Below are 72,089 nucleotides of genomic sequence, written 5' to 3' on the forward strand. Positions count from 1 at the left end.
CGAAATATTTTTGCTCTATTTAAAAAAAGTCATGCTGAATTAAATATTTTCGCTAACGCCTTTTGAAAATTATTATCCAAAAAGATGTAACCACTCATATAGTCCTAAATAACTTTACAAAATTGAAATAATAAAATTATTATAAAGTATCATAAGTATGGTGCACAATAACCTAGTAAATTTTTGTTTCTTTTAGTTTATAATTTCCTGGTATTTTAAATATATACCTCCAAGATTATGTTTCATGCCTTGATTTATTTTTAATGTGTACTAATCTGGTAGGTCCTTTCGTGCATGCATAACAAAAGGCTTAGTCTATTTTGATAAAATAATTTAAAAAAAAGAACACTTTGTCATCGTGCTTTTCGGTGTTCTATTGTCTCTATTATTGTTGTTACTATTGTTGATATTGTTGTTTAAAAATTTTGGCACCTGCAAAATTAAGGTCGGGTTGTTTCGGAGAATTTGAACAATTCATCAAATTTCAACGTTCATTTTCGGGCTGTGTGAACGTCCTATTCAAGTTCTGTTATTATATCATTATAGTCTAGTTGCTTGATAGAACTGAAATAAAAACAGAACTTGAAAATATCTTTCTCAGAACTTGAAAATTAACTTTGAAATTTGATGAATTGTTCGAATTCTCCGAAACAACCCGTCCTAAGTAATTTTCTTCTCCTCACTATCATATAACAAATTGATTGGTGTGCCACCTGATTAATTAATCTGCTGCCCATATTTCGTGGGCTAGACGAAGCTTTACCATTGCAGGAAATAATCTGTATCAGGTTAGTGCAAATTTTTATGATACTTTTAGGCAATTCTTGACCAGAATCTTTGAGATGAGAACGCTGCGTGATAATTTATCAGTAGTAATATTTTGTAGGGTATAAATCCCGCCATTTGTTGGGGCTATTTACACGCTCAACAACAATATTATTTTAATAATTATCATAGTAGAAATTATTTGAACTTTTGTACATAGTGTGTGTTTTTATGAAATTAAAATAAAAATCAATCCCATGTAAGTGGTGACAACTTTTTGGACAACACCGTAATATTTTTTTATTCCGGAATGTGGAGAGGTTGGTGCCATGCCACACGTACCCATATACAATGAAAATACATGATATTTAATAATATTTGGGGGGCGGGCTTGGGTACCGCCGCCCCACGAACCATTTATTGGATAACTAACACCTCTGCCATAGGCCACCCTAAGTGACTCGCAACGTTTGGTTACTTAGCAGAGGTGTCCGGGTTCATCGGCTTCATCGGGTAGGGTATAAGGTTACGCCTGCCCACTAGCTGCGTGGTGTACCAGATCAGGAGATGCCGGTTTGGGGAGACCATTTGACCTCTTCAATTGGTCTCTCTTGACCCATCGCCTTACGCCCCAGCGGGAGAATCATTTTTCATCCTTGACCTAATAAGATTTTGTATTAGTCCTGTGAGCTAACGACAGAGTATAAATATTGTTACAATGCATTCTTAAAGTACTCAAATGGCAACTCATGTAAAAAATTACCCTTGTAATATTTTACTTATTATTGTATTGCTTCACTCAAATTTGTTAATAGTTTATCTCGATACAGGCTATTAGTCCCAGTGAGATTGAGTAGGTATTATGCGAAAAATTAGGCTCTGTGTTCTGTAAGAAGCAATAAAAAAATATTTTATGTAAGCATAAACAAAATTTAAATTGATGTATATTATAAACCTAGGTACCCGTAAATACGAAATATCAATGGAATTTATAATAATAACAACAAAAATATAATGGCAACACGTTTTAAGGATAAGAGGAAAATCATAAACTCACTTGATCCCAAACTGAATAGAAATATCAAGGGGATAAAGAAATTCATCGAAAGTTGTAAGTAATAAATTTCTAACCCATAAATAAATATTTTTTGACATCGAGAAAATTGAGGAGTGTTTTCACAAAGAGAAATATCTACAAAACATTTTTTTAGTCAAGATCAATATTTAATGTTAATTTTTAACCCTCCATATAGGTCTCATAAAGCTCATTAACCAAAATCATCTTTTGAGATGCTGTGTGGCGAGTCTTTTTTAACCCTTAAATGCATAATATATTTATTTTTCTGGAAAAAAATATATTTTGTAGATATTTACATGCATATGCAAGGAAATATAAAGAATTTTATATTTTTGTAATTGATTGTTAACTGTTTGTGTAAAAAAAAATTGTTTCAGGTTTACAACACCATGTATTTAATAAAAATTAATATGAACAATTTACGTATGAAAAAAAAAATAAAAAACCTAAAAAAAATTCTCAAAACTAGTAAGTTTTGAGAATTACCGTACTAAGTGTACCGGAAAAATTCGAGTTATTACATAAAAGTATTGTATTATTGTATCTACTTACCTAAGAAAATCAAAATAATAACAGCAAAACAAAACTGTAATTCTAACCTCCAACCAATTTTCGAGAATCTTCACTTTGTAAAAGAAAAAGTGACATTAAATTTGGCATTCGCGAAAGAAAAAAAAGGTGATGCCACTCGATACAATAGATTACCGTGAACTTGATAATTCTAAAACGGCATGCATTAAGTATACACCAAAGAGTTAAAGATGGTTTGAACGGTATGTTGCAGTTTTGCAACAGTATGCATTTAAGGGTTAAGGAAATGAAGGAGGGGATGTTCTGGGAAGGAAAAAGGTATGATGGGTGGGTAGGAATCTAGGGATCAGTATAAGTGTTAGGTTCAGGGAGTTGAGGGCCCCCAGTGAGGCGAGGGTGTAACTAGCCGGCGACTAGCTCTGTGGGTCAGCAAGATAGACTACTCAAGTTCAGGGGTGGATCGTCAATCGGAATTATGTTTCTGGAACTACTTTTTGCTAGAAAGGATTAAGAGCGCATTTAGTTACCAAATGAAAGAAGTATTGTGATACATCGGGTTTAATACATCGAGCAGTACATGGCGTCACAATATGGGACATATATTAGTAGTATTAATCATAAATATGTTATCATAAATATATGGTGATAAACGTTTGAACACACCTCAAACAATGAACCCGGGCACCCCTGCTTAGTCACCAAATGTGGCGAACCACTTAGGGTGACCTATGGCAGAGGTGTTGGTTATCCAATAAATGGATGCCGAGGCAGCTGTACCCAAACCCACCTCCCATATTGTTGTGTCACCTTTAATGTCATCGTGAGAAATATGATCTAAACTGCGTTTAAAAGAGAATACCACGCTTTATTTTCAAATTTAAAAGTTAATCACAAAATAATTAAAATGTACTCCAATATGAAACCAAATTTTCCCACGGCAATTTGAAAAAAAAATACGGAGCATTGTGACACGCATATATTTTTTAAATTTCATTATAACTTTTACATGAAACGACAAAAAGTTAGGTGAGAGTACGTTTTAAATTCGATAGTCTAAGAAAATGCGGATGCTTGTATTTATTATTTTTTATTCGTAATTTTATTTATAAAAACTTAATGTGAGACATTAAAATTTTTTTCGTGTTTGTTTTCTAAATTTAAATATTTCCAAAATAATATGTTTATTTCTAATAGTAAAATTTTTTAAACCTTATTTAATCAACTTTCAAAAATTATAAAAAGGGAAATAAATATCTGCGTATATTAATAAAAATCATTAAATACGGGTTGTTTCGGAGAATCTGAACAATTCAACAAATTTCAACGTTTTTTTCAAATTCTGTGAAAGATTTTTTTCAAGTTCTGTCTTTATTTCAGTTTTTTCAAGCAACTAGCCTACAATGATATAAAAACAGAACTTGAATAAGTCTTTCACAGAACCCGAAAATGAACGTTGAAATTCAATGAATTGTTCAAATTCTCCGAAACAACCCGTCCTAAGTGATATTCGCTTAGTCAATTATTTTTAAATACGTAGATATTTATCTTTTGCTAAATTCACGATTTTCAACTTATTTTTAAATAAAGATATCTTTTCACAAATGAATTGGGTTTTCTTATTATTCATTACGATTTACAGACACTTTGAAAGACTAATACATTTTAGTTCTGTAATAAAATAATGTTTTTTAATAAAATAAAAATTTATGTTTGCTTTATTTTTAAATACCTAACAACACCGATTAGTTTTAAAATTAAAAATTTCTTAATAAAAATTAAGCCGTTTGTACATACAAAAAATAAAATACAAAAGTGCATAAATAATGGTAGCAGAAATCGGGCCAAGTCAAGAGTCAGAATAATAGAAGAGTATATATGAGACAATGTATGAATGTGAATGAGGCAAAGAGTGTGTATCAAGACCAAATTGCCCATGCTCTCTGCCTACCCCGGGGAAATGGCGTGATTGTTAGTTTGTTAGTTGTAAATAATACCTAGGCAAAAAAAAAATTATAGGGAATCAGAAATAAAGTTTCTCCTGTATACAACTGGTGGCCTAATCTGATACATTGCAATAAAATAATAATGAGTCTTTTACATAATAAACCGACCTTGTTATTTCACTTTATATAAATTGATATTGTGAAAATAAATAATTATCTATTAAACATGTTGCTGATAAATGAACATATAATAGAAAAGCTACCATTTCTAAAGAAGAATAAGAATAAAACCGTTTTCACTTTTTGTGAAGACGCTCCTCAATTTCGGTCACATTTACCAAAAATTCTCATTTTTTGGCCTTTAAAAAATTGAAATAGGTTCCAGTATCACATATTACATACCCAAATACATTTGATTTTTATGTAACACTTCACAAGAGCTAAACTAAATAGCCACCCGATTGGGCTGCGTTGTAAGGCGGGTTGAGGTAAGGGCAAGGATTCATTGATGCAAGTCTTGAGGAAAAACAGACGCCAGTAGCTCGTTTTATATGCGAGTCGACTGACACAAAAAACTAGTCGAAGAAACGACACCTTCTCATTAAGTCAACATCAACTGTGAACGGGTGTTCAGCTCGTGTCCGTAGAATTTCGCGAAAATGTATTGGTGCTCAGGGGATCAATACTGCTGGCTCCTTCGAGCAGTCGCTATTGAAATGCCTGTAGAACAGACAACAGAATCTGTGTCTTACATTGCGTCAGTGCATTAGAAATGGTTCTATTAACAGCGGATTGACTATAAGACGAACTGAAACCCTTATTTCATTGTTAAATTATTATGTGGGTAGTTAAGACATTAATTATTTAGATTTTTTATTATTTTTAGAACTTACAACATCAATAGTTGTTATATGGCCTAGACACTAGAAATTATAATAGGTACATTTGGCCAGACAGTACAAAAGTATCCAAGATACTCGTGGTTCTTGAAGACTAAGTTCGACAAACTTTTTTGTACTTATTGTTCCTACGCTGTGGGAATATTTACGGTTATAAGCCACCGAAGGAGCATTGTCTATGGAATATCAATGATACTTTGTTACTTCTTTAGAAATTTATTGACATCCTTTATGAGTTGAATCAAGAATTATCTTCGTAAGTATTATTTAGTGAGTATAAATGATAGAGAAGATAACTTATTTTTTTAATAATATATTTTATAAATTGAAAATTTTCGTGATTTTCTCAACTACATACTAGGCTCATTCCAGTATTATGGTATTCTTATATTATTTCAATTATAATGGACGTACTAGAGAATGAAGAAAAATAATTTCTGAAGAAATAAATTCAAATGTGTAATAAAAAAATTAAAAAAAAATTATATATATATGTGAAAAAATAGTAGTATAAAAATCCGAAATAGAAAGGAATATAAAGATTCAGCTGAGATAAAAAGCAAATGTCATAGAAAATAGAAATGAAAATCTAAATATTCAAAAGTTAGATTTATTTGCTTGTCATGGTAGGTACCTATCTATTTTTATGGTCACATGTCACATGTGAATTTTTGCTTTATTATTGCTTTCTGAAATCAAAGACAGGAGAGGAAGGAGATGGAAAGAGGAAGGTTGGAAAATCTCTGGAGATTCAGAATTGCTCAACAAACACGTTTACATCAAGCGATCGATTCTGAATGGTGGTATTTCACTAAGGCGATACTGAAAGTAGCTACCAATCAATCGCTATTGAATTATGAAACTGGATAGTAACACAAAGCGGAATAATTAAACTCTATTTTTCTGAGAGTGACCAGTGTTTGTGTAAATTGACACAAAACAAAAATGTAATACAAATAAAACTATGTTTAGATTTTCAAATCATATCCGTAAATTAGTTTTCCATTTACCTTTCAAATCATAAAACTCTACAAAAGCAACAAACTTCGTTCGTTGTTTGATTTTTATAAAAAAAAATAAGGTCCTGAGAGATGAAAAACAAATTATTTATTAATTAACTCCCTTTTTCGGGGCTTTCAAATATGAATACTAAGAAATATACATTATTTATTGTACGTAACTGAATTGCTTCTTTAACAATATTTTATATTTGTGCGAGGATAAATTGAAGATGACAACTGACTTAGTATAATTGTTTCCCTCCATTACTATTCTAGGCAAAGATGAATACATATGGTAGTTAGTCCCAGAATTTCAGCACTAAAATAAATGCTGACTTCTAGTATTACGTTGTGGAATCCGGAAACTTATCAATTCTAGCAATACCGGACTAACAACTAAATCATTTAGAATTTCATATAGAAATACCAAGTCAGTGAAAATTCTTCTGTCTGACAATTTGAGCATATTAATATAATGTAAAGTTACAAAGCAGTGGTTCTCTTAACTTCGCTTTTAATAAATTAAATGAAAAAGAAAGTGACAACCCTGGCCAACAGTGGCCATAAGAAATTCTTGTCGCTTTCGGAAACCTTTATTCTATATTTTTAGTTTTGTGTGAAATTGAATCAAATTTCTATTAATCAGTAGTTTGATTAAAATTCCAAGTTCTTCTTTTACATATCAAAACTTATTTACAAGACAGTAAAAAGACGTTAAACAGAATATAACAAAAAATATGTGAGACCACCAAAAATTATATAAAAAACTTATTCAATAAACGCAAAATTTATTTTGTAGAATGTCTACTTATCCAGTATAGCGTATTTTGAAATTACATGAATTTTAGATTTTGTGTAATTGCATAGGGAAGCATTTATAAGACTTACTTTTATCCAAATATAATAACACAAACATGATTATTTAACTAATCTTAAAAAAGCTAGAGATTTTCCATCTAGTGAACTTTTTGATAAAGTCAAAGTCACACCGGTTGAAAAAAATTAGAAAAAAGATATATATTTGAAAAGTTTTTAAAGAATCCGAACTGTCCTAAACTTGAAGTATAAAACTACCAAATCTGGGAATAAATATACCTTTTTCAATGTGAATACCGCACAAGAATCCAAATTGCTTCCAACCGTCCTAAACCAGTGAGACTATGGCATCCCCAATTGGGGTATGTTGAGATGCAGTGGGTAAGGTAGTGGGACGAAGACGAAGATAAAAAGAGAAAAGATCATCAGGAGATGCAACACGACAGCTGCACGACACCATTACGAATACCTAGGTCTAAAGCTATTTAACAATTTATCTAAAGCAATAAATCTTAACTAGCAGTTAAAAACCCGCTCCGCGGGTTTTTGCTGCTAGGCCCTGCGGGCGGCACTTGGTTAGGCTGCGCCCAGTTTAAGTGATATTAACAACAGTTACATTTAATAGATAGATATTAGGTCATTCACAGAGAGAGGGTGAGTATATATTGTTAAAACACGGAACAGGAAGGAGTTAATGAATAATAACATGCTCAATTTAGGCATAATAAGAATGACAGTTGTTTGAATAAATGAAATTTTACGTATTTGTGATGGATTATTTCAAATGAAACACTATTATTGACTACATGTCTACAACTGATATTAACTGTTATGGTACCTAATATAATTTGCTCATAGGAGACTTGCAGTGCTTAAATATGTGTTACAACCGTCAATGTCTATAAGTTGAATCAATATCGTATAGTTTGTCACAACAATTAAAGAAAGTTACAACAAAGTTGACTGAAATAATACATTATTACATATTGATTAATTGTACCCGTGTTTATGGATAAAAGGAGGGTAATGGTGCAATGTGATTAGCAGTCGGTTTAATTAAAAGGTGTGAATTTTACTCCAACTGGTGGTAATTCTTTTCCTAAAACTGTTACTGTATCTAATAAAGTTTAAAGTTAGATTATATATACACCTTCATCAGGAGAGTAAAAATCTATATATAAAGGTAGATTATTACAATATAGCGCCCCTGAGGTAATATCTCACAAAAGCGGCGCCATGCAAATTGTCCAATTAATAAATAATTATAATGTTTACATTTTATTATGTACGTATGCATTGATATACAATGGAAATAGATAAAATAATGTTATCCGATTAAACTTTATTTTATTAAAAAACAAATAACTTTTTTAACTTCACTTTATTATATACAACCAATACATGTTTCATGAACGAAGTATACACCGAAGTCAAAAATTAAATATAGATTACAATTGGAAAAAAGAAGTGGAAGGAGGGGGGAGGGGTAAGAGTAGGCTGGGTTTATAAGAATTATGAATTACAATATGTAAGACCAGTTAAGTGGGAAAATATTTAAAAGAGAGTTTATAAAAAAAAATTCTTGTTAATTACATCTACTTTTATAAACATGTTCTCTTATTTCTAAAATTTCGAAATTATTTATTTGTGATGCTTTATATCCTGTGTGAAGTATTTTAAGACCTGAAATTTTTTTTTGCATATAACCATAAAACAATATATTCATAAGACAAATAACATTTAATAACGGTTATTCTAATAAATTGATAGTTGAAATACTAAATAAAATAATTAAACATATTATCTTCAAACGGTATTTTTACCCTAGTTCTTAAGATATAAATAAACAATGGCGTAGAATTCTGTTTGTGGATAACGACACTTCTAAAATGATATATATAAACATTCCTAGTACTATTCAACCGGCGTTTTACACTGATAACAGAATGAATAAATATATTCTTAATAATATAGATTGCGAAAATCAAACAAAAAAATCAGGAGTTTATAAACTCAATTGGGCTGGATTTGTAATTTATTTTACAAAGGTAGAACCAATAGAAACTTTGAAGTCAGAACTAAAAAACATCTCAGGGTTCTAAATGGAAATAGTGAATATGAGTTTGCAAATCATCTTTTGAATCACACTTTCGATAAAAATTCAGGTCTTAAAATACTTCACTCAGGATTAAAGCATCGCAAATAAATAATTTAGAAATTTTAGAAATTAGAAAACATGTCAATATAAAATCAGATGTAATTAATAAGCAAAAAAAAAATTATAAATAATAATGAAAAATGCCATTGCAAAGTAGAACTAAACTTCCAGAAGAAATCTTATTATTAAATGCTTGATGTTCAAGTAATTTTGCATATTTAAATATACGCGCCAGTCATTTGATTCGTTTCTTCACCGCCAGAGGGGCGCTCTGTCGGCCACCTAGCCGCGATGCGTATCGGGAATCGGCCATATTGAATTAACGCCTGCTTTTTTCGTCAAACGTCAAACGTAATCACGTAATTGTGGATAATTTTCACTGTAATGTAATTAATCCAATGGATTATGAACTTTCTAAGACATATTTTCTTCGATATTATCCAAAAATTGTATGAGCAGAAACGATATTTTTTAAGAAATATCGTATTACATGTGGCGATTCTATTTCAGTATGAAATGGTGTCTTAATCTTTAAAGTCTTATTTAAACACAATTTGAATTTGACCAATCACAGGGCCTACACCGTCCAGACGCTGGAGTAATAATATTATCAGAAGCTTTTCGTGCGTCATGTATCAATGTTTCGAAGTCCAAATACGTAGTCAAGTATGTAGGTAAAAGAATATCATTTTAGTAGTTTAAGAATAGTATATTAGACATAAAATGCAAAATTGTATAAATAAATATAATAGACTATAAAAATTATAATTAATTAAAAAGGAAGAAAAGCAATTCCATAAAAAATCAAGGTTGCGTTTATATCCAAAACTGATATTTTATCGATGATTTACACACATATTATTTTGCAATTTCATTTGCTTTTATTGCTATGTTTTATGTATTTTCACAGATTCTTTTATTGCCAAATATTTTTATTATTTATAAGTATGCGTAATTTATTATTTAAAGGTATTTATTTCTTTTCAGTCTTGACAAAACCGTATCATTAACTTTTCTTTTGTAGAATTAAATAAAATTTTATTTCTATTTTAAATTTTATTTTATTTTTAAGTTAGATTTTATTATTATATTAAGTTTACTTATATATATGTATTTTTTAAATGATGTAATTGTAAAGCTGCAGACGACACAGGAATGCCCTAGTGAGATGTGCAGATTGTTTTTTGAGTTACAAACTATTTTTTGAATAAATAAATAAAAAAGTATGCAAATATATACATATTTTCCATGATTTAATACCAAAACAATGTCATTTAAATGCAATTCAATCAAATTCTCCCTTTAAAAAATTCTTTAGTTTTAATCTTTCTTCGCGGTCGTAAAAATTCCATTTTGTGCAAGTTCCGCATTCTGTATTTCCCGAACCATTGGCTTTAGAGCTTACAGAAAGCCCGAGGAATATAACCCGAACCTGCAATGATGCTCCGTCACCTCAAGCAGTTGGCCGCACCTGGTACCAGAACGGTTCGTCATATTTTTCTTGTTTCAGCAAATTTCTAGATTCAGGGGAACTACTAAGCCCCTTCTGAAAGTTTGAGTTTTGCTGGAGTAACCGGACTTTTATGTAACGTGGATTATTGGATATTATAAAATTTATATATTTAAAAAATACATGTATTTTGTCCATAAATTTTTCATTTTGAAATTAGTTTATTGATGATTGTTATATAGTAAATACAGGAAAATTAATTAATATCTAAACTAATTACTATTGAGTTTTGTGTTTTCAATTTCAATGGTGTCAATTTCCACCATAAAATAGTTGAACATTTAACGCATTCTCAAAATAGGTAAACATATACACCTTCAATCCAAGACAAATTATATAAATACATAAATTTACGGAAAAAATATTTTTAACCTGGAAAAATGGAGGAAGCGGTTGATCCGCATGCCTTCATAACAAAGACCAAACAAAACATAAGTGATTTACATACAATTATAGAAGAAAATAAACTTACCAAAGAAACCAAATCAAAAATGATGAAAGAAATAAATAACATCATGGAAATGATATCGCACATGGCAATAGAATTAGCTAAATTACAAGAGAAGTGTGATATTCAAGAAAAAAACCAAGCACCAAAATACCCATTTTCATACTCTTCTGCAGTAAAAAACTTAGTATCACAAACGCAAGAAAAACGATTTCCTATAATAATTAAAAGCTTAAAAGAAGAAGACACTGAAAAAATAAAAGAGAAAATACAAAAGATTAAAATATCGCAGTTGGGAATTCGAGTATGCGAAATTAAAAAAACAAAAAAAAAACCTTATAATAACATGCCCAGAAAAAGAAGACGCAAAAAAATTAAAAGATAAGATAAATGAAGTCGACAAAACCATAATAGTAGAGGTACATCTGAAAACGGATCCATGCGTAATATTCAAAGGTCTTGACAAAGACTATACCGAAAAAGAATTCCTAGAAGACATCATTGAACAAAACAACGACATCAAAATGATATGTGAAAAATACCAAGACAAAGAAATATTACAAGTTAAGGCCATCATTACAAACAAAAAAACTAACAGCAAAAACTTAATACTACAAACAAATCCCGAAATGAGACTACATTTTATTAATAAAAAAAAATTCATCTAGGATTCATGAGAATCTATGTAGAAGACTGCAGTCCTCTTACCCAATGTTTCCACTGTCAAAGATTTGGACACACAGCACAAAAATGCTACAATAGAATGAATAAACCAACATGCAAGCACTGTTCAGAAGATCATCCCATCTCCGAGTGTAAATCCCTGGAACTGCCACCCAAATGCGCTAACTGCAACTCAGCTAACAAGAAGAAAGAAATAAACTCCTTGAACAGTAAAATGAATGAAGTAGACCACAGAACAAACAGCGAAACATGTAAGTTCCGATCTTACATGCTTAAATTAGCCAAAGAAAGAATTAACTACGACATTGAATAAAAATCTTATAAATAATTTTGTAAAATACAACCGAAAATGCATTAAATGGATGATTTCTTAAGTAACGAATTAGAGTTAAATATTAAAATTCAAGAATATGAATGTATATGTACCGATTCGTGTAACAAAATTATTTCTAAAAACATCGATGATATAATTATTATGCACATAAACATCCGTAGCATTCAAAAAAATATAAATGAATTAATTCTAAAAATAAATAATTTAATTAAAAAACCGGACTTTATAGTGTTATCCGAAACATTTACGAACGCTGATTCACCGTCTTATCACTTACCTGAGTACAACTATATTTCTACCAAAGTAGACATCAATAAAAATTCGGGAATAATAATATTTGCAAGCAATAAATTTAGTATTGTTAACATAATAGAACATCCAATACACTTAGTAAACTGCATCGAAGTACATTTCAAACTCGGCAAATCAATATACCATCTAATAGCTATCTATAGAACGCATGGCTCGAGTATTATTACATTTATTAATGACCTCAAATACATATTATTAAAATTAAAAAATAAACTTTTCTTCGTCGTAGGAGATTTTAACGTTAATATTAATGAAAAAATAGAAAATAATAACAAAAATGAATACATCAATTGTATGACTGAACAAAATTTTATATCTTGCATAAATAAAAATACTAGGGAAATAAAAGAACATACTCCATCTTGTTTAGACCACATTTGGACAAATGTAAACATTAAAGATCTTCACAAAATAAAATCAATAGTTTGGAAAACTAACATAACTGACCATCACTCATGCTTACTTCTGTATAATAATAATATTAAACATAAAAAACAGAACATACAAAAAAAACACAAAACATTAAGTACATTGAACATGATAAAAAAATTATAGATGCCAATATACAGCCTACACAATGTGCAAACATATTTAATTCCTTCTTTGCAAATGTTGGGAAAAATCTTGCGAAAAATATCCATAAGCCTTTAAACCAAGAAAACCATAAAAATAAAAATATACAGAAACGTAATATACTTTCAATGTTTGAAACAACAACAGAATGTGAAATCTCGATAATAATAGAAAATATGAAAGGAGGTTCGTCTCTCGGTTTTGATTCTATTACGACACACATGTTAAAAACTATGAAACCTCACTTAATAAAACCTATCACTCATTTAATAAACTTAAGTTTAACAAGTGGAATTTTTCCAATGAACTACAAAACCACAATAATCTCACCTATTTACAAATTTGGAGATCCACATCAAGCAACGAATTATCGCCCAATATGTCTAATTTCTAATATAGGAAAGATCTTTGAAAAAATAGTAAAAAAAACAATTGGTAAATTTTCTAGATAATAATAAAATATTACACAAAAACCAGTTTGGCTTTATAAAATCACTCAGCACACAAGATGCTATTGCTAACGTAACTTCATACATTCACGAATCATTAGATAAAGGTAAAAAATGTGCGGGAATATTTATTGACCTTAGAAAGGCATTCGATAGCATATCTCATGAGATGCTATTAAAAAAATTGAATAATATCGGCATAAAAGGCAACGCGATTAAATGGATCACCGACTACTTAAAAAACCGTCCTCAAGTGGTAAAAATCAATCGTGTTAATAGTGATCAAGAGATTACAAGCTTTGGAATTCCCCAAGGTACAGTGCTTGGACCAATTCTATTTACTATATATGTAAACAATATTTTTTTTCAACCTTTACATGGTCAAATTACGTCATACGCCGATGATACAGTATTAATAAAGACTTGGGAAAAAGTTGAATTAAAGGCCACAGAAGACATCAACACCAGAATTTTTCCGATACTAATTTACTGTCACGATACCACTAAAAATTTTAACATTGTCATAAATAATAATACTGAAATTCACAGCCAAAACTATTGCAAATCAAACTGTACGGTACTAAAAACAACAAATAAAATTAAATATCTAGGAGTAATTATTGAAAAAAATCTGAAATGGAAGGAACAAATATGTCAAGTAGTAAACAAAATCAGAAAATTAATATATATATTTTTAAGAATTAGAAACTTTCTGTCGATAAAAAATCTATATTTAATTTACTATGCCTTAGTTCAATCCACTTTACAATACGCTATTATTAGTTGGGGATCCGCGTATAAATGTAACCTTCTTCCAATTGAAATTATACAAATAACAATTATTAAAATTATACTAAAAAAATCCTTTGACTACCCAACAGAACGCCTGTTTGAAGAATTTCAAGTACCTACATTTAAAGACCTATATATTAAAAACTCATTAATCCAAATTATAAAAGAAAAAGATAAATATCAATTTTTAAATGAAAACAGAACGCGACTTAGACATGTTTTTCTATGCCCAAAACTAAATACGTCTTTTGCACAACATCATTATACTTACCGGGGAAGAACTTTTTTCAATCGTCTACCAGAAGAAATCAGAAGCATTAATGATAAAACCCGAATACTGCTCTCTGTCAAGAAATACTTTAAAAATAATCTAAAAAAAAAAACTACTTTCACTTAATTAATCTCACAAATATCCTTAGTTTTCCATAACTTCCTTTATTTTTTAAAAATTTATTATATTAATATATTATCCTTCACTACTATCAAAAAAAAATACTACAGCAAACATACATTTATGTACAATGAATTATTTAAGTACTAACTAACAACAACATTTATGTACACTCCCCTTCCATACACAAGCAAATGCTTTCAATGGAAGAGTAGTAAAAAGACCCAAGATGTAAAATGAATTATGTACCATGTAAACATATTATTAAAAATAAAAAATAATGAAAAAAAAAATATATATATATTTTAATAATAATGTAATGTAAAGCGCCGTTTCTGTGAAAAATCACCTCAAGGGATCTAGTGAATTTTATTTTTTTAAAGTCACAGAAAACCATTTTCACCCGGCAGGTCACTTCAGATACACATACTTTTATTGAAAAAAATACGATTTTGAATGCAGAGGACATAATTGTAAAAACTTTTACACTTGCTATTTTACCTTCTATTACTATTGATATTTCATTTATCAGGAGATCAGTGGCAAAAGAAGAGTTGATATTTATTTTAAAAGAAATGCAAATTTAATCCAAATCCAAAACATTGCGAAAAAATGTTAAAATGTTATAATTTTTTTTCTATATTTATACAAAAAAAATAAACATTAAACCACATTTTAAAAGAAAATAAATTATTAAAATCGTTAAAAAAATAATTTATGTAAATAATTGACAATTTTGTCTTCATCCACAACATTGTGAACAAAATCAATAGATTCATTTAGTCTCTATTTCATTATAGAGTTACAACCCTCTTTTGTGTTTCATTTTTTTTGCTAAGCAAAAAAAGTTAAATTTCTTACTGAATTTTAATTTAAATTGAGAGTGACACTCATTGCATTAAAAAAAATATTTTCCACTTGCAACGAAAGCTTCCTAAAGTTTGGTGAACGCAATACGAAAGCCATTCTAGATCCAACTTAGAAACGTAGAGTGGGGATACTTTGTATGTTCCCCAAAGGTTTTTTGTTTGCTGCATATATCTCATCCAGTGGTATGCGGCTCCTCTTACAACGAAATATGTTTGTTTCCCAGTTGTAGCTTTCTTTGGGTTGTTTAAGACGAATTGCGTAAGTTTAAAATTTCCACCGCAAAGAAAATGCTACGTTTTATCGAATGACCGAAAGAATGCTTGGAATAAAAATAATAGAGCACTTGCAAAACTAAGAGAAATACCATTTTTAAAGGTAGATTAATTCGTTATTTTTTGAGAGGCTTCATAATACATATTTCTATTGAGTTATATTTTTCTAATAAACGGTGGAAAATTTTTTCACTTATTTTTTTTAAATTTAAAATTTCTTTTTTTCATAGAGTGAAAATTAAATATAGAATAATGAGAAAATTTTAACGCATGACAGAGTAACCCTCTTTATTTTGTTTTTTACATATGCGTAGTTAGTATAAATAGTATGAATGTAAATTCTAAATCTGTTAAGTCAGGTATGCAGATTACATAATTTTCGAAAAATCCAAAATATAATTTTTTTGATTATTTACTAGTAGCTAAGAATTTTTATCCCTCAAAATATTTATTAAGTATTTCTATCCATTCTAATAGAAAACAGTTTAAATTTGACCCACGTTTATTCCAAAATGATAACCCTATTTCTACTGTATGATGTCATAGTTTACATAACCACTTTGGTTGTGCAACTATGATAGTCAAACAGCTTCAGCACATGTTAAATGTTCTTTGTTCCGCTTCTATTGAATACCACTGTAACTGAATACAACAATTATATTAATGTAATTATAACAGTAATCACATGTAAGATATCGAACATATGTACTTCATGAGAGATGCAGAATTTCTCACGTGACAGTTAGGGGATGCAAGATACTTCACCTAAAAACACAAAACGGTGATAGTATCGCGTGTGGTAATCACAAAGGTTTCAACATCTTTATGCAATCATTTTATTCTCAATCTTGAAAATTAGGGAGACTCAGGTTTTTGGTGAATGAAGCGCGGCTTGTTTGGTAATTGGTCAAGAAACGTGCCCCATGGGGAAGTTGTAGGGGGCATGAACAGACTTTCATTAGCAAGCAATAAACCGTCAAGCTGTGCAACGGGGGAGGTCCTAGTTCAGACAGCAAATTTAGCCTTCCCTCTGAGGGATAACAATCGTTTTGTGGTCCACATCCATCGATGTTGCGTCTTTTACCTAGTTGTGAACAAATTCTTTATCTGAAAATGGTTAATTTTTTTTCACAGGTTCTGCGTGAGAGCATTGCCTACCTTTTAAATCATTGTATTCTTTTTTAATTTCTTATGAACACGCAATATTTTGAGAATGGGTCTGGCTATACACATGTTTTAATCTTTAAGAAACCTTAAATTTATATTCAAACTGACTTGAATCCGCCTTTTCTTTCATGAGGTATTAGGGAGAGAGTACAACGAATTTTCCCACGGGAATGAAATGTTTTCTGAGATGAAAAGTAACCATTTCACTTTCCAGTTCTCCTACTATTAGTACTAAGTCACCAAACGTAGCGAACCACTTGAGGTGACGTATGACAGGAGCGTTAGTTATCAATATATTACAATATAAGATTGGATTATGAAACATTGGCACAGGTACGGAAAATAAGGTTTCGCCGGCATAGCAATATAATGGTTGGTTGATGGAAAAATTCGTTTTTTAACATTTTTTTAAACCACATATTGGTAGTTATCATCACAATTCCCAGCGTAACAAATCAACGATACTCAATCATACTAGACTTTCCCCATAGGTTTGAACGAATCATATTTTTTAATACAGTATGTAAATTAGTTTGCAGTATTTCAACGGTTACGCGTTGTTCTATTTTTAATGTAATGTCATCGCCGTTGATTGACACATGCAATAGTGCATTCGCATAAATTCACACGCACGATCGAATAATGCATCATCGTTAATTGCATACAATGCAATTTGGTTGCGAAGTCAACATCCGTGTATTTTGCCACACTGGATTTTTCCGGTGACGGCTCTCCTAACAATGTGCAGGGGAGGCGCCAACCGCACGCTCGTGCACCTGCTCTCGCGTTCACCCCCACAAATGTGCGCCTCATAGAATATAGAAGAACACAAGAAATGCCTTATTCATTTGAATGGAAACCAATGTCGCCACTGACTTTGCGACTTATGTAACAAGCACATTTAGCACGCGTTACATCTTTTTACGCTTGATCGACATTTTATATCGCCATCCCGTTTAAATTTCACGATTAAGATGAACACAATAAAATTTAAGCAAAAAATGGTCCGAGTTTTGGATCATGACAAACGCCCAAATGGCATTTCTTGGCACCAACATATACGTTAAATTATATTCACATCAGAGAGCAATTATTTTCCAGTGCCATACAGTGCAGCGTGTAACTATAAAATTTGAACGTGGTATGTATTATTATTGTTTGGGTATAGCTTTTCAAAAAATTTTAACAACCCATAAAATAATTTTTTTACGCTTCTTTACCTTCACACTTCAATTCATGAATAAACTTAGAGTGCTGATGAACAAAGGTACAGCATGAGTAAAATTCTAAATTAAGAATATAAAAACAGATATATTTATAAGCATTAGACTCGGATAGCTTCTGGATTGTTTTATTATTTAAAGTCCCATTAAAAAATGTTTTAATAGTTTGTCAAATTATTATTATATTGTTAAAAGCTACATGGGCATTGTTTTAAACAACAAAATAAATAAAAATGCGTTCACCATTCATACTTTCGAAATGTGCTTAGTTGATTTTTTATTTATGAGCATCAGACTCTACGGGTTGGTTCTGGAACATTTATTTTTACATCCTTTTAAAAAGTTTGTCGGTCTAAGGTCGGGAATGAAATCCCGGCATGCGCAAGTAAATTTTATTTGATTGATTTGTGTTATTTGACAAAATAATTATTTAAAATGAAATAAGGTATATTTGCGGCACGTTCCAGAGTGGAAGATTCTCTCAAGATTGCCCTGCTGTAAGACCACCATTTGGAATTGAAACGTTGCTTAAAATGGCTTTAGCCGTGTTTGGTGACCAGATCTCAATAGCCAAGTACTTCTTTACCTTTTTCAACCCCATATCCTTCACTTTCCTACTAACTTCAGCTTCACAACATACTCAAATTGGGGATGCCATAATCTCACTGGTTCCGGGCAGTTGGTACTCTTGCGTGGTATTCACATAAAAAATTATTGAAAAAAAGTTTTTTTTCATATTTCAAAATTAATTATTTTGTTTAAGCCCCAATTCCATCCTCATCCAACAAAATAACATTAAAAAAATACCGACATTTTAATTGATTCAAAAATTCAAGGTAACTGTGTAAACTTTTGTTGATAGCGTTAAGTGCCAATTCTAAGTTTTTAGCCATGTGAAAGCAGCTTATAAATGTACCTATCAAAAAAGAAAGAAAAATTGAAAAGAAAATCTTTATTTCTAAGAACACTTTTCTCTTAAAACTTTGTGTTCCTCCCACTTCTTAAATAAGAATGACCTTAAAATCTTATAACATTTTACTTAAAGCTGTATAGCTGTATGTGGCAGACGTGCAACGCAAAACAAACTTAATGAGAATAACCCTAAGTAACAACTTCCCAAAACTGAACTTACTTCGTTTCAGGTCTAAGTTGTCCCATTGTTGAAAGAATCTATTCATCCATGCCTGGCGCCGTTAGATCGAGTAAAGCACCTTTTGTTATGAATGAACCACTTAATTCGTAAAAGTCTCGCATCAACTCCCCCTGCTACGCAAAAATAAACCCTATTTCAATGAGATTAGAAACCACATTAGAAGTTATATGAAGGGATATTTGCATCATTTTTGAGAGGTTGGAGTCTAATGGACCACATAGTAATACCAGTCGTTTGCGAACGAATATCTTGCAAAGTTAAGCATTTCGATGAAAATAAACAGAATATCACGTTTTATCATTTGAACTAAATCTCATCATATTACGCAGTGGCTGGTTACTGGTTATTGACCCATGGTTCACAAGCTTTAACACAATATGTCGATGCCAAAGTGCTGCGAATAAAGTCATATTACTCGGTGGATCACGTTTTCTATTTTTCTTTCTTTTACAAGGATAAAAACGGTGAAAGCATTTTTAATATTATATCTACCCCGGGATTTTTATTTTTATTTTTAATTTCAATTTTTGCCTTTCAAAAATAGAAATTTACCTTTCGGAAGTAAATTTATACTAATTGTACAAAAAATGTGGAAACGCTCATAAGAAGAATAGCCATTCAAATATAATGTGTTTAAGAATGAAATAGCCCGCTTAAGTGTGACCACTGGACCTAGTTCGATGAAACCACGGACGTTGTCTCAGTAACATATATTCACACTATTAATTCATTCAAGCATTTGTCAAACATTTAAGAACTAAAAGATTTCACTTTTTAAATAAAGAATAAATTAATAATACAATAATGTTGGTACCTACTCTATCACTTGTCGGACATGATTTAAACTTATCAATTCCAATTTTTAAAATAAAAGTTCATTGAAATTGAATTAATGCATACGCAAAATTTCGTTTCGAAAAAACATTGACATTGTGTAACTAAATTACTTAGGCGGGCGTTTAATATTATTTATTTGACTATCGGCCTCGTGAAGAATACAACAATTTGGCCGTTGTTCAGTAGGATTCGAGGTGATTTTGAACAAAAACGGCGTTATACAAATCATCAAAGTATTTTTATTATTTCATCATGGTGATACGGTTTCCATTTCATGTAATATATAAGATATTATATCGGACGCTTGTTCATTATAATTTAAGAATGACTTTATATTGTTTTTGTTTACATCTTTCGCTACTATTTACTACGATAAGAAATAAATAAATATTGTTTGCGTATAATGTTAATCCGTGGATGTGACATTAATAAACTATTTTGAAATTGTCCACATTCACGGAACTCTGCATTGTGTACCTAGCTTTAAGATTGTCAAATTCCTGGAAATGTAAAAAATGTAACTTGTAAAAAATAAACAATAAACAATTGGCCGGCGGGTAGCAAATTAGAAAGTGTGGGGTCCAAGGCTGGCTGGTACGCTCCAACGGCTTTAGAAATCCGACCAATGAGAAGCCATAAACGGGCCGCCGAACCGTGGCCGACCTTTTTTTTATGTGCCGTTGTCGAGTCGGAACTTTGACAAAAAGCACCAATTTTAAATTTTAAATTCTCTTTCTCCATTGGATCACCCTCGCCTCGGACCTTCGCATCTACGAGCTACCTGCCGCTGCCCCTTTCTGCCGAGTTCTGAGAATTTTATTGGCCTTTCTCCTTCAACTGAAGAATCCTGCATCCACTAGATTCCGGCGGGAACCACGAGGCTTAAGAAGCTGACATACTTAACTGCCTTTTTAAAGGCAATCTTTCATTTATTTGCATTTGCACAAAGTCGTCTATATACCAGAAACGTCCTTTTCAGGACGAGGTTCAATTGATTTGCATTTTGCACAAAGTCGTGTATATTCCAGAAACGTCCTTTTCAGGACGAAAGTCAATTGATTGGCATTTACAAAGTCGTTTGAGTCGTGTAACTAACCCCTATTTTTTCAGTCTGTATGCACACGACATTTAGTCGGGTACATAATTGGTCCTTCGTAACCGGATTCACACGCCTTCACGCCTTCTGGTAACCGGATTCAACACGCCTTCACGCCTTCTGGTTACCGGATTCAACACGCCTTCACGCCTTCTGGTAACCGGATTCAACACGCCTTCAGGTCCACACGCCTTCAGGTCATCAGGTCCACACGCCCACACGCCTTCAGGTCATCAGGTCCACACGCCTACACGCCTTCAGGCCTTCAGGTCCACACGCCTACACGCCTTCAGGTCATCAGGTCAACACGCCTACACGCCTTCAGGTCATCAGGTCCACACGCCTACACGCCTTCAGGTCCACACGCCTTCAGGTCATCAGGTCCACACGCCTACACGCCTACACGCCTTCAGGCCTTCAGGTCCACACGCCTACACGCCTTCAGGTCATCAGGTCAACACGCCTACACGCCTTCAGGTCGTCAGGTCCACACGCCTACACGCCTTCAGGTCATCAGGTCCACACGCCTACACGCCTTCAGGTCATCACGCCTTCACGCCTTCTTGAAGGATGTCACCTACTCTACGCAGCGGGCGCGGCGTTTCGAGCTCCTCAGAGACATCCCAGCCCGCCCCCGCTGTCCCCGCTGCTCCAGATGGGCCTTCGCCACCTTTAGACTTGGGCCCACTTACCTCGGGCTCTTCTGAGCACGCTGTCTCCAACCGAGGTCTCGATGTTGCCGCGCCCGCGGTCCCGGCCCTTCTTGCCACGGGCCCCGCTGTCCCGGCCCCCCTTGCCACGGGCCCCGCTATCCCGGCCCCCCTGGCCCCGAGCCACGCATCTATCTGCTCCGATGATGTCGCTTCGCCTGGGCTTACGTCAACCGATGACACCGTCCAGAAGTTACGTCGAGAAATGCGTGCCATGCAACAACAGCACGCCCAGCAGATCGCAGACCTGCTGGCGGCCCTGAGGCCTGTGCAACCAACCACCGCGCCGGTGATCGTCCCGGCCACGGTGTCCTACGGAGTAACCACGCCGGTGATCGTCCCGGCTGCGGCGTCTCATGAAATAACTACGCCGGTGAACATCTCGGCCCCTACCCCGGCATTCGTCGGAATGCAGCCGGTAGCTTGTGTCGGCCACACGGTATCGAAGCCTACCGTAGTCGAGCGACTCGTGTCTCACGGGGGTACAATGCCAGCCTACAACTCGGCCCCAATCATTACGCCCGTTTACGGCTATACCGACGGCATGCAGCCGGCACCTGAAGTCGGCCACACGGTATTGCAGCCTGCCATAGTTGAACGACCTGTATCTAACATCGGTCACCCACAGCAAGCGCCTCCACTATATGCGCCGGGCCCTGATCTACAAACACACCTTGCCGCATCGTACAATGAGCCGCGGTCTGTCAACCTGCAGAATGGGCAGCCCGCCAGTCTGTCCCATGCGGATATACCTACTCAGCCAGGGTATAATGTGCACCTCAATCGGCAGCTCCATCCTGGTTACCAGCATCAAACCTCCTCCAGCCAGGAGTTCTCACCAATATTTCCACCACCACCTACTGCCGATGAGACTTCTAGACACACAAGTGAGTGGGCACACCAAGGCGCGGACTCCGTGGCGCAACTTGCTTCTGCAATTACAAATGCAATTCGCGCCTCGCGATCCGAGGATAGCCCCCGTCCCTCCGTAGAGGATGACATAAGAATGGCTGCCCTAATAGCCAGGCAATCTACCGCCAAGGACCTACCTTCCTTCTCGGGGGACCCGCTCGAGTGGCCTACGTGGATGGCCCAATATTCACAATCCACGGCCACCTGCAAGATGACTTCGAGCGAGAATCTCATTCGGTTGCAGCGTGCACTGAAGGGCAAAGCCCGAGAGGCCGTCGGCCCCCTGCTGATGGATCCAACGCAAGTCCCCGAGATAATTGCCGTCCTTGAGCAGCGATACGGCGGCTCGGGTTCAATTGCTGCCTTGATGCTGGAGAAGGTGAAAAAACTGCCGCATCTCACCGCCGAAGCATCACTTGAAGACCTGGCAGATTTTTCTGGAACAATCCAGAACCTCGTGGCGTCGTTGCGAATCTTGCGGACCGACGGGTACCTCACTAATCCTGCCTTGCTGTCTGACGTCACATCTAAAATGCCGTGCACGTTGCGACTAGCCTGGTTGGCGGAAGTGCGCGGACAAACAGTTCCCGCCACCATAACTCAGTTCGCGGCATTTTTGAAAAGTTTTGCAAACGCTATCCCCTTAAGCGGAATGGTTGACCCCGCACGGTCTGCACGTGCCCCGCGCCGCGAACAAGTTCATGCAAATGTGCCCGCTAACTCAAGAGTGAACAATAAAAACAAAAACAATAGTGAAAACATTAATTGTGCGCAGTGTGGCGGGAACCATAAAACTCGTGAGTGCCCGGCATTCTTTGCGAAATCAGTTGATCTCCGCTGGGAAACAGTGCGCGCGAGTTCTTTGTGTCGCAAGTGCCTAGAAAAACACTATACCCGCGAGTGCACCTCTAAAGTGTGGTGTGGAGTAGGAGGCTGCCGCGCCCCCCACCACAGGCTGCTACACAACCCCGCGCCCGCTTCCGCGCCAGTGAATACCGTCGTGAGTGGTGCCGTCAATCTATGACGCCAGAGTACGGATTGCCGTGTACTACTGAAGATCGTGCCAGTAGTACTGAGCACTTCGTATGAAAATGAAGCTTCAGTGTTCGCGCTTCTTGACGAAGGCTCCACGGTAACCCTCATTGATGCTGACACTGCGGCACAAATTGGCGCGAGTGGCCCAGTCCAGGGGCTAAAAATTCATGGAGCAAAGGGAATGTGCACATCTGACTTGCACTCCCGCCGGGTGAAAATAACCATAAGAGGTGCAGGTAGCAGTGATGAGTATCATATTACGGCTCACACAGTGACTGACCTCAGTCTACCGGAGCAGCGTGTCCCAGGAAGACGCGTCACCCCTCGGATACTGATCGGGCAAGACAATGCTCATTTGATAGTATCAAGAGACGTGCGGGAAGATTTCGGCACCACGCGAATAGTGTCGCGGACCGCACTAGGGTGGATTGCCCACGGTGGTACCGATCCTGGCAGCGACGGCCCAGCTACCACCCTGGCCCTGCAGATGGAGACAGCCGCAGACATCCGCCTGAGAGAGTTGGTGAAATCCAACTTTGCCGTCGACTCTCTCGGCGTAACATCTGCGGCCAGAGTCAATGCGAGTGAACTCAAAGCCACAGCCCTGATGGAAAAGACCACCCGTCCTCTACCAAACGGCAGGTGGGAAACCGGGCTTTTATGGCGAAACCCGGAAGTCACGTTGCCCGACAATTACCACTGTGCCCTGAAACGTTTACAGTCCCTCGAGAGAAAGCTGGCAGCAGATGCAAGCCTAGCAGCGGCCTATACTGACAAAATGGGTCAGCTGGTAGCTAAAGATTACGCCAGGAAACTGTCTGATCGCGAGATATCAACACCTGCCCCTCGGAAGTGGTATCTCCCACATTTTGCGGTGCTCAATCCAAACAAACCCGGAAAGATTAGAATAGTCTTTGATGCTGCCAGTCGATGCCGAGGGACTTCGCTAAATGACCAGCTGCTCACCGGTCCTGACCTGCTGTCTTCTCTTCTTGGGAACATCCTTCGCTTTAGAGAAGGGACTATTGCCATAGCAGCCGATATTCAGGAGATGTTCCTGCGCATCAAGATAAGGAGGGATGATCTGCAGTCACAACTGTACCTGTGGAAGTCACCAACATGTCGCGAACCTGACACATACCAGTTGACATCAATGATGTTCGGGGCCACATGCTCGCCGAGTAGCGCCCAGTACGTACGAGACAGGGTTGCCGGGGAATACGAACACGAGTACCCGGCCGCCGCGGCAGCCGTTCGTTCCAAATTTTATATGGACGACTATTTGGATGCGGTAGATACTGCTAGCGAGGCTGCCGCACTAGTACAAAGCGTGAGTGCCCTTCTTGCAAAGGGAGGGTTCCACTTGACGAACTGGGCCTCTAACAGTCCGGAAGCCGTAGTTGACATTCCTTCCGGAGACCGGGCGAGCTCCACAGTTCATATCAGCAGCGGGGACAAAGAGATGGAGCGAGTACTAGGGCTAGTGTGGGACCCATCCACTGACTGCTTCCTTTATTTTTTTCAAAATGCAGTCAGCCCCGAAGAAGCTGTACGGCCCACCAAGAGGCAGCTTCTATCCATCGTAATGAAGATCTTCGACCCGGTAGGATTCGTCGCGTGCCTCACAATACGGTCAAAGATCTTGCTACAAGCTGTGTGGCGGTCGAGTGTTGAATGGGACGACTTGATCACCCTTGAGCACGCCGAGAGATGGAGAGATTGGCTAAGCTTGCTTCACGAGAGCAGCGTTTCAGTACCGAGGCGCTCCCTCCGGCACAAGCAGAGCAGCGTCACGTTACACCTATTCTGCGATGCGTCCGAACAAGCTTGCTGCACCGTCGCATACTACACAGAAGACGTGCAGGGAGTTTTACACGCGACATTCCTAGCCAGCAAGTGTAAAGTGGCTCCACTCAAGCCCCTCTCCATTCCCCGTCTTGAGTTGCAAGCCGCACTCATGGCGGCTAGATTAGCCAAGACCATCTTAAAAGAAAGCCAGGCTTTAATAAACCGGACTATCTTCTGGACAGACTCTTCAACCGTTCTGTGCTGGTTACGTACTGATCCACGCGCCTACTCTGCATTCGTGGCAAACAGATTGGGTGAAATAGATGAGATGACCAGCATACCTAACTGGAGGTGGGTGCCGACGAAGTTGAACCCCGCCGACATCGGAACACGTGACTCTGAAGTGCCTGATCTATCACCAAAAGGAAGATGGTTTTGCGGCCCTGCATTTCTTACTGCACCTGAAAGCGAGTGGCCAAAGGAGCGATCTCCCACCAAGAAACCCGACAACGACGTATTGGAGGTCAGGCCCCATTATGTAGGCCTAATAACCACTACAGGAGAGGCGTTCCCCTTAATCGAACGGTTCTCATCTTGGAACCGGCTAATTCGATCTACAGCATGGATACTCCGTTTTGTCAGGCGGTGCCGATTGGGGTCTCACAAACCCGCCGAGGGCACATTACGAGCAGAGGAACTGAAAGAAGCAGAGATCAGATGGGTCAGGAAATCCCAGGAAGACGCCTTCGCAGCTGATCTGCATACCATACGACATGGAAAGGCGCTACCTGCTGGCAGTCGTCTTAATTCCTTGACCCCCTTCCTCGGCCCAGATGATGTCTTGCGGATGAGTTCCCGATTACGAGCCCTGACAAAGACCACGAGCGTGGCCAAGACCCCCATCATATTGGATGGCAACGACCCGTACGCTCGGCTGCTGGTACGCCACTACCATGAGAAGGGAGACCACCCTAGCACCGAGAAGACAGTGGCGGAGATGCGCTGCAGTTTTTTCATTCTACGGCTCCGCACTATCAGCCGGAAAATAACACACGACTGCCCCACTTGCCGCATACGAAGAAGCAAGCCCTCTCCACCATTAATGGGGGCGCTACCATCTTACCGCCTGTTACATCATGTGCGTCCCTTTACTCACTGTGGGCTGGACTACTTCGGGCCAATGGAGGTCACAGTTGGCAGACACCGGGAGAAGCGCTATGGGGCAATTTTTACCTGCCTTTCCACCCGCGCTATTCACCTGGAACTTGCTGTTACGTTGACTGCCGACTCTGCCATTATGGCCTTGCAAAGAATGACCGCCCGAAGAGGTCAGCCCGAAGTTCTGTACTCGGACAACGGAACGAATTTCCATGGAGCAGACGCTGAGATCAGGGAAGCCTTGGATTCACTAAAACAAGATTCTAGAATTATGGACGCCATGGCTACCAAAGGCATTGAGTGGCGTTTCATACCGCCACTCAGTCCCCACATGGGGGGAGCCTGGGAAAGACTAGTACGGTCGGTGAAACGGGCCTTGAAAGCTACCTTAAAGGAAAGGGCGCCGAGGGAAGAGACCCTGCGGACAGCACTGGCAGAAGCTGAGTTTGTTGTCAACAACCGACCACTGACTCACGTCTCTGTTGACCCACGAGATGAAGAGCCCTTGACACCAAACCACTTCCTTCTGGGGTCAGCCGGAAAGCGCCCCCATTTGTCCCTGTATGACAAAAAAGAAGAAGAGGTATGTCTCCGCCGCCAATGGCGTATCGGGCAACAACTTGCAGATATGTTTTGGAGGCGCTGGCTCCGAGAGTACATCCCCACTATGGGCGCCCGACAGAAGTGGCACCACCCAGCCGAGCCCATCAAAAAGGATGACCTTGTGGTGATCATGGATCCTGCGCTACCCCGGAATAGTTGGCCGCGCGGCCGAGTCATCGATGCAAAACCCGCCGCTGATGGTCAAGTGAGGACCGCCCGCATTCAAACAGCTTCCGGGATATATGTGCGGCCAGCCGTTAAGATCGCCGTACTGCTGCCAGCCCCAAAATCCACCACTCCAGAACAATCTACAACACGGCCCGTCCAACTGCGAACCAGGGGTACCGGGCGTCCAGATCGTCGAAACACTTCACGTCCTCCCAAATAGCTTGGCGCAGAGGGCTGCACCGGGGGGAGTATATCGGACGCTTGTTCATTATAATTTAAGAATGACTTTATATTGTTTTTGTTTACATCTTTCGCTACTATTTACTACGATAAGAAATAAATAAATATTGTTTGCGTATAATGTTAATCCGTGGATGTGACATTAATAAACTATTTTGAAATTGTCCACATTCACGGAACTCTGCATTGTGTACCTAGCTTTAAGATTGTCAAATTCCTGGAAATGTAAAAAATGTAACTTGTAAAAAATAAACAATAAACAATTGGCCGGCGGGTAGCAAATTAGAAAGTGTGGGGTCCAAGGCTGGCTGGTACGCTCCAACGGCTTTAGAAATCCGACCAATGAGAAGCCATAAACGGGCCGCCGAACCGTGGCCGACCTTTTTTTTATGTGCCGTTGTCGAGTCGGAACTTTGACAAAAAGCACCAATTTTAAATTTTAAATTCTCTTTCTCCATTGGATCACCCTCGCCTCGGACCTTCGCATCTACGAGCTACCTGCCGCTGCCCCTTTCTGCCGAGTTCTGAGAATTTTATTGGCCTTTCTCCTTCAACTGAAGAATCCTGCATCCACTAGATTCCGGCGGGAACCACGAGGCTTAAGAAGCTGACATACTTAACTGCCTTTTTAAAGGCAATCTTTCATTTATTTGCATTTGCACAAAGTCGTCTATATACCAGAAACGTCCTTTTCAGGACGAGGTTCAATTGATTTGCATTTTGCACAAAGTCGTGTATATTCCAGAAACGTCCTTTTCAGGACGAAAGTCAATTGATTGGCATTTACAAAGTCGTTTGAGTCGTGTAACTAACCCCTATTTTTTCAGTCTGTATGCACACGACATTTAGTCGGGTACAGATATTCTCCGTAAATTAGTATGTGAATGGCACATGTTGTGCCGTATATGTGAAATAAACAATTAAAATTTGGAGGAAAAAGCATTCATGAAATGTTTTGAAAAAAATTTACATCACTACTTAATCAAAATGTAAGAAATTGTATTTACAGCTATGAAGTAAAATTTCACTAAAAATCGAGTTACAAATACAATAATTACAACATGCCATGCATCGTATATATTTATGTTAAGGATGTAATAATGTAAGTAAATTTTGTAATTAATTTAATTTTTTTAATTTAATTTTTGTATGTTGTAACATTTTGGGAGGCGGATATGGGAACTGCCGCAGCAGAAACCATTTACTGGAAAACCAACAGCTATGCCATAGGTCACCCCAAGTGATTTGCTGCATTTAGTGACTTAGCAGGGGTCGAAGTTTGTCTAGGCGGTGGATTCGTCTCCTACCACTACGTGGCTGGCCGAATCTAGAAAACTGGTTGAGGGAGGTCTTTTGACCTCTCCAGACTTATTGCTTTGTGCCGTAGTGGGAGGGATGGATTCAAGCGCCCGTCACTCCTGTACACACTACCCCAGATTCCCACCCATCCATCACACCCTTTTCCTTCCCAGAACTTCCTCCCATTCAATTCCTTAAAAAAGACCCTCCACAGAGCATCCCCTGAGATGAAATACCTCCCGAGTGGAGCTAATGTAAAAAAATCTAACATCCCTTTGGAGCACATAAATTACTCATCGTTAAAATACTATAAATTTGTAAAAAATAAATGACCCAACATTTTCATTAAAATTATTAAACTAAATTTGATTGTTCTGAACCCCTGTATTTAATCAGGCTACACGTACATAAGGCACGAACGACTAGAAACAATACAATTTTCATATGATTATATATCTCATTTAAGTTGTGGTTTACATTCCCCAATACAAAGTTTACACAGTCTTGTTGTATTTGAAAATAATTATATTTTAGCAAACTTCAAAAGCTTTAGCTATTTCTAAATACGAGTAGTTTAAAAATTATTGTTATATCATAATTTTAGACATTTTTGTATTTCTATTATATTAGTATATATTAACAGAAAACCTATTTTAAAGTTATTTATATTTTTGGTTTCTTTTTTTTAAACCTCGTGCTGTAATTACCTATATTTTCTCAAAAAATCAACACGTTAAAAACAAAGTTTTTTATGATTACATAAAATGTTTACTTTAAAACTTCAAAAATAACTGAGTATTCAGGAACTGGAGTTGACAACCCTACCAACTTCGCCAAATGCCGATCGGATAGGACTGCAATTTATTTCGTATACTGCTGTAATTTCATCCGATTACATACAAATTGATTTTTATTAAAGAAAGTTAAAAAGTAAGTGAACATGTTTTTACATTTTTGAAGATAAAATCATCCTTTTATTATCACTAAAATACACACAAAGAAATATATTAAACATGAAAAAAGTCTTCATTATTTAGAAAATATCCATTGCCAATTTTAGCAAGAATAGAAGCAAATATACCGCACAGAGTTTTGATGGCCGGGCGGAAAAGCCGACTAGTCAAGAGACTGGCCGAATGAAACATCGTTCCGTGCAAGAGCGTCATCCCATATCCGTGCAAAAGAGACGGACTGTTTTACATACCCAAGAGTCGGTTTAACCCCCTAAGCGCACCAAAAGATGTTTCACTTCGAATGAGGTTGTTTATTGACTCTAAAGTTTTCATAGCCAGTTTAACTCAGACTAAAAGAACATTCAAGGTCATTCCAATTACCTTGAATGTCCTGTCCCCAAACTTTTCAACATTTATACGAAAAGATTAAATCAGTCTGTTTGGAGCACAAGACTAAGTCCGATCTAACACGAGCTAATTTAAGTAGTGATACTCTCGTATATCCCAGAGAATATTTAAGCAATCTTAATTAATTTTATTATACTTTGTTTAAATAAAATAATGATTTAACCACTCACCGTTAGGGTAGTGTAAAACGTCTGTGAATTGCGTGAGGGATGGCATGCGATAGGGTCGCGCGGCACGTATAGGAATGATAGTCCCCGGTGGACGAAGGTTTAATACGGCTATAACGGCAATTCGTGCGTACCTACGGCCTATCATATTGGATTAAGTAGCCCTTTAGGCGACAAACCCTCCGAATGTTTCAATTATATACTACCCTTCCGGAATAGTACGTGACGAGCGCGTCGCGATTTCTACAACGAACAACGTAGTTTTAGCGCTATACGATCCACAATAATTGGGTGCTTAACATGTACCTAAATATCTGTAGTAAGATCCGGGTACTATAAGTTCAATAACTCACCGCAGTGCGTTGTGACATATGTGCGTTAAAGCCTGTAATGCGGCCCATATTTTTGTTTATTTTTCTTTGATATAGATGCATATTATTTTGTTAATATTGTATTCTAATAATAATTTTTTATTTTTTTCATTTAGACTGTATTGTGTTTTCATCAACCATTGCGTCCATAATAATATGTTCACACTGTGAAATAATAAGATTAACATCAATATTTCACGGATCAAAGCATAATTATTATTAAGTTATTATATTATGAAGTTTAGCACAATTAATCTACTATAAATGGGTGCCCTCTTTTGGAAATTCGTTTAGGAGTGATAGAGTTTTGGGAAAGAAAACATTCAACGACATTTTTTTATAACTTGGTAACGATATGTTCGTGTAACCGTTGTTTACAATTTTGAATAAAATAAATATTGCAGTTTTTATTTATTGTTATTAAGTTTAATTTGTAGAACTCCATTTTAATTTTAATTTTTTTATATATTCAATAATATTGTTATTGGGTTTATAAAAACAGTTTATTTTTAAACAAGTTCTGCTGTGTAATTATTATTACGCGTGACAGCTGTTTCGCCTTCAGAAGGCATTATCAAACTGTGGGTAGCCCACTTACAGACGATACATTTATATTATTTGTAGATATGTATTTTAATTTCAATTACTGATTTCTTAATTGATTTCTGAGTAAAATGTTAGAAATTATTAATGGTTATTATCCCAATTACTGTAATGTTTAAATTTGACTGAATGTCTTTATGTAAGTTATTCCCAAACGATGATTCATAGGGTTATTTTAATAGTATAATTAAGTACTTCATAGTGCACTCATATTTGCACTAGGTTTGAAGATATCTAGTAGGGGTGAACGAATTATATTTGTTTGTTCATTAATTAGAATAGCTTTCGGATTATTAGAGTTTTTGTTAATTTCTAACTGTTCTAAAAGATTCAATTTACGGCCTTTATTTTGTACGTGTAACGGAGTTGGTTTATTATTATCACTAAGTGAGTGATTTTGAATTTGCCAAACATCTCCTAGATGAAAATCAAAAACTCTAATAATCCGAAAGCTATTCTAATTAATGAACAAACAAATATAATTTTCCTTCAGAAGGCGAAACAGCTGTCACGCGTAATAATAATTACACAGCAGAACTTGTTTAAAAATAAACTGTTTTATAAACCCAATAATAATATTATTGAATATATAAAAAAATTAAAATTAAATATTGTAGAATTGGACGTGAAATAATACTCATTTTAGTTGCAAGTTTTGGCGCATGCAGATTGAAAACTAAAAACATTCTAATATTTGGTTGTGGAAATGACTACCAGTATATTAGTGGGTACAGTACACTAATTAATTGTAATTTAAGCTACATACTTTCGTAAAAAACCACAAGAATTGCAATTTATCCCATATGAAACCATATCACTCAAGAGTATTTATTGTAAAAATGTATTTTTAATGAATACATCTTTTGAAAACTTACCACTTTGAGAAGAAACTAATTCCTAATGCCTGGATCGCGAATTATAATCTGGAAGCAGTCTGAACATGTCAAAAGCATTCATAGATCAAGTAGAAGTTAATTTAATTCGATATACTCAAATCTACTTAGTGGAAAACAGACCATAGCAAACGTGCAAAACACAACTTTAGGTGGCCAAATAACGATTTCGATAGCAAAAACATCAGAATTGTAGTATCTTGATGGAAGATCAAATTTTTTGGTAGGTAAGCTATAAAAAAATACAAAGTGAAACCATACATGAATATTCCGCAAACACGATACTACAGCTATGCCATTGTACATATTTGGGCCGATTTTAGTAAGTTTATGAACTGTTTACCATGAATATTATATTATATTATGACGTGTATGATGTGTATTTAATGAAAATATAAGTTTGAATAGTTCAAGTGATTGAACGGCATTTTTTTCATTATTTTGTTGTAAAGAACATGTAACTAACTATAACATGCTTTTACTTTCAGAACTGTAAAAAAAATTCACCGAGGTTAAGTCAGAATCTTTTTTATTTGTTTTAACACCTTTCATTAATATTTATTTATTTATTTATACATTTTAGGAAAAGTTGACAGCAAATCTTTAGTTATACAATGATACAATAATAATATAGTTAATTATGCCAATTATGAACTTTCCACTGATGAAGAGTTAATGGTAAGGTGTAAAATGTCAAAGAGATGTTCTCTTAAATTAATTTCTTGTTTAGTTAGAAAATATGTAGCGCGGTTTTTGTAAAAATCACCTCAAGGATGCTGTAAATATTATGATACAAGATATATTATATTGTTTTGGGCACAATAAACTTTCCGCCTTAATCTGAAAAAAGTAAACGCTACCTTGCAAATGTGTAATATTTTCGGATTTGTTTCAGCAAATATCGATACAAAACTACCATATTTTACTATGCAAATCAGAGAAATTGCAAAATCAAACCCTTTGAAGAGTGTTGTGAATAATATTTTCAAAGAAATGATATTAAATCGTTGAAAATCACATTGAAATTTTGAACAACTAAAATTTTAATACCTTCTTATCCCATTATTTATTTATATTTATAATCCTCAGCACGGGAGATACAAGTGAGGGAATTAGTGTTTATTAACTATCTCAACTTGTTACAAAAAAGGATGATAAACAAAATTTATTATTTTAATTATTTACAACATTTTTATGCACAAATATTTTTGGCCAGTTAATGTTTCGGTTCGAACCACCGTGCATAGGTACTTCCTTGAGTAGCCACCAGACTAATCTAGGTCTAACGGCCGGAACTTTTGATTTTACGAAAATCCAATTAGTATTTAATAAAGTAACTATCCATAATATGGCTACTATATGTGTGTACCCTGACATGGTCTAACTGTCTGAAGTCACTATGGCAATCCAATTTGGGCTTTCGGAAAGTGGTGTAGTATAAATTAAAAATGAATAAGGAAAAAATGTAGGTTTATTTTTTTGATTTTAATGTGAATACCGTACAGACATTAATTAATTAATTATATATAATATATTAATTAATTAAATCGTCAGAAATTGTCAGGAACCAGTGTGACTGTGGCATCCAGATTTTCAAGAATCATATTGTGAGACTAATATGAATGGAGGGGAAAATATAAGCTGAATTTTAAGTTCTCTCCACTAAACACGGCCAAATTCCATTTTAGCAACGAATCGAACCAGTAAAAATATTTTCCTAAATTTAGTTTTTAAACTGCAAATAGTGTCGTCCATAGCAAATCTGATGATCTCTCTGAAATAGAGATATCCGTAAAGAAGATAATTTTCAACATGGATACCTACAAGACCCAAGTTGATTATTTCCTTTCCTCAAAAAGAGCCTCAGCATATCATCTCCGAAGATCATGTAGGTCCTAAGGTACAAGATTCTCAAGGTTTTCTATGACGTGGAAAATATTATTTGAATAAACAAAAATAATCCTTGCTTCTGATGATTCTAAACACACAAAAGTCTAATTATTTATGAACATTTGTAGGTAAATTAATATGAATGTTCAAATAGCGTACTCCATGTTTATATAATTCCTCGTCGCAGCCCAAGCCGCAGGAATGATTTCAATCTAAACCTGCATCGTCAATTCAATTTTCCTGAAAATTCTGGCGGAATGACGAAAACCCATTTGCTCCTATCTCCGCGTGCAAGCCTCGGGGCTTATGGAGCCGCCCTACAGCGAGCATGTGAGTATAATGCGGGACGCAAAGTTATGCCAGATGCAATCAGCCATAATTAGGCAAATACTGCGAGACAAGTTTATTCACACGTCACAAGAGATCTGCATAGTAATGCAATTGTGATTATTGTAGGTAGAGGTTGTCCACATAACTGAGGACTAACTAGATAATACTGTATAGGAATACCTACATGTCACGTGAATTGGGTTGAATCGATATTGATTCATTCATAAAATTTGAAAGTAACTATTTAACAATCGCATTTTTTTGTCTTTTAGTGATTAGGGTTTGGTGTAGTGAGTCATGATTTAGTTCGCACTTTTTGTGACTTAGACCCAAGTGTTTCAAATCCCGTCACATTAATAATTAGACATCATCAGCTTCATTTTGATTTATCTACAAGTGGCTAAATTTTGATAGCCATTTTGTTTAACTGCCATCGAAATAAATATTTTTGATCGATATTGACGACTAATAAAAAGGATATAATGCTGATTTGGTCCAAGAGTCTGCAGTTACTTAATACAAACTTTCTTTTTATGACAAGTATTACAAAAACGGAGCTGATCGCTGATGTAAAATGTGACGAATGTATTTTCATTTGCGTATCGAGTTTAGTGTCTCAGACTTTTTTTCGAAAGCGGTCATGATTAACCCTTTGAGCATGTCAAAAATTCATTTTAGTCATACTCCGAAATCAAGTCCCCAGTTGCCAAACAAAGATTGTAATTTCTAGACGGTAAAAATATATTCGTATCCCGCTCTCAAAGCAGTCCTCTGGAACAACAAGTGATATCGTATGGCAGTTTTGAATCTGTGGGTATGGTTCGCCATGGAAAGGTGGTAGTGATTAATAGAAGTTATCAATGAAATTGACTCGGTATTTATTCATTGTTACAAAAATTATGCAAGTTACACAAATTATTGAAAACGCCAAGACTTAAATAGCAAATCTTGTTAATCACTTAAGGTTACTCGGAGAGAAGAAGAGTCGCGTCGTACTGTCTACGAACTGTATTGCGGACTTCAGATGCAGCGTTTCATAGGCGCTCCTGCGGTGCAGTGTCATGTAGAATGTCCAGGCTCTCAAATGTCGGCGTGTTATCGCAACGTCCAGAGGATTTCGGTCATCGTAATCTAATGCTATCGTATCTTCCACTAGCCGACCGATGATTGGCCGTTGTTGGCAGTTGCGGGTGCTTAGGCTCGTTGTGGTCAATCCGCTCGCCACGCTTTCATTCCGCCACATTCTTGCCGGGACTGCCGCGTGATAGTGGGGTAAACTGCTCTCGATACGAGGACGTGTGCGGCTAAGGAGGTTAAATATCTGTATCGGTTCATACAGCCGTTGGGAAAGGGTGGGTCCCCTTCAATGTTGGTAGTTGCGGAGTTGCGACAAAGTCGCGAGTCTGCAGTAGGGCTGCCACAAATCCATAAAAACATAGTTGTTTATTACACCACCGTGAAGGGAAAGCTAATTCAAAAATATATTTCAATTTACTATACCATTATAAGTTTTTTCACACTCGGTATGCTCTTAAGATATAGATTATCCAAAATCATTACGAATAATAATACATATTTTGTTTATATCGCAATCTTTCCTTTTTAGAAATTCGATGAAAGGATCGTGAAAATATTACAATATGCATATATTACACATGGATCTGCTGTTAAAACTTTCAATCAAAATTCAATTTAATTTAATTTATATACTCAAAAGTATGTCTTGTGTTATGTTATTTCAAAATAGCGAATGGCAGATTGGACGCCATGGATTTAACTAACCTTATTACCTTGCGTGTACCTAGGAGAGACATAAAACTGACTGCTCGGTATATTGTTCCAAAGCTTGTTTATAATAATTTCGAAAATTCGCCAATCCAAATGCTGCAGAGACTTGGTAATAAGTATGGTTCACATAGCACTCTTTTTAGGGTGAATTGTCTTATACAAAAAAAAATAAGTACGGTTCAATCGATGTTTACCGCCACTACCCAGTGTCCGAACTAAAATTCAATCTATTAGAATTTTTGTGACAGGTAACGTTCTGTCTACGTTCTGTAAAAAACCCAATCTTTTTTTTTTTTTTATAATAATAATTTTTTTATTAATTTCTTACACAATTACAAATTAGGATTTAATACATATAAGAAATTAGGTTATATAAATTTTACAAAAGATGGTTTTAAGTATTTATACATAGAAAAAGAAATTTCAAGAAATGTGGAATTTCCAAAAAAAATTCAGGCAGTGGTGAAAGATCTCGTCAATGTGGAGAGACTCTTTCAAGAATCAGAAGAATTTCCCTTCTGAATCTCTCCTCACTGACGCCAAATATATCAATCTCGGAGGAGATTTGGTTCAGGAGCAATATACTCCTCCCTACCGGGAGAACCATTGGCAGGTTAGTTCTGCAGGCAGGAATATAGAATAATCTATGATGACGTTGTCTAAGATAGTCATCTGGAACATAGAGACTCACGCGCTCCAAAATGGCTGAGTTCTCAATATAGCCTCGCATCAGTCTGAATAAGTGGGTAGCGGCATACCCCTCCCTTCTGAGCTGCAGGGAGTGAAGTCCCAGCATGCCCAGAAGAAAGTTCGTCGGGTAGAGCCATGGAAAGTGGCCGTACTCCCTCATGTAAAGAAATCTTAGAAACTTTTTTTGAACCCTCTCCAACATGAGGGAGCACCCCGCCTCATGAGGATTCCAGATAAGCGAACCACTCTCCAGCCTACTGCGGACCAGGGAGAAGTATAAAATCTTCAGAGCACGGGTATCCCGAAATACTCTGACGGTTCGGAGAACAAACCCTAACATTTTTAAGGCCGACTGGCACACCCCTTCGATATGAGGACGAAATGTCAACTTATTCTCATACATAATCCCAAGATCCTTTATGTTTGAAACTCGTTTGAGATTATGACCGAGCATAGTGTACCTGTGGTATGTGAGACTAAATGCTCTGGTGAAAGTCAGAACTACGCATTTCATAACATTGAAATGAAGCTTGTTTCGTTGACTCCATTCTGAAATGTTATCAACATCAGCTTGAAGGTGCAGGCAGTCCTCAATATTTCTTATTAGAAGAAATAATTTTAGATCGTCAGCGAACAGCAGAAAGCGAGAAAAACGAATGACTTCAGCAATGTCATTAATGAAAATGGAAAAAAGAAGAGGCCCTAGGATCGATCCTTGGGGAACCCCAGAAAAAACAAGAAATTCGGCAGATTGGAAGATTCCGTGAGTGACAAATTGTTTTCTGTTCTTGAGGTAACTTTTAAAAAACTCTAACATCCGAAGTGAAAAACCCATCTGGGCAAGTTTTATGAGTAAGATATCGTGATTCACGGTGTCAAAAGCTTTGGAGAAGTCGTTGTACGAACAGTCTACTTGGTAACCTCTGTCTAGGGACCTAGCAACATAGTCGGTGAAAACCATCAGGTTGGTTTCAGTGGATCTTCCTTTCCGGAAACCATGCTGTTCTGGGATAATGTATGCGTCTATCTGAGGCATAATGAATTTATGAATTAATTTTTCAAATACTTTAGCAGGAGCTGATAGTATAGCAACTGGTCTATAGTTTTCGATTAAGTTTTTCGAACCATTCTTAAAAATAGGACATATTTTTGAAGTTTTCCATACTTCGGGAAAAGTTGAAGTATTTATCTTGTATCTTGCGTATTAAAGGTTGGCTACATAAAGACGTGCTTTACAACAAACTGTCCATGTCCATAATTATGATAACATATCATCTACTCTTTTTTACGTTCATTTTGAATATTTAAAATTCAATTATCCATGCGAGGATTCTTATTTTCCGTTAAAATTATTATCCATGTATTTTTTTTTTTTTCTTTATTTTTATTGTTTTAATTTTTGACAAATAGTTGTAAATTATTATGTAAAAGCCCACTAAGGAGTGTAGAAATAAATAAATAACAACGTTATAATATTACTATAATACACTTGTAAAACCCTTTTGTACAACTTTCGACATATGTTTTTGTATTTAATATCTTTGAAACTTTTCCATGATCGACTTTTTTTGCATTTATTTAGTTATGTTCTGTAAAACACCCAATTTGGAGTAATAGAGGGATACTAAATAAAAACATGCTTTATAAAAAAATATCATCAAAGTAACTACTCATTGCTCTGTAACCACTTTAATAGTTCCTTAAAAACTTATGAAGAATGCTTGTTATTAGATACAATTATTGAAATCCTTTGTACAACAAAATTCTCTATGATAACTTGCATTGTACCTGCTGATATCATTCATACTCATATTATTATCTTAAAAACCGTAAACTTATTATTGTACTCCTAAACAATTATACAAAAATGTTTACAAATAAAACCTTTGGCGTGGATAAATGAATAATTAAAGAAAATATAAAATATTTTTTACATTCCGATTCTCAACATTCGAGACCACTGACTTATTCAGATTTGAAAAAAGTTTTGCGGCCCGAATGTCTAATAATGGAGATATCCCCATACTACTGAATTACATACATAAAGCACCCACATACTAACGTAGGCAGATCAATATTTCTAATAAATAAACCATAACAGTAGGTGGGTCTACACGTGTCACAAACTTCGCGACACAGAACGGTTAAATTGGTTCGGTGTTCTGTACAGGTAAATATCACTCTTTGATTACTTGAGAGTAGCATCCTCCGGATGTGTCGGGATTAAATACCAAGCACGCCACTTCCGGTTGATGGCGTTAGACTTTATACCTACCAAACATAGAAGGTTCGTACGTTCACTTGTTTCTCGTGTATCTCATTAAGTTCTCGGGGCGAGGGTTCCTTTGTCAGGGGCGATTAATTCACTCAATATTATATTATTAGGCTGTGTGAAACTGAAGCCTTTAAAAAATTTCATGAAATGATAATTTGTATTCGTACAAAATATTTAATGTGTACTGCTAAGCAATGGGGTGAAATGATGCATTGTAAAGATTTTCTGTAAATTATGTTTTATTTTAAATGTCATTTTTGTGTGAAGTTTGAAGTGTGAAAAAAACGTCAAGGTCAATAAAATAGGTCAGAAAATCTAGTTTTTTAATTACTCTTTTTTGTTTGGAAGATTTTTGTTTAAATAAGGTAGGTACCTTAGTTCTTTTAACATTGTGAATAAATCTCAGTTTCAATAACAAAAATGTTTTTTTTGTTTGAAGTGTTGGTAAACAACAGCCTACGATTCAAGTTATATCAATCATTTGTTTAGAATTGTGGATAGATTAGTATTGTGTTTATATTATAATAAGCTTTTTGTTCATAACATTTCCAAAAATCATTCGTGTCATCGAAATTAACACAGAATATTTTTTTCTTCGAATAAATTAAAAAAAAAAGTAAATACTTACCTAAGCGAATATATGAAAGAGTGAGAGATACGTTAGGAGAGTAATGCATTATTTTTTCTTAAGATGCACGTGTGCTAAATAAAACCACCTATTGGCATGCTATGACAGATTTGTTGTTACTTTTTCCTCCGTCTCAAAAGCGACACGTGTAAAAGAAATACTGGATGTAACGGAGCTCTCAGCAGCAGGTTTGGGATATCTACGCCACTTCTTAATTAGTTTTCAGCAGGTCGAGTTTGGAAGGTAACTCAATTAATTAACGTATAATTAAATAAATCCCCAAATAATCTTTTCACACGGTATATTTGATAATTTATGGCGTGACCATTGTTAGTCTTAATAATATTGAGAATAATTTATTATAAATGAAATCAAACCATTGCTTTTGTGTTAGAATGACTTACGGCTCCTGAATTATGACATAAATTTGTAGAATCGTAAATTAGATAACGTCTTAAAATGAATTGTTGTTAGCTGAGAATTAATACGCGACGTTAAGATGAAAGAGAAATTTAAGGTACGATGATAAAACTGATTATTATGATACTGGTAACAAAATGGAATTTCTGGAATAACTAGCCGAGAAGCGTCTAAAAGTTAAATTTTTTTTTTCAATTTTATTTAAACGAGCTTTAAGTTTTGTACACACTTTTAACGGCCTTTGTGGTCGAGAGGTAAGGCTCTCTACTGGCAAGTCAGAGGTCGCGGGTTCAAATCCCGGTGTCCGCAACAAAATTTTATTTCATTAATTTCAGTTATTTCACAATTAACCCATTTCAAATAAAATATATATTTATATAGTATTTTTGCGGCACTTTCTAGAGTGGAAGATACTCTCAGCATAGCCCTGGTGTAACACCACCATTCACAATTGAAACGTCTTTTGAAATGGCTTTGGTTATAGTACGAGAGCCCACGACCAAAATTTTTGTCTCATAGCAATACGGCCAAAACCGCATCAAATCGATAGATACGATTATCCTGAACTCGAAAATACCAATATCAGACATTTTCCGCGTAGCGTTTGATCTGACCGAATTTTCAAAATTGTCAAAGAATTTTACCGAACTGCATCATAGCAATATGTCTGATTTGCAGACTGTAGTTGAATGATAGTTCTGAGATACCGGAAACATATTTTTCAGACGTTAGTGGTGTAGCGCAAACCCGTAAAATCACTTAAAAAAATTAAAAATGAGACAAAAAAAATGTCTCATAGCAATACGTCTGAAAATCTTTTTTATTAGTAAATTTTGGTTATTTGATGCGAACAAAACAATTTTCAGACGGAAATGTGAACGCATTAAATTTTGAGACCGTTTTGAAAATGTTAACAAATTTTACCGATCGGTATCATAGCAATATGTCTGAAAATTGTTGGACATGATAAAATAAGTTGTCCACATATGCAAAAAATTTATATCAGACAAATTAAGTGTAGCACCTTCTCTATCAGACAACTTTTCGATACTCAGATATCATTTAAAAATCGTATTGAGGCATCTTGAATTTTCTGTTACAAACCAATGAATACGTTGCGACCCTGAATTTATTAGATGATAATTAACAAAGAATTTACCCGAAACCGTAACATTGAAGTTGAAGGACTGAAATAAATCGCACAAAAGGAAACTGGGATGAAGTTGAAAAAAAAACGGTTTATTCAAAGTTACAAAATATTCTCGTATTCAATCGCTGTCGGATTCGGAATCGTCGTCTTCGAAATCACTCTCGACGTCGCTCGGGAGATCTTCAACGTCCTCTTCTGTAAAATAAACATCGTTAGTGAAAATCACGAACTTATTTATGAAATTAACAGCAAAAGCCATGTAAACTGTACCTGTTGTGGATGATGATTTGTCGTCCAAAATAACGTTGCTCAACTCAGGTAGTTGGTTGCCAGAGAACCACGAAAACTGAAATCGTCCCTCGTCTTCATACCATCCGCAATCTGCAGGGTTCAGTTCGGTTGGCGTTTTGGTATGAGCGTTGCTCCAGACTTGTGCAATATATTTTGTTCGTAATAAATGTTTCTCCAATTCCGTTTTGCATGGTGGCAGATTGCAGGCGTCGTAATTGGATAACTGGAGATTCAGAGTTGTCGAAGCCTCGTCGTTTTTAATTTTATATGTCTTCGAAAAAATGTTGAGTCGAGCTAAATCGACGTTATTAATTTTGTTTTCGTTGTACAATCTGCACGTGAATTCTTCCAAAACGGGGAATACCTTGTCACTATCAGAAGTATAGCTGCCCAAATCACCGAAAGCTTCTTGATAGCGTTTCGAATTTTTCAGCATCGTCAATGGTCTTTTTTTACCCTTGCGATATAACGCGGGATTATAATCGCAGCCGGTCATTGCATGGAAAGCAGGTAAAGATTTTGCCAGAGTGGATCCCAATGTCTCGTATAAACGTGAAACATCAATGTAACGCCGGGAATTGCCAACACCAACATCCATAGAAATTTGGACGACACTTTCTACAAATTCCATATTTCCGAGCATTATTATTAATATATCGGTGTCTGAACATCGAATCGTTACTTTACCCCGTTGTTTCATTTGGCAGACATGGTAAACGATCTTCGTATCTGCCTCTTCGTGTTCTTGGCAAGTTAAATCTTCGTTGATTGTTTGGATAACAAAACCACCTTTCACCGAATATTCATAACACATGTCGTGATTGATGTTGATGATTTTGTTTGCGATTATGTGCGCCATGTCTTGTTCTGACCAATTGTTGATAATAAATTTGACCAGAGCATCTTTGAATTTGATGTTTTTCAATTCTTTAGCGAAATCGGAAGGTCGAACTTGTTGCGGTCCTGAGATTCGAAATTAAATACTGATTGATTTGATAGTTTTGGTTTTATTTAAAGCACACTTGAGTAACTTTTACAAAAGAAATAAGTAATGACATCTGTCATCTGTCAAAGTACATATAATAGACAAGGGAGATTCTTGAATATCTATGAAGGCTGTAAATTTAAAAAAAACATTTAACAGAGGCGTCGGCCAGGCGACTCCGAAACGTTATTTTCGTTTTTGGGAGTATATGCTACACTTAAAGTGTCTGAAAACAGGTTTTTGGTAATCATGGCAGCAATACGAAAAGTTGAAAAAAAAAATTATACGTATTGCTATGATACAGGTCGGCTAAATTTGTTGACATTTTCAAAAATGCGCTCAGGCTATATGCTACGCGCAAAATGTCTGAAAACAAACTTTTTCGTAATACAATTATAAAATCTATGTACATTTTCACTATCAGACGTATTGCTATAATACCGACTGTCTTTTTTTTTTGACACAGCAGAAATGGCCTCCCACGCAGTTGCTACACTTTCGACCGTTACTACACACCTAGTCGGGTTCAGAATCATACAATCTAACGATTTTATAGGGTTTTTGCCGTATTGCTATGAGACATGGTTTTGGTCGTGGGCTCTCGTACTATTATGTTTGGTGATCAGATTTAAATAGCAAGGTACTTTCCAATTTTTCTCTTCCCCATCTCCTTCCCCTCCCTAGTACATTAAGCCTTACAACATACCCAAATTAGGGATGCCATAGTCTCACTGGCTCCAGAAGGTTGGAAGCAGTTGGGATTCATGTGCGGTTAAAAAAAACGGTGCCTACTTTATAGTATGCATGTACACATTGGGACATTAAATTGAATTTAAAATTTATTTACACTTGTTCTATCTGAGTATTACTTATAAATTCGATACACGTTGATTGCTGATTTTTTTTAACGTCAATTTATCTGATCATTTACAGAAAATTATTTTTTTAATATTTGTGCATAGGCACAACTCTATTAGGTATTATGAAATTACAGGAGTAAAAGAAAGCAAGTTATAATAGAAAAAAATAAAAATATTTTTTAACACATCACTATTAATTAATTATTAGTTATCCGTATTAATTAGTAAATTTACTAACATTTGAATTTTTGTTAAACAATCCGTCCTATATGTGTTTCAATTTGGTTTTTAAAAAGTGAAAAAGTATGTACCTACTTCAAATTCAGTACTGCGAAAACATTGAATCAGTAGGGTTATATTTCCACCATGTTATTATTGTTCGCAAAGTGGTAAGTGTCACAGAAACCACGCTAAGGATAAAGGAATATCTCCCGATCACGGAAACGTTAATTTCCTGACAATTTAGTTCTAGATTCCAGTTTCAGAGAATCCTGCATGTGCTACCGAGCTTACCACCAATTATGATGAGGGTTATAAAACATATAACCATTTTTCTTTGTAGCAAAAACTGTTGGAGGAGAACGCTAGCGTCATGTAATTTTCACAGCTTTCTTATAAATTTTTTTAAGTCAAATCAATTTCTTTAAGATCGCTTAGTCATTGATACACCTAAACGGGTTTTGAAATCCACTCACACTAAAGTCCTTGTGTGCATTGTGCAAATACATGCGCTATGCAAATAAATAATGATAAAAATAAACCTATTTCTTCATGAATACTCAATTAATTACCAAACATTATCTACCATATAAGAAAGTGGACCTTAGGGTTAAAATAGTAAACTGAATTTCAATAAACATATCGACCACATAGTCACTAACGCATCTTCCATACTTGGTTTCGTAATACGTTCCTGTAAAATATTTAAAATTTTTACTTATTATAAAATTCTACCTCTCTCCTATGTTTATTTATTCATTTAGAATTAACGGCGCAAATGCTATTTACACATACTAAAGTCATCAAAAGCCATAGTACAACATGGAAAGAAAGGAAAATTATAAGATTATATAAGTTAACAAGAAAAAATAGAGAAAACGATAGTACAAAGTTATTGAAAGAAATAAATAATCATGAGTTAACATTGTAAACAAGTTGCCAGTGGTGTGTTTATCTATTTAGAAAAGAACTGTTGCCTGAAACCATTGTGTGATTATTACAATAATAAAACCAGGGAAACTTGATCTAGTGGTAGGAACATGAAAGTGAATTAACATTAATATACCAGGGCTATACAACTGATAATGTAAAAATTTATAAATAAAAATAAGACCAAAAATATTTTTCTGTCACTAAACTTCAACCATTTCAAAGGACGTAATAAAAACTCACAATCTATTGATTCTAAAGGAATTCTGAGTCTAAAATTAATATCCCCCAAAAATTAGCGTTGGACTCTTTCAATGATATAAATATGATTCTAGAATTCTTCTAACGAAAGATGTGTGCAGAATTTTTCATGTGTGATTTTTTTAAATCATTGGAAATCTTTACTACAAAACCCAATATTATCGTAGCCCTGTTAGCGATATATCATGTAGTTAGTTATATGAGATACAAAGTACTGTTTTTGGTCAAAAATGATGCCTAGGTCAAATATTTTGACTACACATATTAAGTCAAGATTTAATTTTAATTATTTAATTTAGTTATTAGTGTTTAATTCTGTAGAACCTTATTATAGCCGATAACTTAGTTCTTAGTCATAGTCTTCTTCAAAGCCTATCATTATATATTCAAAATCGCGACAACAGACATTTTGAACTCGACCATACGGGTCATAAAACGAAAATTTATTAAAAAAAATGTAATGGCTAGATCGTACAATCTATCTTCCCATCTTTCTTCACATTAACCTAACCCCACATTCCAAAAACACATATAATGTCGATTGTCGCACGTCTATCATTCACTACCATCACTGGAAAGTTGTTATTAGCATAGTAAACTACTTAAATATGTTTGTTTTAAGATTTACTGTCAACTTTCCCAAAATTCAATAAAGAAAATATTAGCAAAGCATGTTATTCAACATTTGATAAAAACAATAATATCAAATTTAAGGGCCGGTTCTGTACATATTAAATCTAAAGCGCTACGGAATACGAATAAATATACCAATCCTATATTTCAGCAGATCTCTCGATGATATATGTTTACCACCCTTATGCAGGTTTGGTAGTGTAATCGATAACGTAGATAGTTTATGGCACACCCCAGCGCCAGAAGCACAGAGGAGTGGATAGGTATTTTATAGCCCCCTGGCACTTGTTTCAATAAGAATGTTACCACACAGGCTTTGCTCTGCAGTTAATTGAAAGCTGGAATGCATGTCATCACGGCAGAGGCTTTCCTTAATTATTTGGCGGTTACAAAATATTATTATTTCAGAACGGCTGGCAAATTAATTCACACCTGAAGTATTTGAGTAAGCTAGAAGTAATTTAGACGGTTTATATAAATTCTAATAACATTTTGTCATAATATATTATATTTGCTTATATTCAGAGATATAAATTGAAACAGGTTTAAAAAAACTTATTGATCAATTTGCATTATAACTTTTCTATTCTTAATGTTAATTTTATATATTTTTATAAGCAATAATTGTTCGCCTGAAACACTCATCCACATTGAAAAAATCTCCTGATAAAAAATACATGACGCCAACGGGACTCGAACCCGTGTCCATTCGATTTCCGGTCGAAAGCTCTGACCACTGAGCTATGGGGGCTTATTTCTTACCCGAGAAAAAATTCAATATATGCTAGTGTTTCATTCAACAATTACTGCTTTTTACATTTTTTCACTAGCATATATTGAATATTTTCTCGGGTAAGAAATAAGCCCCCATAGCTCAGTGGTCAGAGCTTTCGACCGGAAATCGAATGGACACGGGTTCGAGTCCCGTTGGCGTCATGTATTTTTTATCAGGAGATTTTTTCAATGTGGATGAGTGTTTCAGGCGAACAATTATTGCTTATAAAAATAATTTTTATCCTTTGTGCTATGCATAAATAAAATCTTGTCTTTAAAACATTAATTTATCCAAAAAAATAATAATTAATTTTATAACTGGCAATAAACTGAATTTCTGGAAGAAATTAATATCTTAACAACAATTAAAAAATGTAAATTTGTTATGGAATAGGAAAAAAAATGGTAATAGTATAAATATATGAATAACATTAGATGAATAGTCCATCGTTTGCAGTTAGTCTTTTATTATAAGCAAGCCACTAATTTTAAGTTATGTTAAACAAAAATTTTAAGCTACAATGTAGCACGAATGGATAATAAATTTACAGAATTGCATAAAAATGATTTATGTACATCATGTGTTTGTTTATATTTAGCTTTTTTAAATGGTATTTGAAAGTGAAATATTGTACATTTTGAAAAACATTAATTTTTTTTGTTGATTATCTCCTTGCAGTTATTCCTTATCTTATTAGGGATTCCGCCAAAGATAGTATTGTTGGTGTATTTCGTAAAACGAGAGTATAGAAAATGCATATTATCTGAATGAATATGAATCTTATCATAAATTGTCTTTAAAAAGGGTTTTCTATGAAAATCTGATTGATTGATAATGTTTGTTGGAAAAAATAATACGTATTATCTACAAGAAGCCTTCAGATACACTAAAACTGTTATCACATGGGTATGTCAGTAGATAGATATATGTGTTTATTGTTTTATAATGAATTTCAAATATCCCATTCAATTCCATGTAATTTTAAATTTTAACGTGAACATTTAATTTTTTTGTCCTTACGTGAATCACAAATATTTTATAAGAGTAAAACAAATTACATTTAGTTTTCCAAGAAAACTCACATCCAATATCCTAGTAAGAAATGTTCAAGAGCAGTTATTAAGTATAGTAATTTGCAAGTTAAAAATGCGCTTCGAAATGGAAGCTCTTGCTTGCTTCATTTGGCTAATCCAAAAACTGCACCTACAATGCGGTTACATCGGAGTCAACTCCACGTCGTTGGGATAGTTAAAAGTATTTAAAGGGGTTAAAGGGTGTTAAAAGGGTGCAAAAACCCCCCTCATGCCCTATTTAACCTCCATGTAGAGCATATCCTGAGAAAAAAACTAATTAAAACTGGAATGGCGGAATTAGAGCAGGACCCAGGAAAGTTAACCTTCTAACCATGGGTATAGAAAATATGTAGATAGTATATGCCACCGCGTGAATTGTTCTACCTAGGCGATGGGCTGAAAATAAAGTAAAAAATATGTCTTGAGATATTGTACTATAAAAACACAGCATATTCCGTCGTCAAACGTGTTACACAACTAGAATTGGAAAACGAAATCGTTTTGTATTCCTTTTGATCATTGCTAACGATAGTGGATGCGTTTCATTTTTTCCTTTAAATTCTATTACTTTGTGTCGAAGAATCGAACAATATTTTAATCACTCATACTACCATCGTAAGGGCGGAAAACATTATTTTTGTAATGATTAGCACTAGCAGAGAATTAGACCCGCGACGTCTGGGTGGAAACTCGATGCATTTGTTATCTCGGCTTTTAGCCAGTTTATCCTGTAATTGATTTGACAAGTTGTAATAAAATAGCGGGAATGCCGATGCCATTGATAATAAAATAGTGTTCCGCAAAGATATAAAAATTGACGTCCAAACCCAATTTAATGCGTGGCGACAACCGAATGCATAAAATTGCTGTTATTACTATAATTCGTTAATCGTAAGAATAGGTAAAAGTATTAGTAGTGCTCGAGAAAATGCTTTAAGGCGATGCCATACGTAGTAATGCATCATCTTGTGTTTTTGGTTTCAAAATTTAGTCGCCTAGAAATGTTTCAGATGCTTTAAATAAATACCGCAAGCAAAATACATTTTGGCCTTTGAAATAATCGAGTATTTTTTACATAAGTCTTTTTATAAGCCCAGAAAAAAATAATTTATAAGGCGTATGAAAACTGCTTTAAAGTTCAAAATTTCCTACTTACAAACCCATTTTCGGTTATGGTTTTATTATATAAGGTAGCAAATTAAGTTATTTGTAAAATGATCGGAAAACATTTAAATATTTATGCCTGAACATCCACAAATTAAAATAAAATGCATTTTTTGGCCATGTTTTTTTCTTGCCTTAATCAAAACAGCTGGATGGTGTTAAGCGGGAATTTAAGACTTATCGCCATCTACGTAAGGAGTGTTATTGATTGCGGCTCGATTCAAAATATTACACGACGTATGGCATCGCCTTAATTTGGTTTGCAGTAATAGAAACTACCTATTCAAGTCTCTAAAACGTTACTCTCATTTAGCAGCGGAAGTTTGTAAATTATTAATAAGTCATTCAATTGCTTATAAGTACAAAGCTCATCCCGTACATTCTTATCAATAGTGCAATATTTAAAATGCTTGTAGGCATTCTGAAACTACGTGTTTTCATTGCGGGGATGTACGGATAACACGGAAAACAATATTAGAGCTCTCAAGCTGTACTATGTGACATTCTACTCCGTAAAGACGTTGAATAGATCGTATTCTGTAAGAAAATAAGTATGGAGAATGTGTTCATTTGAAAAGGATTACGATAGCAGTATCAAAGTTTAAAAAAGCAGCAGTTAACATTTTGATATTGTGATTTCACCCTTTTATTTTTCGAAGACCAAAAATGCAGTTTTTATTTATTTAAAAAACGACAACATTAGTTTTAAGGTGGTTTTACTGATTTTTTTTTCTCGAAAAAAATAAGAAAATTATTACATAAATATAAACGATTAAATATACCATTTTCGATTTGTCGCGAAAACGACATGTCCGTTTTTGTTAGTGAATTTGGCCGTGTAGACGCCACGCTGGACGACGTTGGTGACAGCGTTTTCTCTCATAATGAAGTTGTAGCCAGTTGGAACCATTTGGGATTGTGTAGTCTTAGAATGTTTTAAAATCAGTAATTATTAATTAATATTTTTAAATTAAATATTTTTAGTACAATGATCAGAATCATAAAAATAAACTTTAAATCTTGCAAACATATTAACGGTATTCATAGTTTGTTAAAATACCCATTTTGAATGGAAAGGAAATAAAATATAATCTGGTTTTTTTTACACCTCGAATGTTTTTTTTTTAAATATGTATATATTTATCGCATAAGTTTTACTCGATTGATTATGACGTCTGATAATTAATATAAATATAAATCGTTTGGTTGATTTGTTTTTTTTTTTTTTTAATTTCTAAAAGAATTCTTTCTTTCTTATCGAAAGACAAAACAATGTCTACACAACGAATGAAAATATTTTTTGTCAAAACACCATTTAATCTATTTATAAAATGGATTTGATATTTTAAACAAAAAAAGGTTTGTTCCAGAGATTGATGAAATTTTGCACACTTGACAGTCAAAATAAGAGGAAAATAAATTCTTTTTTTGTTATTTGTTTTTGGGGTGCTATGCCGTGTTGCGCTAACTCTTTCTTTAGCCAACGTTTTGGACAGCATTGCAGTGTCTGCATCAAGCATAAAGAAGGAGTTAGCGCAACACGGCATAACACCCCAAAAACAAATAACAAAAATACTTTTGGCCGTGAAAATCTTAAATCACACAATAAAATCTGTCTGTATCTGATTTTGAAAAACTTTGCGCAAAGCCCGGGCAATGCGGGGGACTTCAGTTAGTTGTTGAATACTAAAACGTATCTACAAAAAGGCAAATGTTCAGGAGAGCGGACAATTTTTGGATTTTGATTTAAGACGAGAAAGTTCCCTAAAATAAAGCCAGAATTTCAACGGCGTAATAAAACCAAAACATATACTGGTGTATTGGACAGACTTGCTGTAGAATTTGCACTATCAAATCTCTAAAATGAAGTGGGAATCATAACGACATAAGTGATAAGTCATGTAAAAATAATATTCTGAGCGCGGACCTACTTTCGACTTTGCCATATTAAGGCTAGAAAATTGGTCTTTCCGTGGGGTTTGATTCAATTATTTCTGATAAACGTATTATTAAAATCTCAAATATTTCTCAAAGGATCTCTCGGGAAGTTACGAATTCATCGTCTAGAAAAATAAAACCTGGTGCTTACCACTAATTTTATTGTTCAACAAAATTTTCAAACCGTTTTACATAAAATATTTTAATGGTTAGGCCTCTTTTTATAAATCATAAATATAAATAACTTACACTCGTAGAGACCCTCATAGAAACATTTGATATTTTTGCAATACATTCATCAGAAATAATTAAAATGTGAGCGAAACCTCGTTATTAGATTATTATGACGCCTTAACATGTTCGCAAAAATAGATAAATAAACATTGAGATCACAGACATAGGAATTAATAGACGAGAAGATAATGGCGAGGGGTAAAATCAACTGTTGAAGAACGAAGGGGGTAAAACTGACTGTGATTCGTCAGTAAATCAATCTGACAGTAAATAGGCATCTCGCATTATAATATCACCATTTAGTTCTTAAAAGTAAAATCTGCTTTTGAATGAATAGACATTTTTACATGGGAGCGCAAATTACTCGCCAAGTTATGAACAAATTTGCGAAGTCCAAATTCGGCAAAAAAATTCTTCTATTTTCAGAGTCGAATATTTCGTTTAAGTATTTAGTTAAGAAACTTTTATAAATGTTCATAATTTACTTCCCAGCAACCAACCAGCTTTGTGTTTCGCGTCCAGACGTTTCTCGATGTGAAAGTATGTGTTTCTACAACTGATTCATATTATACGATGTGAATATGCTTAAAATAAAGTAAAATAATGCTTATATATGGAATGTAATACGACAATTGGGTTTATTCTCTTTTTCACATCTATTTTTACAAGTTTTCATAGCACAAGTCAACATTTTGCCGTTTAATTTCGTAAAATGAACCGATGATGCCTCGACCATAGTTCGCACAAGAATGATGACGTCACGTTTTCAAATTTCACTTGAGGCCATACGCGAGCACAGCCGGCTCCAATGGAACCGGTATGGGGAGTGGGGATAATACGCTTTTAATCACTTAGGGCAGGTCTACTAATATTCATATGTCTATGATTGAGATCTAAATTGCATTGTGAGAATATCATATTATCTTAAATAAATGTGATGTGAGTGATTTGTTTATTAAGTTTGACCATAAATATTATTGTTTTTTAAATTTCAAATGAGGATACACTCTTACGTTTTTATGTTACCAAACATTTTCAGTTTTGGTGATTGGATGAAGAATTACATTTCCATTTTTTTTAAATATATTTTTTAAACCTTAAAACAATTTTTTTAAATAATAAAAAAGTTTTTTTTCAGAAAAATTAATACTACCTAAAAAAGGAGAAAACTAATGATTCGAAAATACGTTCACGTGATACGCTGCCGCCGTGGGATAATTTCGGTAGTTTTGGTTGGTAACGCAAAACAGTAGGCGCGTGATATGTTTCTAATAAGTCATGAGACAAACAGCATAGCGTTAGAATCATTGATGTATTATGTATTATACTAGATTAGCCCTTTCTAGTTAAATTCATTTAAAATAACGCCACGTAGCGTACGTCACAAATATGGAGATGAATTTAACAACCCAACTCTGTTTAAACTCCTTGTACAAGCGTTCAAACTCGTAAGCGAAACCACGGAGAATTTGTTGTCAGAGGAGTTGTAATATGGACATAATTCAAATTTAAATATTTGGAACTCGGTTATTTTTGTGATTGAAAAAATGAACTTGCCCAGCATAGCTGAGAAGCAAAATAGACCAACAAAAGGTAAAACGCAAGGCACAGTGCCCATTTCGCATTGCGACATAATGCGTGGGCCTTTTCATAGATGTGCATGTTGTAATGATCTGCCCTTTTTACTTCAAACTTTTCCTTCTCTTCTTTCTACGATAATTTTCCTTAAGTCCCGTAGGTAAATTTTCCATAAGGCTTTGGTTATATATATATATCCGGGGAGGGAAGGTCCTCCCTGCCGTCTTTTCTTTATTACACACCCCTTCAAGAGTGTACATCCTAGTTTGTCTACGTGACGTACGACCTTGAACGTACTCATTTCACGTGACGGTTCAGTATAAAAAGGCTTCACCGAACGTTGTGTTGGGTTTTTGTTTCTCGGTTTAGAAACCTAGTTATTTATGTATGTGTGGTATCCCTTGGTTCTTTTGAGATAGAGTGAGTTGAATCCATTACCGCTGTGTTTTAAAACCATTTTATAAACCTTATCTTCTAAGTCGCCTGCTCCCCCCCCACTAGCTACTCGATTCCACCTATCGTAGGGTAATGTGAATATAATAAAGTGTTAGATTTTATATATGTGATATACATACGATAAGTTTATGGTGTTAGTTGTCGGCGCCATCCATGTATATATTTTGGGAGGGGAAGGAGAGGAAAGGAAATGAATTTTTTTCAAGCTAAGATTGACTCCTCCTCTTACCAAACAAAACTGATGGATGATAATTTGAGCAAGGCGATCGATATCTGCGTGTCTGGATATCACAACCGGCCGGGTCTCCCCTTGTTCCAAATCGGCAACCTTCACGCCAGAATAAAGAAAACCAGGTCTCATCACCAATTTCAGGATTGCCCCAATCTCAAACACCTCCAGGAAAATCTACTTTACTGAGTGTAGAAGGGGAAAACCATGACATCCCTTGTCACGAATCTAGTCGCGAAAATGTGACACGCAAGGTCCTAAGTTACGTGCCACCTCCAGAAAACGTTGTAACTCCCACGCCGTCGGGGATTTACATCCCTTTCTAGGTCAATACATAGGTAACACACGACGATCTTGTCGACATTTTGCCTGCTTATTAACGATAGGTTGTGTGCCTACCCATTCAGCCAATTATCATGTGAGATATATGTAAGGTCTACTCGAAATGCCAAATTTGGGATGAGGACTGTCTGTATTTTAATATTTGGTTCCAGTATTTATTTTATGAGGTTACTAGCATCCTCGTGTATTAGGTATGGGTAACTTCTACTGAATACCTATCCTCTCAGGTAAGGTATAAACGGATAATTGGTTTGATTTTTTGCATTTAATTTAAAGAGGCTGCCTACCTCTCGAAAGATACCTGTTGAGAAAAGTTGTTCGGTTGGTAGTTTTATTTCGGAGATTACCATCCCCCTCTTTCGACTTTAGATTTGTTTTTGTGCATCCCAATTCGTAACTTAGAAAGTCAAATAATAGATGAAAAGTATTAAATTAGAAAGTCAAATAACAGAAGAAAAGTTTTCATTTCGTTCCGTCTGGTTGCATCCGATCGCTTTCAATTTGGGACGGCATACGCTAGCAAAACTTCCCCTTTGACTGACTGTACTCCGCGCCTCTCGGCCTATATATGAAAAGGTCGTTGACTCGTCTCTCGCTCACAGCTGATTGACGGTTCGCCTAGCACATCCCTGTTAATGATAACATTATTTGGGCGGCAGGTGTCGTAAACTTAGTTCCTGTACCTCGGTTGTATCCGTCTTTTAAAAAGGTCCTCTGAAATTTAATAAATAATATAAAAAAACTCACCCAGTTAGGCACCTCTCATTCTCAGCGTGAAGCTTACCTGGTTACACTATATAGCTAAATCACTTTAATTTTCGACCTCCTCCCTACGCTTATAAAAGGGTAATTAAATATTTCTGTAAATAAAATTGTACCTCCCTAATCTGTTAGGATTCGAACCCACAGTTAATAATCTATTTGATTCTCTGGTTTTCGGTCTCCGTGGATAGAATGCCATCTCGCCAAATCAATAACTTAGCCTGATTAAACACTTCCTGCCTTTAAGTACATTCACTCTATTTTAAAAACGCAATCATTATTTTTATTATTTTCATGTTTTTAAGACAAGCAATCTAGTTCGAACTGTATACGAAATCACGTTTAAATCAACACAACTTTATAACACAATCGCGATTGCACAACACCTGGCGCCCCTGAGGTGGGTTTTTACAAAACGGCGCTCTACAAATTATCCAATTATTATTATTGTCATTATTATTAATTGTTTTCCCACTGAGTCGAACCACTTTCACTTCACACAAACACCGGATCAATAATCTTTCACTTTAATTCAATATTCCGCAATATTCTCTAATACCATTTGAATTCAATAATTAACTGCAATTTCAAACAACACTTCTGATTTGTATCCCTTTCTCGGGGCTGTCAATGCACCCAAGTTCAAAACTCGACTCTCGCTCCGGTCTCTCCTTTCCCGTGGGAATCTGTTTACTCCAGACCTGTCTGTCCATAAATCTTCCGTCGTTGTCTAAACAAAAAAATTTTTTTGAGCACGTTCGTTTATTATTTATCGTTTGTTTTTGTGGATATTCAAAACATCACAGCCTCCCTTTAGTTCTAAGCCCAGCGGGTAATCTCGCTTCCACGTGTTAGTCGATGGGATTAGAAATAACTATAGGTAATTTACGTTTCTCGAATACCTCTGTATTTATTTTTTATTTTTATTTTAAATTTTATTTTAATTCTTCCAAAATGTTGAGCGCCCCTGTTCTTCGTTTCTAACCTAGCATCTGTTTATTTTTTGGTTCCCGTGATTATCGGCTTGTTCTACTGGTGAGTTTTTTTCCGCCCTCAGCTTTTTCAAGTGTTTCGTGTCTTTATGGGTAGAAATTCAATATGTCATGTCACACTTGTTTATTTTCGAATTTTAAACTCTGAGTTAATTGTTTAAACAGTGTTGTTTCATCTCAATACGTTATTTGTATTATGTTCGAGTGTTATTTATTTCCATGTTGATTTGTTTTTATTTTGTGTCCTCGGCTGTGATCCGATGGTTTTTTGTCCGTCTGTGTTATTTATGACTTAAACATTCTCTGCCTTTTAGATCTGGAATAAACAATAATTGTTTACAGTTATTCTAATTCTTGTGTTATAATTAATCCGATTTCGATGTTTGTTTATCCTTTGGCTTCGTTGTTTATGAACATTTTTAGATGTTTTTTGTCGTCACAATGAATTCAATGTTTTCCGGGTCTGTCTGTTTATTCTATTTTGCCTTTGAAGTACGATGTCTCTGTTATCATTTTTGACGATAGGTACCATTTCTTTTGCTGTAAGTGTGAATTAATAAGGTTTATGAAATCCATTTTTTCCTCAACAACAGTAATGAACTCAAGCCAGCTTTTAAATCTATCTCTCCTGGTTTGCGGCATCAGATGTAATGATCTGCCCTTTTTACTTCAAACTTTTCCTTCTCTTCTTTCTACGATAATTTTCCTTAAGTCCCGTAGGTAACTTTTCCATAAGGCTTTGGTTATATATATATATCCGGGGAGGGAAGGTCCTCCCTGCCGTCTTTTCTTTATTACACACCCCTTCAAGAGTGTACATCCTAGTTTGTCTACGTGACGTACGACCTTGAACGTACTCATTTCACGTGACGGTTCAGTATAAAAAGGCTTCACCGAACGTTGTGTTGGGTTTTTGTTTCTCGGTTTAGAAACCTAGTTATTTATGTATGTGTGGTATCCCTTGGTTCTTTTGAGATAGAGTGAGTTGAATCCATCACCGCTGTGTTTTAAAACCATTTTATAAACCTTATCTTCTAAGTCGCCTGCTCCCCCCCCACTAGCTACTCGATTCCACCTATCGTAGGGTAATGTGAATATAATAAAGTGTTAGATTTTATATATGTGATATACATACGATAAGTTTATGGTGTTAGTTGTCGGCGCCATCCATGTATATATTTTGGGAGGGGAAGGAGAGGAAAGGAAATGAATTTTTTTCAAGCTAAGATTGACTCCTCCTCTTACCAAACAAAACTGATGGATGATAATTTGAGCAAGGCGATCGATATCTACGTGTCTGGATATCACAACCGGCCGGGTCTCCCCTTGTTCCAAATCGGCAACCTTCACGCCAGAATAAAGAAAACCAGGTCTCATCACCAATTTCAGGATTGCCCCAATCTCAAACACCTCCAGGAAAATCTAGTTTACTGAGTGTAGAAGGGGAAAACCATGACATCCCTTGTCACGAATCTAGTCGCGAAAATGTGACACGCAAGGTCCTAAGTTACGTGCCACCTCCAGAAAACGTTGTAACTCCCACGCCGTCGGGGATTTACATCCCTTTCTAGGTCAATACATAGGTAACACACGACGATCTTGTCGACATTTTGCCTGCTTATTAACGATAGGTTGTGTGCCTACCCATTCAGCCAATTATCATGTGAGATATATGTAAGGTCTACTCGAAATGCCAAATTTGGGATGAGGACTGTCTGTATTTTAATATTTGGTTCCAGTATTTATTTTATGAGGTTACTAGCATCCTCGTGTATTAGGTATGGGTAACTTCTACTGAATACCTATCCTCTCAGGTAAGGTATAAACGGATAATTGGTTTGATTTTTTGCATTTAATTTAAAGAGGCTGCCTACCTCTCGAAAGATACCTGTTGAGAAAAGTTGTTCGGTTGGTAGTTTTATTTCGGAGATTACCATCCCCCTCTTTCGACTTTAGATTTGTTTTTGTGCATCCCAATTCGTAACTTAGAAAGTCAAATAATAGATGAAAAGTATTAAATTAGAAAGTCAAATAACAGAAGAAAAGTTTTCATTTCGTTCCGTCTGGTTGCATCCGATCGCTTTCAATTTGGGACGGCATACGCTAGCAAAACTTCCCCTTTGACTGACTGTACTCCGCGCCTCTCGGCCTATATATGAAAAGGTCGTTGACTCGTCTCTCGCTCACAGCTGATTGACGGTTCGCCTAGCACATCCCTGTTAATGATAACATTATTTGGGCGGCAGGTGTCGTAAACTTAGTTCCTGTACCTCGGTTGTATCCGTCTTTTAAAAAGGTCCTCTGAAATTTAATAAATAATATAAAAAACTCACCCAGTTAGGCATCTCTCATTCTCAGCGTGAAGCTTACCTGGTTACACTATATAGCTAAATCACTTTAATTTTCGACCTTCTCCCTACGCTTATAAAAGGGTAATTAAATATTCCTGTAAATAAAATTGTACCTCCCTAATCTGTTAGGATTCGAACCCACAGTTAATAATCTATTTGATTCTCTGGTTTTCGGTCTCCGTGGATAGAATGCCATCTCGCCAAATCAATAACTTAGCCCGATTAAACACTTCCTGCCTTTAAGTACATTCACTCTATTTTAAAAACGCAATCATTATTTTTATTATTTTCATGTTTTTAAGACAAGCAATCTAGTTCGAACTGTATACGAAATCACGTTTAAATCAACACAACTTTATAACACAATCGCGATTGCACAACACCTGGCGCCCCTGAGGTGGGTTTTTACAAAACGGCGCTCTACAAATTATCCAATTATTATTATTGTCATTATTATTAATTGTTTTCCCACTGAGTCGAACCACTTTCACTTCACACAAACACCGGATCAATAATCTTTCACTTTAATTCAATATTCCGCAATATTCTCTAATACCATTTGAATTCAATAATTAACTGCAATTTCAAACAACACTTCTGATTTGTATCCCTTTCTCGGGGCTGTCAATGCACCCAAGTTCAAAACTCGACTCTCGCTCCGGTCTCTCCTTTCCCGTGGGAATCTGTTTACTCCAGGCCTGTCTGTCCATAAATCTTCTGTCGTTGTCTAAACAAAAAAATTTTTTTGAGCACGTTCGTTTATTATTTATCGTTTGTTTTTGTGGATATTCAAAACATCACAATGTGAACCAAACCAAAATTGTGTTGGGGTTATTTTTAAATGAATATGCCGCGTCTAGTCTAATTGAGTCTATGGTTAGGATGCTCAAAAGCGTAAATAGTAGGTATATATAAACCAACCAAGTTTCGGCCAAGCGAGATCAGGGTTATATAAATAAATAAGCTCTACTAGAACTGTTTTTTTATATATGGTGTAATTTGAGGTTAAATAAGCAGTAAATTTTATGGCGAAGTTAGTTCGTTTTTCTCTACAAATATTTGATCTAAGCGATGCGATTCATGCAATAGAAATGGTGTTGGAATACCCCCCAGCGTAAATAATGTGCAATACACAACAACATCGTTGTCCTGCATTCGTTTCCATCAAACGGTTTTATTAGAGTGAGCGCAACGCAAATCGCCGTGAACTGCCAAGCAAATAATATATACTGTGCAGACTTTTATATTGGAAAGCTGGCTGCGTTTGATGTTTCATTTAAAAGTCAACATTTCAATAGTAAAGTTAACTACACGTCTTTAAAATGCACGTTTGAGCAAAAATTACATCATCAAAATATTTACTTTCATTGCTATGCAAAATGGAGAATATGTCGCTCACTGCAAGGTTGTTACGTATAATTGATTTTTGGTTCCTACTTTCATCAGAATTACAATATACCCCTGTTTAGGGATGACATAGTCTCACTGCCTTCAGGCAGGTGGAATTCTTTTCGGTAGTCACATAAAAAGTTATTTCGTCACGTTCTTCTGGTCTTCCCATGTCTTAACACGCAACATTTGATTCCTTCTGAAATAATTATGACAGAATAATTCGATGGGTGAGAAACACAAAAACGAATCTACAAAAAGAAAAATATTCAAGATAGCAGAAAACAATTGATTTTGGTGTTAAATTCCATTAGTATGAATATCATACTCTCTTTTAAATAGAGTGATTTTTTTTTGTTTGTTAGGTTTTATCTTAATTATTATTTTTTTAATATCAAATGGGGATACCCTCTTTCGCTTTTGTGTAACCAAACATTTTCAGTTTTGGTAATTGGATGAACACTTATTATTTTTTTAAATATATTTGTTAAACCTTAAAACTTTTTCTTATTAAAATTAAAACTAGTTAAAAAGGGAGAAAATTAATGGTTCTACAATAAATTATTGACACGCTGTCACCGTATAATATTGTCGGTTTTACGTTCGGTAATACAAAACGTAATCACGAGACAAACCGCACAAAGAATACACAAACACGTAAGTGGCGATGCGTTGTTATGTTTCTATATTCATACGCTCATAATGAGATAAGTTTTAGATTATTTTACCAGCTATATTGGGTCAATGCGTCTTTGTGTTACGAATAATAATTGATTATCGTGAGAATTTCTCCATACTTAACTCAAAAACTAAATTTTTGTGGTAACTTTTTTGTGTTTTTCACCCGTTGAATTATTACCTACATTACAATTAGTTATCAAACATGATGTAGAAAGTGGTAAAAGCTTTTCTACGATCAAGCAAAATTATTTTTTAGTGCATTTTTTTAATTTAAATTATTCGTACTATGACGTGAATGAGTAAAAACCATTTAAATTAAAAGCCTCCATATTAGGGGATATATAAAAGATATTCCAGTCGTCAGAATGGTAAACTCTGTAGCCTTTCAACGGTAGACCCCAGACCGGTGTATTCAGACTGTGCTATTAAATTTATTACCGTTGAATATTAATTTCCCCCGTTAATAATTTATTATTATTCTTACTGGCGCCATTATAACTCACTACTCTAGTATTCCCACATTTCAAGAGAAGCAGTAAAATGTACCGAAAGCAAAACACCGACACCTTATGGTGGTTATGATGCAACGAATATATTTTTTCTTATATGAATACTCAGCATCCATTATTGGGGTGTGTTGTGAAGCTTAAGAGGAAGCTACAAACCAAAAATGTGTATATTCTTGGTATACCTTATATCGTAGGTAATAGGCATCAAAATCGCTTGACAAATGGAGTCTAGAAACGTTGGATTTCAAGAAAAAAACTGGGTTTTATTTATTTTGTAAGAAAGTAATAATTTTAGAAGAAAGCAAAAAAGGTAATAAAGAGAAAATATCAAAGATAATCATAGCTATAATACGGTATTTTTTTAAAGTTGTTTTCTTTATGAGTTCTTACATTTCTATTGAAAAAAAATTTTTTTTAGTAGTTTGCATTTATATTTTTTATTGAGTAATTTATATTTTTATTTGTATTCTACTCAAGCGAAGCGATATAAAAACCTTCAATATATCTAAAGTCGGGCTCGTCTTTCGTTGACAATTACAAGGGATATTTCATATATTCCGCCCTTAAACGTGTCAATAAATGTTCCTTACTGTATACAAGTTGCTTAAGTATACTAAAAACTAATTTTACTGTGACCAGTGTGGACGTATAACGACTTTAAGAATAGGTGACAAATAATATTGTTAATCCTAAGATGTGTGAATTCCAGTGTCTATAATACGATACCAGTGCTTTGAACATTCACCAGATGTGATCATCCCTTCGGCCCTTGCCCCTTGCCCCTCGTCCACCCGCACCAATACTGCAAAACCCCGCTGACGCATATAGTGCCGTTATAGAAGGTGGGCCATGTGTGTGGGCCATATCACATTGCTTAGGCCACAGAATCGTCGTATAAGTAAGATGTTTAAGTAGTACTTGGAAGGGAATGGCCGACAAAGATGTCGATGAGGTTCGCTATCCATCACATCGCCAACCCTTCGGTGGCGCAAAGAGGAGGACGGAACGTGATCAATGTCGAATTGGTACATGGAACATTAGAGGAGGAATGGAAAGAAAGATGAACGAACTGTGTGATGCAATGGTGAGCAAATGTTTGGACGTACTGTGTATAACAGAGAGTATGAAAAAGGGTAGCGGCACAATGCAGCATAATGATAGGCTCGTCATTTGGTCTGGGAGACCAGATACGGAGAGGGCTTGTCAAGGTGTTTCAGCGCTACTGTCTCCCAGAATGATTGAATGTATGTTGCAGTATGAATGTGTAAGTCCGAGAATAATGTGGATCAGATTTAAAATCGGTTTGACAAGGGTGTTTCTTGTTATTTGCTACGCCCCTGTTAATTCTGAAAGCGATGAAGTGAAAGATGATTTTTGGACTGGTGTGAATGATGTAATGAGACTAAAAAATATGAACGAAAGGATTATAATGGCAGGCGATTTGAATGGGTGGGTGAGAATTAGACGTGACGGATTTGATTCGGTCTTAGGTATGTTTGGGGATAAAAGAACGAATGACAACGGGAACAGAATGCTTGAAGTATGTTTAGAGTGGAACCTGTTTGTGTCGAATACTTTCTTCGATCATAAAGGTATCCACCAATATACGTGGGAAAGAGGAAATGAGAGGTCAATTATTGATTTTGTAATAATTGACTCTAGATTGAGAGCTGTTACCGAGGACACAAGAGTTTTCAGAGGGGCTGAGGTCGAAACTGACCACTTTCTTGTAGTGTCAAGAGTAAACCTCTTTCGCGGTTGGCGCTCTAAAGTGAAAACGTTACTAACTCCAACAAGAGTCAAAATAGAAAAACTACAAAACGATAATGTGAGAAGTAAGTATGTGAATTGTGCAGAGATAAGATTGAATGGGAAGGAAATGGATGGTCTAAGCATAGACGAAACATGGAACCACATAAAAGTATGTCTTTGTGAATCTGCTATGGAAGTTTGTGGAATAAGTACGCAAGGTAGGAAGAAAGGTGATGCATGGTGGGATGATGAGATTAAAGCACTGGTCTCAGAGAAGAAGAAAGCATGGTTATGTCTGATTGCGGCTGGCAGTGCTTCCAGCAAAGAGAAGTGTCGAGCGAAATAAGTATATAAGGAATGTAAGAAAAAAGTAAGAGTTGGAGTGAAAGAACGAAAGAAACGCCTGGAAGAGGAAGAAGGAATGAAAATGACAAACCATTTCCAAGAAAACATTAAGTTGTTTTGGAAAGAAGTCAAAAGGTCCCGGAGTGGCCCAGAAAACGGAAGCATGAAAGTGATAAAATCAAAAGATGGAAAAATGTTGACGAATGAGGAAAAAATAAAAGAAAGATGGATGAATTATTTCGAGGAAGTCTTCGAAAGCGAAGTTAGTGACAGTGATTCCAGCGGCGAATCAGATATGAATGACGATGGAGTGAATGTTACCGAAATTAGCATGGATGAGATAGAAAGTTCGATTAAATGTATGAAGAATGGTAAGGCTGTCGAGTTTGACAATATTGCTGCTGAATATTTTAAAGGAGGTAGCCGTATAATTCTCACATGGTTGTGCAATCTTTTTAACCAATGTTTAAAGGAAGGTTATACGCCTTTAGATTGGAGAAGGGCTGTGATCATGCCATTATACAAAGGTAAAGGGTCACGTATGGAATGTGGGAATCATAGGGCTATTAGCCTGCTAAGTTCAGTTGGCAAGCTGTATGGTAGAATTTTGATTTAAAGAGTAAGAAAGGGAACAAAAGATAAAATATGGGATGTGCAAGGTGCTTTTATGAGTGGAAGGGGGTGCATGAACCAGATCTTCTCATTGCGTATGCTCACTGAAAAGTTTCTGGCAAAAAACCAGAAACTTTTCTGTGCCTTTGTAGATCTACAAAAAGCATACGACCGAGTCGACAGGAAAAAGCTATGGAAGGTGTTGTCCAAGTATGGAGTGAATACAAATCTGACTCAGGCAATTGCGTCTCTGTATGAGGGAAGCGTTGCATGTGTTAGGGTGAACGGTGATTTTACGGGGTGGTTTGATATCATAAAAGGTGTTAAACAAGGCTGCGTAATGTCACCGTGGTTATTCAATCTATACATGGATAATTGTATGCAAGAATTGAAAGAGGTGGGATTGGGCGCGAATTTGAATAATTTGAAAGTATGTTGCCTGTTGTATGCTGATGATGCGGTGCTGATTGCTAATAGTATAGAATATCTACAGTCCCTCGTGTCTAGGATGAACGAAGCATGCATGAAGAATGAGTTAATGATGAATGTAAGTAAGTCTAAAGTAATGGTGTTTGAAAGAGAGAGTACGAAAACAGTGTGCAATATAATTGTGAATGAGGAATACTTGGAGCAGGTGGATGAGTTTGTGTATTTAGGAAGTATGTTTACGAGAGATGGGAAGGCTGACAGAGATATTGAAAGAAGGGTAAATGCAGGTAATTCCGTTAATGGAGGACTGAACGCCGTTGGCGCTAACAAAAAATTGTCCAAAGAAGCGAAGTTAGCAGTCCACAACGGAGTGCTGGTACCTACCTTGATGTATGGAAGTGAGGCATGGAACTGGCAAAGAAAGGATGAAAGTAGATTGAATGCTGTTGAAATGAGATCCCTGAGGCGTATGTGTGGTAAAACCATGTATGATCGTGTGAGGAATGTGGATATCCGCAAAGAGTGCAAGGCTGATGTAAGCGTAATGAGTAAGATTAAGAAAGGGACGCTTAGATGGTTTGGGCATGTAGAGCGAATGAGCGAAGATAGGAGTGTAAGGAGGATATATGATGCAAATGCGAATGGAAGCAGAAGTCGGGGACGCCCAAGGAAGACATGGCACGATCAAGTGAATCAGATACTCGAGTCGGGCCATGTCAAGAGTCAGAATAATAGAAGAGTATGTATGAGACGATGTATGAATGTGAATGAGGCAAGGAGTGTGTGCCAAGACCGAGTTGTTTGGCGGTCCGTCCTCTCTGCCTACCCCTGCGGGGAAACGGCGTGATGGTTAGTTAGTTAGTTAGTTAGTTATTCATAATGTACACCAATTCGTTATAAAGATTAATCAAAATAGTGATTTGGCATTAAGCTTTGTCTCAATTGTCTAGTACGAGGAAAGACTTTTTATGCCACAGGAGTCCCAACTGCCGACCACCGCCCGGAGCCAGTGAGTCAGTGTCATCTCCAATTGGGGTATGTTGTGAGGCTGAACGTAGTGGGCACGGGAAGGAGATGGAGAAGATTGAGGTCGGGGAGTACCTGGTTATGAGTTGGCGGGGAGATCTGGTCACAAAACACGGCTAAAGCTATCTCAAGCAACGTTTAAATTTTGAATGGTGGTCTTACACCAGGGCGATACTGAGAGTATCTTCCACTCTTGAACGTTCCACAAGTATACTATATATTATTTAAAATCACGCCGGAAATTGAACCCGTGACCTTCGGATTGCAAGTCAAAAGCCTTACCTCTCGATCACGGAAGCCGTCAAATAAATGGAGAAGATTAAGATTGAGTAGTATCTATCTATTCAGATTTGATCCTTAACATGGATAAAGTCATTTCAGGCAATGTTTCAATTCTGAATTGTGATATTTTACGGTGGCGATGCTGATACCAGCTATCGAACCCTCGCTCTCTGGATCTGTAGCCAAGGATCACAACTGCTTGGGCACGGCCGTTGATGATCATTTATATTGATTAATTACGAACTAATGAAATGATATAAATTAGTTCTCTACAAACACCTTTCCTTTTATTAAAATTTTAAATTAGTTTTTAATTTTATTTTTGTGCAGTTCACTGGATATTTTAAAAGCTCCATATGTCTTTTTTGTAATGACGCTGTTATTTGAAAATAATATCATTTTAAAGACTACTAAGAAAGCTTATAAAATCTCATGTTTCAAGAGATTTTGCCACTCCAACTTTTTCTGATTCTAAGAAGTTGATGATACTTGTAAGGTAAAGGTTACTCCTGATTATTTATTATTATTATTTTTTTCTTTACCGTGAACATTTGCAAACAGTTAAAAAAAGTCTTTATTACAATATCTTCAAAAAAACAAGGCTTTATAAATTACATTCAAATATACATAAAAATAATAATTTTAATTCTCAACATGAATGAGATTTGTAATTCATTATTCATATTCAACAAACAATTTAATTTAAAAAATAATATAAAAACGAAATGAACCAGCCAAATTATCGTAGGAAGTGGCGGCTCGACAATTTTCTGTCTACTAGAGTGCTTATATTAAAAAAATGGCTTTCTTGATTTTTTGTAGCCGAAAACGATTTTTTTCGTATCGAAAATTCGGTTTATGGTATGAAGATATTCATGAAATCGGTGCAGCACAACTGCCAAACTGAAATTTCCAGAAAATCTTCATACAATAAATCGAATTTCCGGAAAGAAAATTTCCAATTTTTCAAACTTAGCATTCTTATCACACTCAAAAGTCACGAGCCACTGAAAACTTATCGATACCAGTCAGAACAGTTAATGGCAAAATAAATTTATTGTTTTGGTGTTTAATTCGTAGAACTCCATTCAATTTTTTTTATATAAATTGAAAATAAATCAAATTTAATAATGTTATAATAATTATTAAGTTCTGCAAGTATTTCTGTTATTTTTACAGTTTTTTAATGTGACAGCTGTTTCGGCTTTTGAGGCCATTATCAAACTTATTTATATGATTTTATTTATCCCCACCCATTTAAATTTCTATAATGTTCAAAAATGATTCATTAAGAATTGGAATAATCAAAATATTTGGGAATCCAGCAGTGTTTGCACACCTGTTAAAATTAATGACATAAGGGTTTTCTTAATTGTTGGTACGAGGGTGATTATGTTAAGGAATTATGTTTTTTGGGTTTTTAAAAAAGTTTTAAGCAGGAGAGAATTGATCATTTTTGTTTGATTATTAGTTAGGGTTATGTTTGGATCATTAGTTATTTTATTTATCACTAATTGTTCTAGTAAATTTAATCTAAACCCTTTCTTTCTATGTGTAAATGTTTAGGCTCGTTGTTGTCAAGCGGGACGTGGTTTTTCTCCAAGAGATGAGCTGCGAATTTTGAATCAATTTTATTATTTTGATAGCAACGCATATGTTCTTTGAATCTAGTTGAAAAGGCTCTCCCAGTCTGTCCAGTATAAACGGCATCATAGTCTATATGGTAGCATTTTAATTCATAAATGTCGCTATTTTTAAGTTTAAGGATTTTACTTTTAGAGTTTTTGAGGTTAGTTCCCATATTATTATTAGTTTTAAAAGCAATATTTAGACAACATTTTTTAATTTCTTTCGCTATTTTTTAGATATTGGACCGAAAAATTATAAACATGCAAATTTATCTAAATTTTTATTACGTACCGGATATATTAAATTGATTTCATATTAATATTTTTCTTTCTTATAATTTTGTCGATGTTATTTGCCTCGTAACCGTTATTAACCGCGATTGTTTTGATTGTTTCTTTTTATTTTTGATATGCTTTATTTTTTTAAGGAATGTTAATTAGTCTATGTACCATTAAATTGTAAGCTGATAATTTATGGGACCAAGGGCGAGTTGAGTTTGCATTTATTGTTGTGTCAGTAAATGTTGGTTTTCTAAATATTTCGAAGGTATGTTTATTATTATTTTTACCGATTGTCAAATCCAAAAAAATTATTTTACCTTCGATTTCGTGTTCTACTGTGAAGCAGATTTTATTATAAATGGTGTTGGCCCAATTCGTAAAAATATCTAATTGTCGGTTGGTGCCTTTCCAACATATTATGAGAATATCATCTACATATCTGACATAGTATATGATATGTTTTGCTAAGGGGGGTTGAAGAATTATGTTTTCAACAAAATCCATAAATATCTCCGCTAGTTTTTTTGCTAAGTTTGCTGTAGGTTTGCTATGTTTGCTGTGCAAAAAAAACTTAACTTCCTCTTCAAAAAAAAATATTAATATGAAATCAATTTAATATATCCGGTACGTAATAATAATTTAGATAAATTTGCATGTTTAGAATTTTTCGGTCCAATATCTAAAAAATAGCGAAAGAAATTAAAAAATGTTGTCTAAATATTGCTTTTAAAACTAATAATAATATGGGAACTAACCTCAAAAACTCTAAAAGTAAAATCCTTAAACTTAAAAAAAGCGATATTTATGAATTAAAATGCTACCATATAGACTATGATGCCGTTTATATTGGACAGACTGGGAGAGCCTTTTCAACTAGATTCAAAGAACATATGCGTTGCTATAAAAATAATATAATTGATTCAAAATTCGCAGCTCAACTCTTGGAGAAAAACCACGTCCCGCTTCACAACAACGAGCCTAAACCTTTACACATAGAAAGAAAGGGTTTTAGATTTAAATTTACTAGAAAAATTAGAGATAAATAAAAGAACTAATGATCCAAACAAAACCCTAATTAATAATCAAACAAAAATGATCAATTCTCCCCTGCTTAATATTTTCAAAAAACCCAAAAAATTTAATTTCTTAACATAATCACCCACGTACCAACAATTAAGAAAACCCTTAGGTCATTAATTTTAACAGGTGTGCAAACATTGCTGGATTTCCAAATATTTTGGTTATTCCAATTCTTAATGAATCATTTTTGAACATTATAGAAATTTAAATGGGTGGGGATAGATAAAATCATATAAATAAGTCGTCGCCGTGTGGACATATCCACAGTTTGATAATGGCCTCAAAAGCCGAAACAGCTGTCACATTAAAAAAACTGTAAAAATAACAGAAATACTTGCAGAACTTAATAATTATTATAACATTATTAAATTTGATTTATTTTAAATTTATTAAAAAAAAAGGCAAAATATAATTAAAATTAAAAGAAACTGTAAGGTGTATAGCTTGGTAAATATCAACATAAAAATAAATTATAAATCATATTATTTCAATCAATAGCACGAAACAAAATGTCAGAGAATGAAATTTCTGATTTTATTTTTTTGAATGGAATTTATTTTTTTAAGCCTATGAAGCATTTGAAACTGAGTGATTGGTTTTCGATATTGGTTTTTTGACGAATAAACAAAGAACAACCATAGAAGTCTCGTATTACGATTTGGTGCACGGAAGGCAAGTTCAAGGAACCATTCGTTAATGGGTGTATTGTGAAGCTAAATTACCTGTTATGGCGAAAGTGTTTGGCTTTTACATTTATGCCGCACAAGAGTCCAAACTGCTCTCCACCGTCTGGAGCCAGTGAGACGATATGGCATCCCCAATTGGGGTATGTTTTGAGGTTTAGGTGGTGGCGAGGGGAAGAAGGTGGAGAAGAGAAAGGTCGGGTAGTACCTGGATATTCAAACCTAGTCAACCAAGCACGGCTAAAGCCATTTTAAGCTACGTTTCAATTCTGAATGGTAATCATAAAGGGCGATACTTAGAATCTTCCACTCTGAAATGTGCCACAATTACTCTTTATATTACTTTAGATGAATACATTGTAAAATAACACAAATTTGTGAAATTTAATTTCCACATTTTTCAAATACTTACAAAATCTAAAAATATGGCCGAATTTTTCATGTGTACATAATAAAAATGAAATTACGAGCTTCATAAAAGCTTCAAAAGGTAGTTATAACGTTTTCTTTCAGGAATAGCAAGGAATTATGTATTCATGATATGATCTACCTAATATTAAAACTCAAATCACAGATCCTAGCAAACAATTTATTCGGAAACTGTGGCTCAGTCTTGACCGAATATTCGTATCAAAAAATCTTCAAAGCACCATTTGTTTGAAGAAAACCTTTGAAGGAATTTCATCTTGAATCTTTACTGGAATTCGAGAAATATGAATCATGACGGTTGATTATGGACCAGGAAAATATTTATTATTTTTTATTCATATGTAGGGGAGAACAAAACATATTTTGGTATAAATACGTTTATGGTACAAATGCAAAAATCGATTAACCCCATAGACATATGAATATTAGTAGACCTGCCCTAAGTGATTAAAAGCGTATTATCCCCACTCCCCATATCGGTTCCATTGGAGCCGGCTGGGCTCGCGTATGGCCTCAAGTGAAATTTGAAAACGTGACGTCATCATTCTTGTGCGAACTATGGTCGAGGCATCATCGGTTCATTTTACGAAATAACACGGCAAAATGTTGACTTGTGATATGAAAACTTGTAAAAATAGATGTGAAAAAGAGAATAAACCCAACTGTCGTATTACATTCCATAAGTAAGCATTATTTTACTTTATTTTAAGCTTATTCACACCGTATTATATGGATCAGTTTTAGAAACATATACTATCACATCACAATGTAGCGATTCTCAAGTGTGCTCATCGTTGTTTACTGGGGTAAGTAAATTATGAAACATTTGTAAAAGTGTCTTAACTAAATACTCTGAAACTAACTACGACTCTGCAAATAGAAGAAATTTACTTTGCCGAATTTGGACTTCGCAAATTAGTTCATAACGTGGCGAGTAATTTGCGCTCCCATGTAAAAATGTCTATTCATTCAAAAGCAGATTTTACTTTTAAGAACTAAATGGTGATATTATAATGCGAGATGCCTATTTACTGTCAGATTGATTTATTGACGAATCACAGTCAGCTTAACCCCCTTCGTTCTTCAACAGTTGATTTTACCCCTCGCCATTATCTTCTCGTCTATTAATTCCTATGTCTGTGATTAACCCTAACCAAACTACTTCAAGCTGGCCAGAGTTGGTGGGACTTTGGCAATTTCATATTAGAGGGGCTAAATATTTACTATTCAGGTCCTCGAACACGACTAAAGCCATTTCATGTATTGTTGCGATTCTGAATGATGGTATTCAATCAGAGCGATACTAAGAGTATCTACCACTCTGAAAAAATTGAGAGTCGACAAAAGAAGAAGAAAAATTGACAAAGCTAGACGTTGACATTTAAGAAAGAATGCGTTACAAGCAGGACAGTCAGAAGATTTATAGATTAAATTCTTAACGCTTAAATATAATATCTTTCAACTGACCTAACGTCATAACTAAATTATATAATATCTTGTTAAATAATTATGTAAACGAGAAAATCACCATCACGAGCGGAATGTTTTATTCAATTACTTACCTTTTAATAAGCTTCAACGCAGATTTAGTCCTCCCAGATTTGGAGAGAAAAGGAGGAAAATAGAGACGAAAAAATGTAACGAAATATTGTAAATACTCGTCCTAAAAGATTAATTGAGAAACGTGTTGTGAAAATGTCTGAATTAAGCCGGGTTAAATTCATTTCTATCCATTTATTATTATTAAAAATGTAGGGTTACCGTCCGCCTTTTTGTTTATTAAATATCTTCTGCTCTTAATTAAAATAAAACTTTTACCTCACGGCAACCTGTCAATTTCACCATTAAAATTCTTCAACCTTACAAAGAAGGTTAAAAAAATATATTTTTACCGGTCAGTTCAATTCCTTGGCTGGCAAAGTCCTCGATCACGACACAAGCAAAGTTTTTCCTTAATATTCATTTTTGGACTTTTAAAACGTCAAAGTATCAAATACAAATAAAAATCGGATATATTTATCAGAGACACTATCTAGGTTACAAACCAATTTGATTAGAAAATTGTTTCGATTTAAAAAGATAAATTCCAAAAATATGGGAAAAACATTGTTTCAAAATGACATTGTTATTTCTGAATTTTAATTAAAAGATCGACAAATTGACCATTGGTACTTATTTATAAATAATGAATAAATAAGTACCAATGGTCAAATTGGTTAAGACGCCTGTCCGGGTAAGAAAAGAGATCCTGGGTTCGATTCCTTGTTGTAACCGTTATGTTTTTATTTGTCTGTGTCTTGTACTGTTTCATGTTTCGTTTATATTTACTAGTATTATCTTCTTATTCAATGGTATTCTTTTTAATTGTCATTGGTGGTGTATTAAATTTTTTGGGTACGATAAGATTATTTCACAGTGTAGTGGTAGCTACTAGAATAATTCATAGTACATCGAACGCTCGAGACCTTTTATAACAGCGCGCAGTACCTACGTAAAGTACCTTCTGGAACAGTTTAAACAGTATTTAAACAGTTTATTTGTACTATGATATCCCGCAACAAAGCTAATCATGTGAAGCCGTATTTTTTTTGCTATTCTTACTTTGACATTGGTGATGCGTGTGCTTTGTAAGTTGTAAGTATAGTGATAAAATAACATGATGGCAAATAACATACATTTACTAAAACTCCAACATCTTGGTCACACTACGAGGGCGACAAACACTAGATTTCCCAACTGAAAAATAAACCATGGGAAGATAAATGGAAGACTTGGTATAGGATAACGCCTCACCTCATGGCCTGCAGCTGGAACAAGTACGTGGTGTTTTTTTAAGTTATATTAACCAAACTGCAAACTGAAATGTTACGATTGTCTCGATAACACCCAACCTCCGATACTTAATTTATTTACGATTAATTTGTAGAAAATTTTAGCATTCTCTTTTTTTTAAATTTAAAACTATTAAGTTCCGTCAGTATTTTAATGTAATTATTGTGACAGCTGTTTTGGTGGCCGGTTCGAATTAAAGTTAGCGTGACCATATTTTTTTAAAGTGAAAAACAAATGTACCTAATTGGAATATCAATTGTGTGAGTCACTTGTTTG

General features: G+C 35.2%; 1 protein-coding gene across 1 annotated transcript; it reads left to right on the plus strand.

The window, feature by feature from the left end:
• Window positions 1-21,872: 21,872 nt before the first annotated feature.
• On the plus strand, window positions 21,873-27,896 carry LOC149421235 (uncharacterized). Its single transcript, XM_089635182.1, has 2 exons — window positions 21,873-23,924; window positions 23,982-27,896. The coding sequence occupies exons 1-2, from the start codon at window positions 21,873-21,875 to the stop codon at window positions 27,894-27,896; spliced, it is 5,967 nt and encodes a 1,988-aa protein (XP_089491308.1).
• Window positions 27,897-72,089: the final 44,193 nt, after the last annotated feature.

Source organism: Hesperophylax consimilis, chromosome 9 (genome assembly GCF_061612785.1).
Source record: "Hesperophylax consimilis isolate HC1 chromosome 9, BYU_Hcon_1.0, whole genome shotgun sequence".
Lineage (NCBI taxonomy): Eukaryota > Metazoa > Arthropoda > Insecta > Trichoptera > Limnephilidae > Hesperophylax > Hesperophylax consimilis.

What these genes read in the sequence shown, in the direction of transcription:
- LOC149421235 (XM_089635182.1), top strand. Translation starts at nt 21,873, where the DNA reads ATGTCACCTACTCTACGCAGCGGGCGCGGCGTTTCGAGCTCCTCAGAG. An exon ending in CCGCGCCAGTGAATACCGTC is followed by an intron (nt 23,925 to 23,981) that starts GTGAGTGGTGCC and finishes GTACTACTGAAG; the next exon opens with ATCGTGCCAGTAGTACTGAG.